Source organism: Mobula hypostoma, chromosome 25 (genome assembly GCF_963921235.1).
Source record: "Mobula hypostoma chromosome 25, sMobHyp1.1, whole genome shotgun sequence".
NCBI classification, from domain to species: Eukaryota; Metazoa; Chordata; class Chondrichthyes; order Myliobatiformes; family Myliobatidae; genus Mobula; species Mobula hypostoma.
The window spans coordinates 24,721,170-24,793,258 of record NC_086121.1 but is presented as its reverse complement, the minus strand read 5'-3'; the positions used below and the strand labels follow the sequence as shown (position 1 = coordinate 24,793,258).

At 40.8% G+C, this 72,089-nt stretch overlaps 1 protein-coding gene across 2 annotated transcripts; it reads right to left on the bottom strand.

The window, feature by feature from the left end:
- Window positions 1-13,779: 13,779 nt before the first annotated feature.
- plekhm2 (pleckstrin homology domain containing, family M (with RUN domain) member 2) lies at window positions 13,780-65,937 on the bottom strand. 2 transcript variants are annotated; one of them, XM_063033402.1, is made up of 20 exons: window positions 65,762-65,937; window positions 56,766-56,872; window positions 54,492-54,601; window positions 54,064-54,163; window positions 51,038-51,125; window positions 49,643-49,829; window positions 43,461-43,520; window positions 39,991-40,234; window positions 38,019-38,861; window positions 35,645-35,714; window positions 34,482-34,572; window positions 33,236-33,300; window positions 32,526-32,614; window positions 31,117-31,249; window positions 29,063-29,253; window positions 26,478-26,543; window positions 24,735-24,894; window positions 22,606-22,785; window positions 21,533-21,643; window positions 13,780-20,236 (listed from the first exon to the last, which is right to left on the bottom strand). In XM_063033402.1, the coding sequence occupies exons 1-20, from the start codon at window positions 65,819-65,821 to the stop codon at window positions 20,099-20,101; spliced, it is 3,093 nt and encodes a 1,030-aa protein (XP_062889472.1). In that variant the 5' UTR covers window positions 65,822-65,937; the 3' UTR covers window positions 13,780-20,098. The 2 variants fall into 2 exon arrangements, with proteins under 2 accessions (XP_062889472.1, XP_062889473.1); XM_063033403.1 differs by lacking the exon at window positions 43,461-43,520.
- Window positions 65,938-72,089: the final 6,152 nt, after the last annotated feature.

The following is a 72,089-nucleotide window of genomic DNA, read 5'->3' as shown; positions in this document are numbered from 1 at the left end:
GGCTGGGAGAAGGAGAAACCTGCGCTTGGCTGGGAGAAGATTCGGAGGAACTGACTTGGGTGCGGACCGTGCTGCTGCCTGCTACTCGAAGACGTCAGAGTCGGTGCGCGATAGCAATGTGACTGTGAGCGACTGATTTGGGACGTTTCTTTTGCGATCGCAAGACCCCGTTGGACATTGATAGTGTGAGATGCCGCAGGCCTGTTTGCCTTGTTTGCTGGAGAGACAGGTGGTGAGGCAGCAGCGTGGCCTCGGTTGTAGGGAGGACAAGGCCTCAAGCAGGCTTGCCTGCTACTGCAGTCCAGGTGAGAAGACGCTGGAGGCAGCTTAGCGTGCAGCCTGTGCTAGGCTGGGAGCTGGCCTTTCCCATCAGTGCTGCCCTCCAGTTTTCGACTGGCAGAAGGACAGGCTGGATTGCCACGAGCCGTACCATCAATTTGCACGTCACTCAGGGACTACACATTTGTTTTCTTGCATGTTTTCCCTCTCTTGCTATTTTAAATGTATGTTAAGCTCCTGGGCCCCAGAGGAACTCTGTCTCATTTGACTGTATCCACGTTTGGTCTGAATGCTAATTAAACTTGATTTGATTTGGTTGTCTTTGTTTATGTCTGTTTTCATTGATCCTATTGTAGTTCTTTGCTCTACTGTGAATGTCTGCAAGAAAATTAATCTCAGATTAGCATATGGTGACATATATGTACTTTGATGATAAATTTAATTTTTAAAAAAATTAATAAATTTTTGAACTTTCACCTTACTCTAAGATCAATTTAACCCTTCCCTCCAACATAGCCCCTCCATTTTTCTATCATTCATGTGCCTAAAAAGAGCATCTTAAATGCCCTGAACGTAACTGCTTCTACCATCACCCCTAGCAGGGTGTTCCACAAATTCACCACCTTACTTCTGAGATCTCCCCTCTACACTTTCCCCTAATCACCTTAACCCTGCAGACAAAGGGAGGCTGCTGTTGTAGTGTGGCAGACTGACCCCTACCTTGCTGAGGCCAGATGGTAATTTTCAGACATCTTCTTTTTCTTCCCCCTTGAAAAGGATCCTGCTCTAGGACCATCAGGTGACAGTCTTCTCCATCATCACTAACCTCATCGAATATGGGTATCTCTCATCCACTGGGACCAAGCTCATAGTTCCCTTACTCTACACTGCTCATCCCTACCTCCTCCCCAAGATCCACAAGCCTGCTCATCTGAGTAGGTCCAATGTCTCTGGCTGCTCCCACTGAACCCGTGCTGCATACCTTAACTTCATTCTGTCCCCCTTGGTTCAGTCCCTTCCCACTAACATCTGTGACGCTGCCCATGCTCCTGATTTCCTCAACAACCTTCAAATCCCTGGTTCTGGCAGCCTCAATATCACCATGGATGTCCTGTCCCTATACACTTCTACCCCTTCAAGAAGGCCTTAAAGCTCTCTGTTTCTTTTTGGACAAAAGACCCAACTAGTTCCCCACCACCACCATCCAACCATAAGGCTCCACATCCAACTCATCATTTTCCACAATTTCCGCCACCTACAACAGGATCCCGCCACCAAACACATCTTTATCTCCCATCTCCCCAACTCTCCACTTCCCACAGGGGTCACTCCCTCGTGATTCCCTTGTCCATTCATCCTTCCCCACTAACCTCCCTCCTGACACATACACCTGCAAGGAAGAGAAATAAGACCATAAGATATAGGAGCAGATTTAGGCCATTTTCCCATTGAGTCTGCTCCGCCGTTTCATCATGACTGATTCATTTTCCTTCTCTGCCCCAATCTCCTGCCTTCTCCCTGTATCCCTTCATGCCCTGACCAATCAAGAATCTATCAACCTCTGCCTTAAATGACTTGGCCTCGACAGGCACCTATGTCAATGAATTCCACAGATTCACCACTCTCTGGCTAAAGAAATTCCTCCTCATCTCCGTTCTGAAGGGACGTTCCTCTATTCTGAGGCTGTGTCCTCTGGTCTTAGACTCCTTCACTACAGGATACATCCTCTTCACATCCACTCTATTGTTGCCTTTCAACAATCGATAGTTTTCAATGATGTCAGCCCTCATTCTTCTGAATTCTAGTGAATAAAGGCCCAGAGCCATCAAATGCTCCTCAAATGACAAGCCTTTCAATCCCAGAATCATTTCTGTGAACCTCCTTTGATCCCTCTCCAATGTCAGCACACCCTTTAAGGGGCCCAAATCTGCACTCAATACTCCATATGAGACCCTACCAGTGCTTTATAAAGCCTCAATATTACATCCTTGCTTTTATATTCTAGTCTTCTCAAAATGCTAATATTGCTTTTTCCTTCCTCACCACTAACTCAACCTGCAGATTAACCTTTTGGGAAACTTGCATGAGGACTCCCAAGTCCCTTTGCACCCTAGATTTTTGAATGTTCTCTCCTTTTAAAAGATAGTCTACCCTTTTACTTCTACTAAAATGCATGACCGTACACTTCCAGACACTGTATTCCATGTGCCAGTTCTTTTCCCATCCTCCTAATCTGTATAAGTCTTATAGTCTCTCTACTTCCTCAAAACTTCCTGCCCCTCCACCTATCTCTGTATTGTCCACAACCTTTGCCACAACGCCATCAATTCCGTCATCCAAGTCATTGACATATAATGTAAAAAGAAGAGGTCCAAACATAGACCCTTGTGAAATACCACTAGTCACTGGCAGCCAACCAGTAAAGTCTTCCTTTATTTCCACTCTTTGCCTCCTGCCAATCAGCCACTGCTTTATCCATGCTAGAATCTTTCCAGTAATACCATGGGCTTTTAACTTGTTAAGCAGCCTTATGTGTGGCACCTTGTCAAAGGCCTTTTTAAAGTCCAAGTACACAACATCCACTGATTGATTCTCCTTTGTCTATCCTGTTTGTTATTTCTTCAAAGAATTCCAAGAGATTTGTCAGGCAAGATTTCCCCTTAAGAAAACCATGCTGACTATGGCCTATTTTATCATGTGCCCCTAAGTACCCGAAACCATGCCCTTAAAAATCGACTCCAAATCTTCCCAACCACTCAGGTCAGACTAACTGGCCTATAATTTCATCTCTTCTTCTCTCTCTCCCTTCTTGAAGAGTGGAGTGACATTTACAATTTTCCATTCCTCTGGAACCATGCCAGAATCAATTGATTCTTTAAAGATCATTACTAATGCCTCCACAAAATCTTCAGGTACCTCTTTCAGGACCCTGACATGGATACCAGGTGACTTATCAATACCTTTAGACCTTTCTGTTTCCCAAGAACCCTGGTAATGACAGCTTCACTCACTTCTGCCCCCAGACACACTTGAACTTCAGGCAAACTGCTAGTGTTTTTCACAGTGAAGATTGATGATAAATACTTATTCAGTTTGTCCCCCATTACTACCTCTCCAGCATCCTTTTCCAGCAGTCCATTATCGAGTCTCACCTCTCTTTTTCACTTTAAGTGTCTGAGGAAACTTTTGGTATTCTTTTTATTCTCATTGGCAAGCTTACCTTTGTATTCTATCTTTTCCTTCATTATGACTTTGTTCGCTGCCTTCTGTTGACTTTTAGAAGCTTCCCAATCCTCCCACTTCCCAGAAATTTTTGCTCTATTATATGCCCTCCCTTTGGCTTTTATGTTGGCTTTGACTTCTCTTGTCAGACAGGGTTGTGTCTTCCTGCCCTTAGAATACCTCTTCCCCTTTGGGACGCATGGTATGTATCCTGCTACACCTGCCTATTCACCACCTCCCTCACCTCCATTCAGAGCTCCAACCAGACCTTCCAAGGGAGGCAACACTTCACCTGCAAATCCATTGGGATCATCTATTATATCTGGTGCTCCTAATATGGCCTCCTCTAAGATTAGTGAGACCCGATGTAAATTTGGGGCTGCTTTGCTGAGCATCTACACTACATCTACCAAAGGTGGAATTTCCCGGTGGCCAACCATTTCAATTCCTATTCCCATTTCTGTTCTGACATGTTGATCCAAGGCCTCCTCTTCTGGCACGATGAGGCTACTCTCAGCGCGGAGGAACAACACCTCATATTCCGTCCAGCTGACTCCAACCTGATGGCATGAACATCAATTTCTCCTTCCAGTAATTTTTTCTCTTTTTTTCTTTTTCCCTCTTCTATTCTCCACTCTGGCCTTTTATCTCTTCTCCTCACTTCCCCCCGTGGCCCCTCCTTCTTCCCTTTCTCCCATGGTCTTCTTTCCTCTCATGTCAGATTCCTTCTTCTCCAGCCCTTCACCTTTCCCACCCAGCCAGCTTCAACTGCCACCTTCTAGCTTGTTCTCCTTCCCCTCCCGTCACCGTTCCATTCTGGCACCTTCCCCCTCCCTTCCCAGTTCTAATGAAATGTCTCAGTTCGAAACAACAACTGGGTATTCATTTCCATGCATGCTGCCTGACCTGCTGAGTTCCTTCAGCATTTTGTATGTGTTACTCTGCGGAATCTCTTGTGTTACCTTAAACTTATGCCCCCTTGTATTAGAAATTTCTGCCCTAGGAAAAAGCTTCTGGCTATCCACTCAATCTATGCCTCTTATCATCTTGTACACCTCCATCAAGTCATCTCTCATCCTTCTTCGCTCCAAAGAATGCTCAACCTACCTTCATAAGTCATTCTCTAATCCAGGCAACATTCTGGTAAATCTCCTCTGCCCCTCTCAAGCGTTTACATCCTTCCTACGATGAGGTGACCAGACTGCAAGAGTGGTCCCACCAGGGTGTTATAGAGCTGCAACATTACCTCATGGCTCTTGAACTCAATCTCCCAACTACTGAAGATCAACACACTGTATGCCCTTTTAACCACCCTATCAACTTGCACAGCAACTTTGAGGGATCTATAGACATGAACCCAAGATCTCTCTGTTCCTCCACACTACTAAGAATCATGCCATTAACCCTATACTCTGCTTTCAAATTTGACTTTCCAAAATTAGTTCTAGATTTCCACTGCTCCCCTTCTTGAATTCTCCTACCACAATGTCTTTGTGGTTGTGAGGCAAAGCAAAAGTCATTGCCAACTGGGATGCATTGGTATTCTGTCCTGAACATGCGATAACGCAGGGACTCTTTGCCGCACAGGCTGTCTTGACTAACAAAGTAGCCATGGTCCATATGGAATTTGCCTGTCTTCTAGAAAAGGGAACTAAGCACCACTGGGGCTGATTAGTAGGGAACTTTTTTTACGTCTGCTTTTCATCTTACGTGCTTCCAGAACTGTTAGAACCCGCGATTTACAGTTTGCAGATCGATTGAGTGATCGAGCGCTCTGCTGTCTCCAAGAAGATTCTGGGAAGCAGGTGTGAGCTCGAACACCCTCGAGGCAAAGAAACCTTGAGACAGGGTGTGAGCCAATGTTCAACCCCATTTCACCGATTAAAGCACTGGGGAAGTTTGAAACATTGAGGCGAACGTGAAAGTTGAATGAGGGTTCAGTGCCGACTGCCTACCTTTTGATTGCTGATGGGATCTCTCTGCTGCTGGAGTTGTCTTCTGTGCCAACCCATCACTGTGTGGCGCCTCACTGTGGCCGGAGGGTAGGATTCTGCATTTGAGTGGAGTCTCTCACGGTTTTTATATTGTATTTTCGACAGTTCTTTCTCGTTGTTTTTTTTTTGTGTGAGGGGAGGGCGTTTGGGGTTGAAGTCCTTGTTTAGTTTTGTTAGTTTTTTTGTGCGGTGGGGTTGATGCTCTTGTTCCATTTTATTCGTTTTTTTGTGGGGGAAGGGCATTTGTGGGTCGTGTTCTTGTGTTTTGTGCAGGGGAGGGGGTTTTGAGGGCTGATGATCATGTTGCCATTCTTTTTTGTGGGGGGGGGGGTTGATGTTTCTCTTTGATTGACTTCCGTGGTTTTCTTTGTTTCATGGCTATCTGGAGAGACGAATCTCAGAGTTATATACTGCATACATACTTTGATAATAAATGACCTTCTGAACTAGGTTCAGGAGTCAGTCTGCAATCTATGGATAAAGCGTGTTGCAGCCCACTTCAACCAAATCTCTTGCACGTGTGGACATAGGCCATGCGTTTTCATGACACTAAATGTGTAGCGGGATATATAAACCCTTACCTTTGTTTGTATGAACTTTGTACTAATATAGATTTGTGTTGAAGTACTTCCTTTGAAATAAAGCATTTTTGTTGAGTTAAGACACCAGACCAAAGAAGATCTTAAGCTGGATGACTTGCTTTCCTATACACGGAAGATGCTATACAGGGGAGGAGAAGAATATATTTGAATATATTGTTTTGGGAGTTTGGAAGGCAGGTAGAATTGGAAATGTTAAACTCTAAGGAGGCTGGTTTACTGGGCCATTGATAGAGAGAGACACATGTTCAAATCCCACTATGGCAGCAACAGGAATTTAAGCTTATGTAATAAAGTAAGAGAATTAGAATTGGCAAGTGTAAAACTATTGACCGATGTAAGGTCCTTCAGCGAAGATGACCACTGTTTTTGCCCAGTCTGGTCTAGAGGGGTCTCTAAACCAACCAGCATAGTCGACTCTGAAAATAATTCTGAAAACCAGTGACCATCAGGGATAATTAGAGAAGGACAACATATACTGGTCTTATTAGAGACATTCACATCTAATGAGGAAGGGGAAGAACAATTTGCAATGGGCTGGATTACATTTACAGCTGTTCAGCATGGATATAATGACAGAGCAACCTCTCGAATATATCATAACAATTTTATCAGTGATGAGTCTGTTGAAGAGGTTGAGGATGATGAAGGTTTCGATGTGAATGATAGAATTTCAATGGCACTGAACTAAATGGCAGAAAATACATCTGTTGATGGTGGTACCAAGAGAATGAAGAAGCAAGGATGAGAGAATTTGCATAGATGGTTAAGGATAAAATGATGCTAAGCCATGAGGGAATGTAGTTAATAATAATTATTTATTTATAGAGCGCTATTCATGCAGACGATATAGTTCAAAGTTCTTTACAATGGGATAAAGTGCAAGCATGAAAATAAAAAAAATGGTAATAAAAGACAAACATGTTTGTTAAAATCAAGGTTAACGCCCCATCTGTGGGGGGCAGAACAGGCCCATATCTAAAGCAGAGCATGACGCCTTGAACTTAAGCATTGAGCTCCATTGGACTGCACAGAGGCAGAAATACCATGGAGCTCACTGAAGAGCGAGTGTATTCTCCAGCCAGAGGCTAAAGTTAATGGTTCATTTATCAGGAAATTCAGGAACCTCAGGTATAAAGGATGGTGATGGAACTGAGCAAAAGCACCTCTCATTTCTTCATGACTGTAACAGCTCCTCATTAAGGTCTCATCATGACATGGAACTTCCTAAAATGCATCACGTATCCTTGGCTGATTGTAAATACTCAACTCCCCCTCCTAAGTATCATGATCATACTTGGGCTTCCAGAGTAAATGGTGCATCCTCAGGGTCTGAGGTTAAAGTGTTTGACCCAGTGATGTCAAGAGACATTTTGCCAGTGGTGGCTCAAGAGACTGAAATTGGCAAGTGTGATTTCCTTGCCGAGTCCAGCCATTCTGAAAGGATCCAATCGAACTGGGAGGAAAGACAAGCCACATGTTCTGAGCAAGTCTATATGATGTCGAACCCGTCTGATATTATTTCCTTGTGGAAAACGCACAAGTTAATTCTGCCCTGTTAAACTGTTTCTCTGAGCTCCCACCATAATTGAAGAAATGGTACATTAAGTCATAACATGCAACAACATTCCAGGGGTTCACAACCTGGGGTCTACGGACCCTTTCCTTAATGGTATTGGCCCATAGCATAAAGGTTGGGAATTCCTGATTGATGTGATTGAAATGTGTGATCATTGCTTCTCTAAAGTTGGAAGCCAGTTAGTAATTCTACTGAAATTAATCTTTAGCACCCAAAAATTCAACATCCAGTTACAGTATTTTGGTAACCACTGGTGAATATACAGAAATAATCCTGACAATACTTAAAGATGTTAAGGGCCTTGTTTTGATGTTCTGAAGGGTTTAGTTAGTCTATTTTGTGATCAAAGGAGCAGAGTTTAATGAAAGAGTTAACTGAGAAATATTGTAGGGTCTCACGATGACTGAAAAGAGTCTGCTTCGAAGGAGGAGTGTGCAAGACTGACGGACGGTGAAGTTGACACACAGCTAAGTGGCAAACTGGAGGTGATCGAACCAGAGAGTGAAAGAGGCAAATCGGAGCATGATCGAACAACGAGCAAGTTTCAGTCTCATTCATTCGGTTTTTCTTTATACAAGGTCTGAACATGTTCTGAGTGATGTCAAAAGTTTTTTTAAAATTTATTCGATTTTCAAGATGCGGATTTTGCTGACAAGACCATCCCTAATTGGCATGAGAGTGGAGGTGAGCTGCCAACTCAAACCACTGCAGTCCTGAAGGTGATGCTTTTCAATTCTATTTGAAGGGAATTTCAGGATTTAGAAGCAGTGACAATTAAGGAACTGCAGTATTTTCCAAGTCAGGGTGTATGGGGGTGGGGAGGAGGTGGGAGAGCTCTCTGACACTGAATATTGGGAAATTTGGGCAAGGAGACTTGAGGTAACAGGTGCACATGTACAAACCCCATTTCCAGAAAAGTTGGGATATTTTCCAAAATGCAATAAAAACAAAAATCTGTGATATGTTAATTCATGTGAATCTTTATTTAACTGACAAAAGTACAAAGAAAAGATTTTCAATAGTTTTACTGACCAACTTAATTGTGTTTTGTAAACATACACAAATTTAGAATTTGATGGCTGCAACACACTCAACAAAAGTTGGGACAGAGTTAAAATAAGATTGAAAAGTGCACAGAATATTTAAGTAACACCGGTTTGGAAGATTCCACATTAAGCAGGCTAATTGGTAGCAGGTGAGGGATCATGACAGGGTATAAAAGTAGTGTCCATCAAAGGCTCAGTCTTTGCAAGCAAGGATGGGTCGTGGCTCACCCCTTTGTGCCAAAATTCGTGAGAGAATTGTTAGTCAGTTCAGAAGGAACATTCCTCAACGCAAGATTGCAGAGAATTTAGGTCTTTCAACATCTACAGTGCATAATATTGTGAAAAGATTCAGAGAATTCAGAGATATCTCAGTGCGTAAAGGGCAAGGTCGGAAACCACTGCTGAATGTGCGTGATCTTCGAGCCCTCAGGCGGCACTGCCTAAGAAACCGTCATGCTACTGTGACAATTATAGCCACCTGGGCTCGGGAGTACTTCGGAAAACCATTGTCACGCAACACAGTCCGTCGCTGCATCCAGAAATGCAACTTGAAACTGTATTATGCAAGGAGGAAGCCCCATACATCAACTCTATGCAGAAACGCCGGCGAGTTCTCTGGGCCCGAGCTCATCTCAGATGGACTGAAAGACTGTGGAACCGTGTGCTGCGGTCAGATGAGTCCACATTTCAGCTAGTTTTCAGAAAAAACAGGCGTCGAGTTCTCCATGCCAAAGATGAAAACGGCCATCCAGATTGTTATCAGCAAAAGGTGCAAAAGCCAGCATCTGTGATGGTATGGGGGTGCATCAGGGCCCAAGGCATGGGTGAGTTGCATGTATGTGAAGGTACCATTGACTCTGAGGCATATATTAGGATTTTAGAGAGACATATGTTGCCATCAAGGTGACGTCTCTTCCTGGGACGTCCATGCTTATTTCAACAGGACAATGCCAGACCACATTCTGCACGGGCTACAACAGCGTGGCTTTGTAGACAGAGTGCGTGTGCTTGACTGGCCTGCTGCCAGTCCAGATCTGTCTCCTATTGAAAATGTATGGCGCATCATGAAGAGGAGAATCAGACAAAGGAGACCACGGACTGTTGAGCAGCTGAAGTCTTATATCAAGCAAGAATGGACAAAATTTCCAATTGCAAATCTACTACAATTAGTATCCTCAGTTCCAAAACGATTAAAAAGTGTTATTAAAAGAAAAAGTGATGTAACACAATGGTAAACATGCCTCTGTCCCAACTTTTGTTGAGTGTGTTGCAGCCATCAAATTCTAAATTTGTGTATGTTTACAAAATACGATTCAGTTGGTCAGTAAAACTATTGAAAACCTTTTCTTTGTACTTTTGTCAGTTAAATAAAGGTTCACGTGAATTAACATATCACAGATTTTTGTTTTTATTGCATTTTGGAAAATATCCCAACTTCTCTGGAAATGGGGTTTATATTTTTAGTAGTGCCAGTAAGATTACTGACCAAACATCTGTGGTTCAAGACCAGGTCACTTAAAATATCATGCAAAATTGATTCCACTATTGTCAGTTCCTGGGGAAATACATCTCATTTGATAAATGGCTTGTTTAGCCCACACACACACAATAATTATTATTATTTACAAGTATCTAAGTTTATGCATCAACATATGTAGAAGTTTGCTTAGGTATAAAATCTGAGTTGTGCCCAAATGCTTTCTCCTCCCCCATACTTGCCATTATTTGTGAATATAAGAACATGTATTCGTGTCAGACTAGCACTAAAAATTCGTCAAAACATTTATCCATTCTGATCAGAGCCAAATAGGCAGATTCCTAACAGTAGCATCCCAGTTTGTATTTGCCAGTGCACCACACCTCTGAAGTGAACGCAGTGGAGGTTATTTTTGTGAACTGACTTTGAGGAGAGACCCAGATGCATCAAAGTTCTGTTTTATTTTATGCTGTTACTTTATTTACAAGGGATTTGCAAACCCTCTTTGTAGAATGAAGATGGCTGTATGCAGAGAAAATCGACTCTTTGAAATGGTGTCCAGATAACAGTGAAGTGAAACAGCAGAAATGCAGCCTACAGCAGCACACAAATGTCATTGACATTGCAATTTTTATTTTAGTCACATGAACATACATAGTTTGTTCTTTAAGTTTTGGCCCATTAAGGGGTAGAAGAATGCTAAAAAAAAAAACCAAGGTTAAATAAAAAGTGGTTTTGAGCTGGCATTTAAAAGTGTCAACTGAGTCTGCATCCCTTATAGTTATAGGCATTGAATTCCACAGTTCAGGAGCGTAGTTAAAAAACTGAACTGCCAATTATCTTTTGAAGGTGATTGCTAAAATTTAAGAAACTGGCGGAAGAAGACCTGAGAGCTGAAACAGGATTATAAGACAAATGTGATTCTGTGATGTACTTGGGTCCCAACTATAGAGAGCTTTAAAAATATGTAATGGAACTTCAAAATCAATTCCAAAAGATACAGGAAGCCAATGCAGTGTAGCTAGGAGGGGAGTGATATGCTCCCCTCAACCTAGTTTTGGTTAAAAGTCTCTCAGTGGTGAACTGAATGAGTTTGTCAATTCACTGCTTTGGATGGTCAGTTAAAAGTGCATTGCAGTAATCTGGTGTTTTCAATATAAAGGTGCGATTAGATTTTCAGCATCATTATGTGATAGAAACTGGCGTACATTTGCTATTTTCCTTGGGTAAAAATGCTGCTCTGGTCTCTTTCTTTATGTGGGATTTAAAATTCAAATCTTATTGAAGGATATTACTTCTGATTTTACAATGGGAGCCAAGTTCCCAAGTTTATCACTTTTGGCTTTAGGACCAAGCAAATGGGATGACATACATCACGACTCAGGAACCAGTCAAATTCCACTAATTGGGGGAGTGATGGTTAAACAGAATTTAGTGCAGGCTAGAATGGGCTAACATTAGTATAGGACAAGCAAGAGGGTGAAAGTGGGACTGCGGGTAGTGTGGCTGTGACACAGTTTCAACAACCCAGGTTCCATCCTGATATTGTGTGCTCTCTGTGTGGAGTTAGTTTGTTCTTCCTGTGGTTACATGGGCTTCTGCAGGTCTTCAAATATCCCAAAGACATGGGGGCCATGAAGTTAATTGGCTACTGTAAACTACAACTAGTGAATTGGTAGTGGTGTGACCAAAGACATCTTCAAGAGTCAGTGCTTCAAAAAGGCAGCACACGTCATTAAAGATCCTTGGCATCCAGGACACACCCTCTTCTTATTACTATCATCATTGAGGAGGTATAGAAGCCTTAAAACCCTCACCAACACTTCAGGAACAGCTCTTTCCCCTCTGCCATCAGATTTCTGAACAGTCCACAAACCCATGCCTACTACCTTCTTGCTTCTCTTTTGCACTTTTTTTTGGGTAACTTGCAGTAATATTTATGTCTTGCACTATACTGGTCACAAATACCAAATTTTACAATATACTGTATGTCAGTGGTAATAAACCTAATACAGATTCTGGTAATGGGAATTTGTGAATGAAAGATGCAGGGAGTGGGCTTGATCTGAAAACCAGCATAGACCTGATGGGACAAGTGTCTCTTTCTCTGCCTTACAGGAATGTGAGGCTCAGGGAATTGTATAAATTGAAGGTTATCAAGGAAGGATAGTCATGAAATTAAGATTGTAGACAGGACAGATTTAGGAAAATTGAATAAGGGCGGGACAGAATACCTTGGCGGAAGTGGGTGGACTTTGTAACAGAGCATATCAGATTGTAAAGTTAGTTTGGGCCATGTATGATATTTAGGTTGTAGTTTATTATGTCCATTCACTCTTCTGCAAATTTAGACCATTATGTCTGAAACTAGAACTGTTTATAATTAAGGAGTCATCCATTTTGTAGCAAGATGAAACGAAACTTATTCTCTCAGTGGATTGATTCTTGATGAGTGAACTGTTACTTGGGATAGGCAGGAGAATGGAGTTGAGGCTATAATCAAATCAGCCACGATTTTACTGAATGTCAGAGCAGTTGCAAGGAGCCTAGCAGCCTACTCAGTTCAGTTCCTAATTTGTGTGTTCATGCCTATAGCCTGTCAACTCCTATTATGAGACACTTGAGGGCAGTATGGAGTAACATGCCTGGTTATCTCAAAGGAGGGCATTAGAACTGGGTACTGTGGATACAAGATTTAATTAAATTAACCCTGTTCCACTGAGGATCCAACCATTCCTCTTCCTCCACTTCTTTGTCTGAATCTCAAGTTCACTTTTGCTATTCTACCAACTGTGCGAAAACATTTCTTCTAAAACCCGTTTTTGACCAAGCCAACTCTGAAATCAGAACTAGAAACAATTACACCATTTGTCGCCAGCACACCAGAATTTTTAGTGGCTTTCGTTTGATGTCCTGGACACACACTCTTTATAGCTCTTCTAATAACTCACCATTAATACCTTGTTTGCTATTATTCTAGTAAAATCCAGCTTTACATTGATCTCCTCTTCAATATTCAAAACTGGATGCAACCTACTGAATTTTCAGTCATCCCCTTTTTTCTGTGTACTGAATAAATTAATATTTTCCCAATCCATTCAAATCCCTCCAAAATCTTTTATAAACACCTGTTAAGGATTAGTTCTGGGGATAGAAATTTTGATGTTCTCTGTCAATACCAGCTGCTGTCCGAATAGACACAGACCAAGGTGCCAAGCATCAGCAATTCACTCAGCATTTCTGCCTGGAGAAGAATGGCCGTATACAACCCAATTTCTTTCCTACTTCCCACACCAGACAGCCTTTGGGCTTCCAGGGACACAGTCAGATGGCGCCGATCTGTTCAGATTTTTATCTCAGATTTGGGAAGAACTTTGCGTTTTCCTCAAACTCAAGAGATTCTTATGGTCAGAAAAGACTGGTACCCCTTATGAATTTAAAATGCCAGTCCTTTTAAGTAAAAGTTCAGTGCCTGCGCCATAGTTACCAAAAGCCCTCGATAAAGCCCCAGCTATCCCAAGACAATTAAATTATCAGAGGGAAAAGTCAAATGCACCAATATAGTAAGAACTCTCATAAAGCAAAAACAGCATTTACGCAAATGAGGAAAAATTGAGACGAACACCATTTTATTAATTCCATTCTATTTACATCAAGTTATTATATACAATAAACACTTCATTTACATGGTTCAAACACCAAACATGCACCATTAAACATCATTATCGGGGTTTACAAAGGCTGCCAGGGAATTAAATTTACACCTAGGTTAGAGGACATTGTGCAAGTAGTGATCTCTCCTTAAAAACCTGTAGTTTACTTAGGCTTTAATTAAGCAGCAAGAGCTGTAACATTCAAAATTAGAGAATCTTTTTAATGTCATTATGCATCAATATTAAAATATCTGCAAAGGCAGGAATACTGAATCAAGCCAGCTTCATTTGCCTAATACTGGAAACTGGCTGGGCCTCCTTGACAACAGATACAGTATTTATAGTGCTTACATAATTTGTGTAATTTTGATATCCATTTTCAGTTGTCCCACAGATGAGCAGAAATAGTTCCAAAAAAATTAAATGAGAAATTACCCAATTCATCATTAATAGGACGACTTCATGATTATTGCTTTCAACTTTGAGATTTAGATCCATTATGTGTTTTATGTATTAAATAGCAAAATATACTTTACAAAACTTACATAATTTTCTATACAAAGGCAAATTAACAGTCTTGATTGTGATTTTAACTAACTTTTCTTGACTTTTCTCAGACCATCAGTTTCCATAATGCAAATGTTTAACACTTCACCGTAACTATATTGAGACTGAGGGTACGGAACCTGAGGAAGCAATAGCTATACATTTTCACACCCTATAGTTAAATCAGGAAAAAAAAACTCTCGATATTGAAAGTTACAGCAAATGCATACTCTTCTGTCCTCTCGTTTCAAATGTAAATAATGGACTATACCCAAGTTATATAGCTTGTCTGACTAAATATGAAGTAACTATTCTATGAAGTAACAAGTGCTTTATTTTGCTGTAAACAGACTGTACTGCACTCAGTAGAAGGCATTTCACTTGTACAGAATGCAGTGAAGAACCTATCATACAGGTGATGTGAAGATTTTAACTTCAGTACACCTCCAGTCTCACAGCAGGACAATTTGTTAGCTATGCAGCAACAAGAAGCCAGGCTGAGATCAACTCAGATTCTGAACAGCTCCTTACCCTAACTTTAGCTTTAAATTATCCACTATCAACTACTTAGCTGCGCACTCAGTTAAGAGTGAGGGCCACCAAGAATATTAGTAAATATCCCACCACTGGACCACCAATTAGCAATCCAGTGGCACCAAAAAACAACCATATAGAACCATGGCAACGCTGTCACTTTGTACAAGAAATTAACAACTCCCTTTTTTAAAAGCACTTGTTGTTGTTCCCACGGTCTAATGCACTGATAATGAAATTTATTTAGCAGAATCATTAGTCCACAATGGACCATAAATCATGCTGTTATTAGTACTTTTAAAATCTGTTATTTATATCCAAGTCAAGAATATCTAAAAATGTATGTAAAATGTCATTGAGACGACTGGATTACACATCTTACTCAAAGGAAGATGAACAGAACAGAGAATGGGCTAAGCTCAAACCAAAATGATTAAGAGGCTGTACGAGGATATCCCAATGCTGCAGTGAGAGACTTCATGGTATAAACCTCAGCTAATGCTACAAATTCTTACATGAAGAATCCAGTAAAGGAGGGGGCAAATTCTCAGATATCACATTGAACATGCGACTGTATGAGTATGTATGGAGTACAAAACTGCTCTCTTCATGACCGTGTGATGTACATTATAGAACTCAGCTTTGTTCATTGGATCAACTGTACCACCATGGGAACACAACTTACTGCAGATGAACAACCAACCTAACTGGGTGAGCTTAACGTGTACCGGACCTAAAGTACTTCAGCAGTCTTTTTCAATACTTATTAATCTTACATGATAACTGTAGACCAAGTTCATTTGTGCAGTGGAATACTACCGTCCTGCCCTATTACACAAGTAACTTTTCAGATTGTAATTGCACTTTAACGACGTTATCCATTTTTGTCCAGCAAATTTTCCCTTTTCCTCTCCTCAAAGAGAGGAGAAATAAATTGCATTTATCACCCATAGCCTCAGGATGTCCCCAAAAAAAAAAAGTCCTGGAAAATTCAGGACCTTGGAAGTCTAGCCAAATAGAGGAACACATTTTTAAGACACTGAAGTATCACAAAATGCAATGAGATTAATGACCAGTAAAGCTTTCTTTTGCTGGTGTTGATTAAGAGTTACTGTTTAGTTCACAAACTCCCTTCCCTTTGAAAAGTGTCATGCACCTGAGAAGATGTGAGGGGTCAGGGTTCCACATCTCATTCAAAAGGCAATATAATACTTAATCACTGTGCTGACATCTGGCTCTCAGCATAACATCTTACAGCTGAGTAAAGCCACAAGTAAAATTTACACATCTGCCAATTTACATCCAAGTGAACGATGTTACTTATGGTCAGTAAAATTCCTGAGAGATTCTGGGTTTTGCCTAAACTTTAGTAAACCATGTATCTGAAAAATCACCCAAATTACTTCAGGAACGTGCAACATAAGCTTATATCCTGCTTTGATACAGCATTCCATTTCAGATAACTAACTTTCCTTGCTTTGACAAGTATAAAATGAAGCGTTAAAGTTGGACAGATGAAAGTAAGCTCTGGCAATCTACTCAAGCTCTCATTGTTTGTAAAAAGCAGTAACAAGAATTTTGTAGAATCAGCATTTAACTATTCTGCTGACAGAAAATACTTGTGGAAGACATCATTTACTGGCGTGGGTCACAGTTTTAGTCTGAACCCATCATTTCAGTTTCTGCAATGCAACACCAAGGATACAGGGAAATGGTGCAATCCACCGAGCAGGGTTTAAGTTATAATTTTTTTTTAATATGTCACATACTTAGATTGAAAATGCAGAAGTGTGCCAGAATATTTCTGTTCTTACAACCTTTGAGACTTGCAGTGTTAATATACAGCTTAAGAGTCTGGAGTCCTTCCATACTTCCAATGTTGGTGCATTCAAAAAGATATTAACTACCTGATTTCTGAGGAATTTATCAACTTGTCTTTCTTGCCTTTATTTTTAGTGGTTTTGTTTTATTTAGTACATATTTGTTTATCTCTGTTACATTTAGTAATTAGCTGACGTGTACTTTGTTACTACTTTACCTTTTAAACTTGGCATACAAGTAAAAACTATCTACACATGCAAAAGCAAGTTCAAAAAAACCTGCTCTGATGGGACAGGGTTTTGCTCGTCACGTCTGAAGGTTGATGAATCTACGTAATTTGATCCAGTTTAGCGATGAGGAAGATGTATATTTTTGCACTGTGATTAGTAAACATCAACCAATAACACACTTCTATATTCTGCCCGAACCAAAGAACTAAATGCAAACATCTTGATCTGTATAACACAGTACTGATGGCTGTTAGTGGAAATAACTTGTACTTTCAATTTAGGTCGACATGCGAGTACAGATATGAAAAACATCATTCAACCCATTCTATAGACCTAGTCAAAGAAACTTGATTTCTCCAGTGCACAATAATTTCCTCTATTATTCTACTTCGACAATCATTCCACATGTTCATATACAAAGGCTGAAATGCTGATTTTTATTTTAAAGTGCTTGCAATCATTAGGATTTGTTATTGTAGCAGCCTATTTCATATGTAAACCCATCCCACTGTTCCTGCCTCACCACAACTTTGCAGTTTTACATGTGGGTCAGCCTTTGCTTTTGACGTTGGCTGATCAGATGACCTTTCCATTATCAGGTTTCAGTGGCTTGGTTACAAGCATTGAGTTAAGATTTCTCTCAAATACTGCCAGATGTCACTAATCCTATTTACATATTTGGAAGGGGGCGGTGGGAAAAGAGACATGGGAGATTAGCAAAATTAAGACACAAATCAAATTTTTTACATATTTTTTGGGTCAAAGGTGCAAGAGTGTACTAGAGTACAGCTTCCCTTTAGACACTAACTCTGGGTCCAGATTCCACGGGCACAGGCTTTTAATAAAGCGACATTTCAAGAAATTCAGATTCCTGACAAGGAGTGGGTTTCATTGGCATCTGGTCTTGCTGGGATACTGATTTACTTAAAGCCTAACTTGGAGTGGATTCTGTTTAGAATCAGCAACTCTCCAACAGTTGACTAACTGGTTAACCTCACACTGTATTCGTAAGGGAAGTGGAATGCAGTCTTGAACTACGGAGCAGGTGTACACCTCTGTCAGGCTGCACAATTAATATACTTGTACATAGAGATGGACGCTCACTACACTCTAAAAAATTCTCATTTACAACCACCTAACCTTATAGACTGAAAATTATCTCTCTAGAATAACAGAAATTAAAAAAAAAACAAAGATTTAGAGGCTGTAACTTCAGGTGACATGAAGAGGAAGCTGATCTACAAAAAATTAATGCAATATTGACCTACTGCCACCAAGTGGGGACATGCAATATATATTATAATGCATTTGCAGCATATTCCGGAGACTGTCAGTCATAAAATGAGAATTCTGTATGGTTATATTACACAGGTAATTACTGGCTGAGTGTTAGTTTTAAGGGTGAATATGGATCCTGTGATTTGTATAGCTTAAAGCAGCCCCACTTGTCACCTCCATCCAAGAAACCATTGATCTGCCTTTCAGACATGCTGCTCCAAACATTAACTCACCCAGAAGAGTGGTTCTTAAATAGAGTAGTGTCGGCAGTTACATAATTGAACATTATTACACTATCAACAGCATAGCCACTTCCAGATTGGCAATGCAACTTTAGTTGACTAAACCATTTTGGAAAAACTGGAGGAAACTCTGGATTCATATATAGGTGATAAATTACAACATCTACCTCAAGTTATGAATTATCAACAGTTAATAAATAGGAAAGACCGGAAATACTCAGTAAATCATGCAGCACCCAGATAGAGAAACAGCATTAACATTTCATTTTGATGAATAGTTACTATCAAAACATTAAGTTTGCTTCTCTCTCCACAGATGTTGTTTTACCTGCTGAGTATTCCCTGCATTTTGTTTTTATTATTTCAGATTTCCAGCATCTATAGGCATTTGTGTTTTCATTCACCCTTAGCCTGCTTACAATTTCTTACACACAGCTCTTTTCAAATGACTGAGCAGTAAAAGGGCTTTCAGTCTAAGGCTGATGTTACCCAGTAACAAATCTGTTCATGTCTACCCAACATCTCATCGAAGATTTGCATTCAAACTGCATCATTCGATATAACACCCCGCAGTTTGAAGGGAAGGGTGCATTGTGGTTACATGATCAGGCATGAAGACATGATTTATAGTCCACAGGATTCCTGTTAATCATAAAATCTCTTGTGCAAGATTCTCCAGCTTAGTAGGAAGGAAGTCACAAAGGAGCCACTATAGACACTGACTTTAGGACTTTGCACAACCCAATATTATTTAGAAGTTAAACATCAGCCATAGAAAAGTGGTTGATGTGCAGTCAATCTAAATAATATACCAAAATGAATAAGTCTTTCTATAAAATTTTTTGAAAGTCCTCCATGCAGTTACGCATGCATCAGATGATGATACCCAAATCTTTTTGGTCAGTTCTTCAGGATCACAATTGCTTCTGAAGAAACTAAAACCTGCAGACAAGACTTTTCACAACTAGAGGTCAAAACTGGTGCAGAGAGCCTCATACACAAGGATACTGACCAAGTCACATTGCACCATTTTAGAAAAACAGATGTTTCCTTCAAAGAAGCAGCACATTTTTTTCCTGTGCTCCCTCAATCTTGGCCCATTCATGTTCCCCCAGCAGGAAAGATCTGCCTTGTTTTGAAGAAATATCTGTTTTGTTCCGAAGTCTCTCCAAAAAAATTCTTTCAAAAGCAGACACTCATGCTGCAAGAATACAACTTCTAAGAGATAGGATATTCATTAGGTGGAGGAGCAAAAATAATCAATATGTACGTTTCCAAATCTGGACTGAGTGTCACGTCTGTTACCCACCTCAGTGGGCAGGTTTCCATCCCCTCAATCTCTTCCAATTATTTATAACGTTGAAGCATTCTGAAAAATTCATGGGTGGGTTTTCTTCGGAGACTGTTTTTCCTTGTATATTTGTATCACTTCCTCTACAACAGGTGGGTTTTCTTCAGAGAGTTTTTCCTTGTATATTTGTATTATTTCCTTTACATTCTCTTGCACTATCTTCAAATCCATTAACATTGGGCAAAGTGCTGCATGCAAACATCCAGAGGCAGCAAGCATTTTCATACCGTGCTTCAGGAGTCAGTTTTCAACACCATGGATCGCGCTCACTGCGTCCTCTAGATAAACTGTCGCTTCGCTGCCAGGTGGTACGAATAAGCGCGACAGCATCATCGCATTTGTTACAAATGGAAGGGTCCTGAAGTGACTTTTGAGGCAGATCAACCTAAATTTTAAAAAAAGTCTGCGTGAAACACAGGGGAACTATCAACAAATATTAAGTGCTCATTTTCCAAATTTACTAGGGCTTTAGGAATGAGTCCCAACAGACAGTTTCAGACTTTATTCTCACTTGAAAGTAGTGCCTTGTACTACAATACATATCACGGTCGTGGGCTTTCCCACAGTATCCCAGCCAAGTATTCATTACTCAGGCTTAAGCCTTAATACTTTAGTTCAAGTTAGTTCCTGGGTGTAAATATTGATAGGATGTCTTGGTCCAATGCTATACACACCAGCCCCTGATTTCCTTAGAAGGCTAAGGAAATTCAACAAGTCCCAGTTAACCCTTAAATTTTATCCAGAGCATCACAGCTTGGCACGGCAACTTCTCTTCCTAAGAACACAAGGCATTTCAGAGAATTGTAGAGACAACTCAGTGCATCATGAAAACTAGCCTCCCTTCCATGGACTGATCACGTTGGCTTCTTTCCTGGGCAGCAGGAAGTGTAGACAAAGACCCCTCCCACCCCAAACATTCTCCTTTCTCCCCTTTCCATGAGGCAGAAAATACAAAAGTTTGAAAACACACACCACCAGAATCAAGGTCAACTTCTATTCAGCTCACTATTATAAAACTCTTAGAGACCTCTTGTATGATAATGATGAACTCTTGACCTCTCAATCTACCTTATCAGGGCACTTGCAGCATATTGTCTACTGGCACTGCACTTCTCTGTTAATACTGCATTCTTTTCTTGCTTTTCTCTTTCTACTACCTCCAAAGTCTTAAGTTTTAAAATGATCTGCATGAATGGCTTGCAATAGGAAGGTTTTCCACTATGTCAGTGTCTATTAGTTTCACCAATAAGCTACAGTAATGACAGTGGGTGTGACAGGATATTCAGAGAGGGCAGCATATTAACTCCACTCCTATCCTCATATAGGTACATTCTATATTTACTGAAAAGCAATCTTGACTGTCTAGATCACTATTATGCGAAAAGTTAGCTAATTGAAGTCCCAGTCATCTTAGCAGAGATCAGCTGATAATTTATTACAAAACTGAATTGGTGTTAATAGCTCAGCACCATCCCACATGACGCATTCATCTGCTGACATCGAGGCACTGAGGCATTAAGCAGCACAGAAACAGGCCCCTTGGCCCAATTCATCCATGCCAATCCAGGCAGAAAATTTAAAGTTCATAACACAAAAACAGAACCAAGACTTTGTGAGAAAGGGCGTTGGCATTTATACTGACATAAGGTACAGTTCGGTATCACGCACAGTTCTAGCTCACCTTGAAGATCTTCCTCCAAGCACCCTTCAATGCAGCTAGAAAACGCTGCAGCTCCTCAGTACAACTAAAGTACAGGAACCAAGGAAGAGTTTTCTGACCTTCAGATAGTTCCTACAACACAGCACAATGCAATAAATGGGATTGAAATATCAGAAGAGGCTGTGCAAAATCAACAATTAAATTACCTCTTCAAATGCAAGTGATATTGGACTGGTAACAGAACAAATGCAGGAAACAAAATTTTATACCTGGTATATTTTAAATCTTTTAACATACATTCCTATTAATCAGTTAATGGAAGTTAGAATACAGATCTGGAAGGGCCATATCAAGCAGCTGATTTCTCTACACCATTCCCGACATTCCACAACAAAGAAGTACTATCTTTGTTGGTGCGATTGCCCATCTAGTCTACTTCATCACATCTATATTAGCAATTAGCCCATTTCTCATTTCTACAGGCAAAAAACTAAAACATTCTTGGCCGTTATTTTTTTTAGTGCCATTACTAGTAAGGCAGCATATTCAGATCTGAGTCTCTCAGCTGACTGAATTGCTATAGCTGGCATTCATCAAATCAAGGAGTTACTATATATTAATAAATACTGATACCATAGTGACATAATGCCTTCAAGCCTCAATACATGTCTACCTGCAATTTCTTTTACAGCAAGCTGCGATAAAAACTCATTTGAAACAAAGGATTGATATTTGAGAATGGGCCTGGAATTCTGGACTGCCCTCCAGTTGCCACCAAGAGCCAAACACAGTTCACAGAGCAAATTCATGTTAGCCTCCATAGCTGATGCAGACCATAAAAGAGGTTGAAATCAGAGAGGGTGACAACCTGAAAACCTCTGGAATTTTGAAACAACGTTCCCCCCCCACCCCCACAGGTGTAAAAAAGGCCCCAAGGATCATTGGAAACCCATCACCCCAGCCACAAACAGTTCCAGCTGCTAACTTCCTAAACGGTACCAAAAACATTTACCAATTTCAGCAACCCTGAAAAATAATCTGCCAAGGGAAATGTTCAAAAAAGATTAGCCAAAGAGCAGTAGAGCCTTACTTACCATCAGACAATACTCCCTGCTCGGGGCAGTGGATACACTACTGACACTCATTAGCTCAGCGCTGCCCAACAACCGGAAGAAGTTGGTCTGAGCATCTTCATGACATGTAAGGACCATTCTATCTGTCACAACAAGGCAGCATGGGATGCATGGAGAGGGTACAACACCCTGGGGTACAATCTGACAACAAAACAATTAATGCGTTAGAACAGACAGAATACCAACAGGAAAATTCTAAAGACTTATGTTTCTATTTTTAGCCCAACAGCAAACAAACAATCATCAATGTAGGATACAATGGTTGATCCCTGTATGGCAGAGGATTGATTACTCAGTCCTCTCTGGTACACGAGGATGAAGTTTGTCATGAATTCTGTGCTTCAACATATTATGGAGTTGGTGACACCACAATTGCTCGTTGGGCACACAGACCCATTCTCACTACAGCATGTGCAGTCAGCTTCCTATACACTGCTGGGGTTGCAGATACTTAAAACAGTAAAAGACTAATTAATTCTGCTGTGCATATAAGACAATCTCAAATTAAGAGTCAAGATTATGTCTACAATTTCACAGGTGGTGAATGCTTTAAGAACTCAATATCAATAGTGTGGAAGTGATATTTTAAAAGTTATTCGATATGACTGTGGCTGACCAGAAACAGGCTTTAATGCCTATCCCTCACCACCTTTACAATGGAATGAACAAAATAAATACAGCTGGAGATGCTTCTGGAAGATGGAAAGAGCTTAAACAGTGCTCCAAGAAATGTTGGCTAAGCTGAGTGGCATAGAGCAACAAGCCATTCTGTAACATCATACTGCATAATGAAAGGGCGGTCTCTAAACAGAGCTCAAGGTGCATCATTCATTTGGCACCTCTACCAGCTGCGTACCCATTACATTCTTCAGCTGGGCTCCGTCATTTTTGAGATGGGAGCATTCAACACTTGCTTCTGTTAGCTGATCAACTGTCCAAACCGTTCACGTGAAGAGCTAAACAGTTTTCGTCTAATATATACATCAAAGTTGCTGGTGAACGCAGCAGGCCAGGCAGCATCTGTAGGAAGAGGTGCAGTCGACGTTTCAGGCCGAGACCCTTCATCAGGACTAACTGAAGGAAGAGTTAGTAAGAGATTTGAATCTCCCCCTCCCCCTCCCACTTTCAAATCTCTTACTAACTCTTCCTTCAGTTAGTCCTGACGAAGGGTCTCGGCCTGAAACATCGACTGTACCTCTTCCTAGAGATGCTGCCTGGCCTGCTGCGTTCACCAGCAACTTTGATGTGTGTTGCTTGAATTTCCAGCATCTGCACAATTCCTGTTGTTTTCATCTAATATACTTAGTTTGGTCTATAATCAATCGGGGACATAGGTTGAAGAGACAATTTTATGGTTGTTACATGACTAGTCTTTGAGTAGTCCTAGTAGCAATTCAAACATGGAGAACATGGGCTGCTGAGGGATTTTATTCTAATTATTTGCTTGCAACTCCTGACTAGGGATCAAGCTAATTTTTGATATTAATTATAACCTACCTTGCTACAGGCTTTATTTGCATTGAGCCACATCTGCAATTCTTGATGCTAACCAATATAAGAAAGTCACAACAAAATATCTGAAACTTACCTGCATAAGTCCCAAGGTAACTGGACAAATTATCTGCAGACTTCACCCCACCACACCAACCTCAGTGTTTATTAACACTATCTCAGCCAACACAAATGCCAAGGTTTAAGGTTCTGTCCCGAATTATTATCCAGCAATTCCACCGCGATAGGAGCATGAACATTGTGGAATGATGACCCAGTATCTAAATACCAACAATCATCATCAGGGATCAAAAATAAATAGGAATATGGGTAAGAAATAGGAGAATGCCTAGTTACAATGGAATGTACCCCAGCCTTCAGTATAAAATCAGGGAGAAATATACAGTGAATCTAGTTAGTAGGGGGCATGGCCATTTGCAGGTAAAATATGTAACCCTATCACATAGAAAGGCATCAAACTGCTACAAGATTAAGCTAAGCAATACGAAAAGTGAAGAATGGAACTTCTTATTCAACTCAATTGTAAGCACACATGCATCTTGTAGCTGTAATTGCACTGCAGCTCCATGTTCACATACCCCTTTGGACACTGCCTGGCAAAGGTGCTGCATCCAGTCGGCCATGTCCTCCTCGTTCTCAGCACTGAGTTCCAAAGCAAGCCGTTCTGTCAGAATCACTTGGAATGTGTGGGGGCGTTCTGTAGTGCTCGACCTTCGGCACCCTCCGCACTGCTCTCCACTACAGCATAAACAATGAAACAGGTGCACATAAGCCTTTTGACGTTGTACAATCAGCTTCAGCATTCCACTTGACCATGTTCGTGTGCACCTTGGCTCCACAACCTCAATAAAATCCAGCAATTTCAGTACTGAAGTATTCAAATTGATCAAGCCTCAGCTCTTCACGTTTTTGTTTGTGTGTAGAATCTTCCACTGTCCTTAGGGTGATCAAGTGCTTTCTGAATCTCAAATTAGCTCAGCTTTAATTACAAATTATACATTCTTGTTCTGGATTCTAACTGGAGGTGATCATTTCTCCCTATCTACTCTAACATACTCTATAATGATTTTAAACACATTAATGAACTCTTCTGTATTCAAAGGTAAGCAAGTTTAGTTCTAACAAGAAATTGCTTTAAGTTCAGGGAATTTGGACTACATTGCCAAGTGTGCATCTATTTGAAACGCACTACTCAAAACGAACACAGCTCGCCAGCTGGTTGATACTGTCCCATTGTTTCTTTGATCCCATTTCAAAATAAAAATCTTCTTCATATTTTTCTACTTGTTAAATATACTTTGCTAGTTTTATTTACAGTCATCTTTTTCTATTTCATCATCTCCTGCCATAAGATCTAATTTACTGCTAGCCAGAAAATATTATTCTATTTTCAGCCTCTAAATTGGTGACTTTATATCTTTCTACACTGCAGTCCATCAGCTAGTTCTTCATATGATACATAACACATATGTAACTTTTTGCTCCCAGCTACATCACTTGTGGTACTACTGTGTTATTAACAAATTTGGATATACCCACGCTTTCAATCAAGTTAACATAAAGATAGTAGAAATATTGTAACCACAATATGGATAACCTAAGGATCACCACTAGGGCAGTCAACCGCTGAAGGAATTTACATTCCTACTCTACCGCCTACCTCACACTCAATTCATTATTCACTGATTTTATTTAATTTCATGCTTTTCTTTGTTAGCAACCAACCGAGTGGGAATCTTTTCTTCTGCAAGTCTGTATAAATTACATCTATCAAGCATTCAAAACCAAATGTTAACTTTTCTTCAACTAGGCTTGTTGATGAAACAGAAAGTTCCTGGGCTTAAAGATTTTATGAATCCCGGGGTTTCAAATTCTTGTTCATCCTTTACCTTCTAACCCGAAGCCAATGGGTTCCACACCAGTGAAAACAGCAAAGCACAACTGAGAGAGATATTGCAATAATATACAAAAACACATTAGCACGGTAATTCAGACATCAAATGCACCGTCCCAGTGGAACTCTGCAAATCTAGGCTTGAAATATGATACACAAAAATGTTAATAATGGTACTATGGAGCTGAGAAATCAGTTGTTGCTAAAGTATACAAATGCAGGATAGCAAGGACAGGATCAGTCTGATCGTTAACATCATGAAATAACATGTTAATAATCAGACTAGGTTCATTTGTGTTGATTAGAAATGTGGGCAAAGGCAGCCTGTGGCACTGGGTCTCTCAGATGCATTAATAGACAAGTTAAGGGAGGGAGAAAGGAAAGAGCAGGCAAATGGAAACAACTATGTTTCCACAGATGTACTTACGCCAAGTTTACTGACAAGAGTGGCATTACATCTATCTTGTCTGGATACTGATAGAGGATGCCATTGCTGCAGATAAAAAGAAAGCCTTAATAAATGTAACAGCACAGACTGCAAACTACTTCATTCAAATACTGGCTGGGGTTGGGCCACTTATAACATCTCTCCCAAGCCAATCTCTTTACATAAAATATTTCAACTGACATCCAATTAAAAGACAAATATTTACTTCCACGGTAAGAATCTGAATTAGTATCAACACCATTTTGTGTCACAGTATCTATAATTTCCCCATTAAGTTAGTGAAATCATAAAGCAATGGTTTAGGTGGAGGTTTGGAACAGCTTACCTCAGCTGAACACTGCCAACATAATATGAAAATGAGGATGAAATCAACAGAGGTGCAGCTTTGGTAAAGAGCAACAGCAGGACAGAATAATAATGTACAGCACATTCGCTGACTCAAGAACAACAATGGCTATTGATTTAAAATGGTCTCTACCTTCAGTGGCTCATTTGAGGAAAATACTGATAAGAACAACAATATGTTGGAATCCCATTGACTAGCAACTCACACTTCATAAGGGACAGAAGAGAAAAAAAAATCAGACATTTGGTCAAAAATTTGAAATTCTCTACTTGACCCTATTGTGGGAGCATTACAATAGACAATAGGTGCAGGAGCAGGCCATTCGGCCCTTTGGGTCAGCACCACCATTCACTGTGATCATGGCTGATCATCCACAATCAGTACCCCATTCCTGCCTTCTCCCCATGGCCCTTGACTCCGCTATCTTTAAGAGCTCTATCTAACTCTTTCTTGAAAGCATCCAGAGAATTGGCCTCCACTGCCCTCTAAGGCAGAGCACTCCACAGATCCACAACTCTCTGGGTGAAAAAGTTTTTCCTCAACTCTGTTCTAAATGGCCTACCCCTTATTCTTAAACTGTGGCCTCTGGTTCTGGACTCCCCCAACATCCGGAACATGTTTCCTGCCTCTAGCGGTGTCCAATCCCTTAATAATCTTATCTGTCTTATACTACAAGGACTACAGGAATTAAGAACATAGTAACACTACAGGCCCTACACTGTCGTGCTGACCTTACAGTCCACTCTAAGATCAACCGAGCCCTTCCCTCTTACATAGCCCTCCATTTTTCTATCATCCATGTGCCTTTCTAAGAGTTCCTTAAATATCCCTAATGTACACGTTGACCTCTACCACTGCCCCTGGCAGTTTTACATGCACCCACCACACTGGGTGTGAAGAAATGACCTCTGCCAACACCCCCCCCCAATATTTTTCTCCAATCACCTTAAAATTATGTCCCCTTGAATTCAAAGTCTACAACAATTTCTATTTCAGCTGCCTTGCCAATATCACCCATAGCCACAATAACAAATTATAAAATAAATGTTAATTCTGATTTATACTAGATTAGCTTAGAGTACTCAGTGCTTCATTGTGTGGAGAGGATAATTCACAGCTAATGGTAAATATACACTTAAATATTTGCACTGCTTGCCTTGGCTTTTGCAGTAAGTACAGTTATTTGGAAGGGTACATGTCAAATTGGGTGGAGATATGTCTCTACCAGAGGTGTAATGTACTCCTTCCCTCTGTGAGCCTGCAGGTCACCCTTGGGCAAGGTGTAGCACCTGCTTAGCCCCCTGATCATGCGAAGCCATGGGAGCAGGAGGTGGATGGTCGTATGAGCAGCCGGTGCATAACATTAGTCTTGGTGATGCCACCACTGACGCCAGGCAGACAGTCTTTGAAGAGTATTGATAATGGCTGGTTTAGCCGTCTGGTCAAGGCACTGCCCAGAGGGTGGCAATGGCAAACCACTTCTGTAGAAAAACTTACCAAGAACAATCGTGGTCAAGACTTGCCAAACACATAACGATGGCGATGATCGGTCAAATATTCACACCTAACAACACTGCTTTCAGAAATAGAGGAGAGAAAAAATAGCAAAACACAAAATGCTGGAGGATCTCAGCAGGCCAGGCAGCATCTCTGGAAAAGAGTACAGTCGATGTTTTGGGCCGAGACTCTTAATCTGGGCATATTTTAAATAGAAACTCGCCAATAGAAGCAGGAACAGTGAGTTCAGTTAAAATCTGTTCCATTCTTCTGAATGATCATACAGATCCTCATTCTTAGTACTACATTCCTACTGACTCCCCCACCAATTGATGCTTTGTGACTAGAAATCAATCTCCTCCTCAAATATATTCAGCTAGCTTGGCCTCCACCACTTCTGTTCACCATTCTGACTCAGAAAATTTATTTTCTTCTTTGCCCCACCGTCTATCCAGAGTCTGTGACCCCTGTTCTGGAATCACCCCCAATCGGGGAAGACATCCTTGCTACAGCCAGCCTATCAACCACTGTCAGCATTTTGCACATTTCATTGAGAACCAGTTTCAGTGAGAATCATTCAAATTCAATGGTTGAGTTTTATACAGCAGTGTAAATATTTATCACTGAAAACATTAAAAAAAACCTTGTTTCATATGTAAGTGCACAGACACCACCCCCTCCACCCCCCCCCCAGCTATAAGAAAAATTGACAATGCCACACCTGAGTACTACATAAGAGGGCTTCCAGATAGGAGCGCCCAGGTAGCTGGTACCAGCCTTGTAATGTAGAATTCCTTCTTTTGTAACTGCATTTGCAACAGTCATGTAGAGGTTTTTCTGAGGCCCTGCTGTTACATCCATGGGATCCTCCCAGTGAATCAAACTGTAGAGGTGGATGGTGACGTCAGATACCTGCAAACAGATTAACCAGAATCAGGTATAGCAGCAGCTGAAACATTGTTGGAACACAGGTTAAAATGATGAATGTAATTTTCATTTAACTTTTTGAAAATTATACTGCTGAGTAATCCTTTTCCTCAACTCCAGTTGCCCCACTTCATCTATCATCTTCTGTTTCTCCCCCCCCCACTAGTAAATACATACTCTGTCCTCTTCACCCCCACTCCATTGTCCCATGGACTTGTCAAAATCAAGATATCAAGATCAAGTACAGAAAATAGTCACACTGCAGATCAGGCAGCACCTGTGGAGAAAGAAGCAAACATTTCAGGTTAAAGAGCCTGCATCAGAACTGGGAAAGAGAGAAAATAAATAAGTTATAACTTGCAAAGAGGATAGAGAGAGATGGATAGGATGAAGAGAATACCTCTGATAGGGTGAGGTCAGGGTTGCACAGGGATAAGATTTAATAAAAGAAATCTGCTTAATGGGTTAATAAGGAAAACTACAGAGAACTATCATGAACAGAAACAGAGAGATGAAGGCAGCTAAATAACTGTAATGGATGGGAAATGCAGAACTGTAGGGATCACTGAGCAGAACTTATTTTCTTTCTTGGTAACAAAATTAGCTGAAGAGCTGTTGAACCCAGAAGACTGCAGTGCATCCTGATGTAAGTTTTATTCACTAAGCTTCTATTGGACCTTGTTACAATAGTACAGGAGGCTAATAACAGACTTCTCAGAGGTGAGAGTGGAAAAGATAATTAAAATGGAAGGTGCCAGGGATATCAGGGCAGTCCCTGCAGACTGAATGCAGGTGTTCCACAAATTATGTGACTAATCTGCATCTGATTTCCCCAATGTAGAAGAGATATTTTGAGCACCAAACACAACACATTAGATTGGAAATGCAATTGAACCATTGCTTCCGCTGAAAGAATGGTTCGAGCCCCTAGATGCTGGGAAGAGGTACTGACTGGGCAAGCGTTGAATTGCCCGAGGTTGTATATGAAAATGTGACGAGAAGTGTTTGGTGGAAAGAGAAGACCAAACTGGGAGTTGAAATGTCCTTTTGGAATGTGGAGAGAAAGAAATGTGTGATGGAATCCTGACGAAGATGGCAGAACTGCTCAATTCTTCTTCAACCATGAGCGAAACCTGGTCTGCTTAGGCAGTACCTACAGTTGCATCTTGCAGAATGTGTGTTGTTTTGTATTTTGCCTTAACATTTCACAACTTTTGTTTATACTTCTCTGAAACTATCCTTATTAACACATTCAACCATGTTATTCCGTCAATAGCTTATCCCCTCAGAAACCCGACTTCGCCCTATCTGAGATATTAACCTTATCCCAGTATCTTCCTCACTCCATGAGCAATTTAAAACTAACCTGTTTTACTCTTTCCCTGTTTTGAAGAGTCTTTGAACAGAAACAGTTCTGTTTCTCTTTCCATAGATGACAGATAATCAGTATTTTCTGGTTTTATTTCAGACTCAGTATCTTAAAATTTTCATTAAAACATTGCTGTCATTTCTTCTTAAAAAAAAGGGCAGGACATTGAATACAATGTTTTAATACCACACGAATACTTTACTGACACATCCCATCCTTCTTGACTATCTCGTTTCCTCAACAGTGTCCCTCATTTCTCTTACCTCGCCTCCTCTCATGTTGCTTGTTGGTCAAATGATTAGCGTTCATCCTTGACTAAACAGAACGACGCCTGTGGACTGCTCCACCCTCACCTCTTTGAAACGCACTGCAGCTCATGTGCCCAGCCGTGCTCATCAATGTACCACGTGGTTTAACAGAGGACATGCATTTCCAACTTAACAATCACATAGAAAAACCTAGCACGATCACCATATTACCTCACATCTTGATTCTTGGGCCACAAATTTGGTCAGTGCCAGTTTCTGCATGGTGGCATCCATAAGGATACTGGGATATGGAGGCTCCCTGCAGCCTTTAATCATAGCAGATCGCAAAGCAGTGAGGAAAAATCTATAGATAAGAAACAAATTACTGGATAACTAGTGACAAAATAAACTTTTGACTTGAAAAGTCCAAGTTCTAGGTACATACCGTACCTTTAATACGACAAGTACATTTTAGTCACTCCACTGATATGTTTCTTTAATTAATTCTTTTATCCTCAGATTCCTTCTCCCATCTTGAAGATTTGGCCTATTAATGTAAATTATTACTGCAGCTGTACTAATTACTAGTACAACTACCTTCTGATTCCCATCAAGTGGACTGTACAAGCCTAGACTTGAGTAGATCAATTATTTATGGTTATGGACAACAACACAACTGAGTCTGATTCCCAACCTTTTCTCCCTCCCCACCCACACAGACAAAAGTTTAGCATTGATTTCAGTAGATTGTGTAAGGTGTTAGAACTGGCTAAAGAGGCAGAAACACACAATTTGTTCTCGTTAAGATCAGCTAACATTAGAAACTAACACTGCAGTGGAGAAAAATGAGTAGGTAGAAAGTATTTATTTTTTTACAAACATAATTTCAACTTAAGCATTATTTAAAAATCTGGTTACATGACTACCTTACCCAGATACATTAAGTATTTTGTTTGAACCTATAAGTCAACAGACTCTGCAGAGGAGAGAAACATACAACGTAAAAAGAATGAGTACTTGTGAAATTAGCTGTTACTCCTTTCTTGCTGCTGCCATCAGGAAGGTGGTACAGGAGCCTCAGGACTCGCACCACCAGGTTCAAGAACAGTTACTACCCCTCAACCATCAGGCTCTTGAACAAAAGGGAATAACTACACTCACTCTACATCTGGTGCTCCCACAACCGATGGTCTCACTTAAAGGACTCTCTGTTATTTCATGCTCATAATTTATTGCTATTTATCTATACCTGCATTTGCAGTTTGTTGTCCATTGATCCTGTTTAGTTACCGTTCTATAGATTTGGTAAATATGCCCGCAGAAAAAGCTGCTCTGGGTGTATGTGGTGACAAGTATGTATTCTGATAATGAATTTTACTTTGAACTGAGATCTGAATGAGACCTCAGGGGCAATGTACTTAAAGCCAATGAACATGACTGAATACAGCTGCACCTTCAAAATTTCATTAAAACTCAAAAAAAGAGAGCTAGTGCAGGAGTCAAAAGGTTCAACATCTGGAGTAACTTTCCATGCAAATGTGGACAACTGTTAAAAGGTCTCCAAGATGGGCATGGGTTGAAGGAGGAACATCCAGGCAATGACCGACTATTCGTCCAATATCGGCGCAATCTGAACTTACTCAGTCAGAGATTCATCTGCTGTGTCTAGCAGGAACTGCCTCCGTCGATTAGCGCAAACAAGCTGAATAGTCTGTTGACCAAGCCCCACCTTTGACAAAGAACATATGAATGAAAGACTGCAAATTATGACCAACGTCAGAGCAAGTATTGTAAATTATCCTACTAAGTGAGAGAATTTTATACTGCAAATAAGATGATGCTATGTTACACTATAACACCCCACAAGTGGCATTTTTGGTTTTAAAATTTTACAATGTCTCCACTTCTTAGTTTGTCCTTTTCACTTAAGTCTATTTAGTTTAATTTCACAGGTGGCAGTAGCCATCCAGTACTACATACTGCACATTACCAATACTCAGGCAACAGGAGTGAATTAGATTGAGGAGGATGGTATACAATCACAGGATGACATCGGTTCAGTTTACTTTTGGTTATCAGACATTAAATAAATATCATGCTTAAAGCTGTTCTCTCATTTCCCAAGAGCTAATGAATCTTAATGTTACAAACCTAACAATGTCATTTTAAAATTACCTATTACTGGCAATGCTATTACCAATATTTTATTTATTTTGCAAAGGGAGAGGCAGTGAAAATACTTGTTATCCTATTTTACAGAAATAGAACTAATAAGAGATGGTACAACATCCCAGCAAAAAGCTAGCCCAACCAGATTTATCGGTTCCAGATGAAGAAAATCACAGCTCACCGAAATATAGTCAAGTTCATTGTAGGATACTGCTTCCTCCACTGCATAGGGCTTGTCTGCAGCTCCTACACAAAGTAAAAGACTGAGTCAGACATTGGCACTACATTCCAACCTATGCTTTGGCTTGCATTGTAAAACTTGTCTATTACACATCTACTGTATGTATAATATTAAACTTCATCTGAACCAGAATCTGAATAGTGTGGAACATTCAGCTCCCATTTCCATGACATTGAGGAAAACACTCATTTTATTTGTTCCACTCTCCTTTCCTGAACTGAAAGCTGTGAATTTTGCTTTGTATATATTAATTACATTAGTTTCTATCAGCATACTGCTTAGTAAGTGGTCTTCCGTCAGAACCTTCAGCCTTGAGTTGGGTACTCAGAGCTGCATTTTCTCAACTTTATGTCAGTTCATATCTTTTCTTCTTCTGGTCTTATTAAAATATTAAAATTCTGAACTGAGAAAATAGTTACAATTTATGCAGAAAATTAAACCAACTGTACATTCCAGTTGCGCAATTGTGAAAAATACTGGAAGTGGAACTGTGACCAAATCTATTAGTTGCATAATTAAGATAACGTGATTATGACCAAACCCCCTAACATTTGGCTTTAAGATGGAAAAGTAATGGAACATGTACACAATGTACTCTGGAAAATACTGGTTACGAACCAACTATAAACCAGAAGCCCAGAATCAGAATTATTTTCACTGACAGACTGCATGTTGTGAACAGTACAGCAAAAGACAAAAATGACCATAAATTAGAGTAAAAATGAACAAATAGTGCAAGAGGAATAGTGCGGTAGTGTTCATGGACTGTTCAGGAATCTGATGGCAGAGGGGAAGAAACTTTCTAAAATGTTAAGTATGGATTTTCAAATTCCTTTAACTTCTAACTAGTGATAGCAATGAGAAAAGGGCATGTTCTGGGTGGTGGGGCATCTTGATGGATGCCACCTACTGGAGATACCACCTTTTCAAGATGTTCTCAATGGTGGGCAGGATTGTGCCCGCCTCTGCAGCCTCTTTCAATCCTGCACATCAGAGCGTCCATACCAGGCAGTGATGCAACCAGTCAGAATGCTCTACTGTACATCAGTATAAATTTGCTAGAGATTTGGTGACACATCAAATCTCCTCAAGCTATGTAACCTGGTCCCTGCAACAATTTAAATGTGTGATGTGGCCTTTAAGAATATTAATTCACTCGATGCACCAGTCCAAGTTAGATATTTACCTTTTCTCAACAGGTAGATATAACAATCTGTCAACAGAACATACAGCAACTGTAGGTTCCCCTCCATATGACCTGTCCACATCTGCATCATCTAAGAGGAGAAATTGGTAGAGACAAGAACAGAGGGGAATGTAAGAGTTCCTAATAAATGCATGTTTTCTATTGTAAGCTATATCATAATCATTCTACGTACACTTGCTATAATTCAGTCAATTTAATTGAATAATCACCTGAATGCTACCCATAATTAAACTGATGGAAAATGAATCCATCCACTCATTAATGATTTGAAGCATTTTATTATTATTATTAGTGAAAGATACTTTAAAAACGAATGGGAGAATTTGTATAGACAGATTGTCAGGTCATTTGTAACCAGAACAACCTGCAATGGGAGTAGCATTGCATAGTTCATCCAAAAAAAAAACAGTACTATAAAAACAACATTTTAATTAACTGCCTGCATCCTTAGCTCTGGATTAGTGGAGTTCCAAAACTGCAGAACTCTGTTCACAGAAGACCATTTACTTGTCCCATTATGCCAATGATAAGGTCTTGAACAAGATTTCCTTCTACCTCCCTCTTTAGTTTGGAGAATTGGTTATGTTCCAGCTATTTAGATTTGCTTTCATATTTCACCATTCCCCATTCTCAAGTTTTGTTGGTGCCAATTTCTTGGTTCAGTTTTAATAGTTGTTCATGTTGTTATACCCAGCTTTCTCCACATATGACCCAGTGACTAATCATTTCCACATTGTGATAGGCTAATCTAGGAAAATAAGGCATGCTAAAAGTGGGTGCATAGCCTTTTTACATGCTAACCAGATGATTCAGTTTCCCTTTTCTATCTGCCATAAGAAACTATTTTATCTAAGAGTGGATGGCAAGGACCTACAAAACAGAGCAAGAGCCTACATCCATACACATTTTGCTATATACCCAGTTTCTCGTAGGAGATAACAAAACTATCAGGTATTGTAACCCTTCTAACTCAGTATATGTGCAGAGATCATTGAAATTATTCTAGTTATTGCAGCACAAACTGTACTGAAGAATGTCCTTCCCTCATCTTTATTGCAGAAAATTTTACCAGAGCAATGTGCTCCAAATCTTTTTGAAATACTTGAAGCATATATTTTATAGACCAGTCACAACCCCATTACCTTATAGAGCTGCTCTTCATTCTCCCTGAAAACATGAATCATCAGCAGAAGCAGCAGATTATTGTCCACCCTGAAGAAAAATGGGAAAAACATGGATTATCTGACCGCTGCCACCAGTTCTGACAAAATCTCAAAAGCTTTAAGTCATATCAAGTTGATCAAGAACATTCAGGAAAATTTCACTGAAGAGTTATGAGGATTACAGATATAGAGTCAAATAATTTGTACTTGTGAATATAATGAAATAGCAGAAAAAGCTGAATGAACAAACTGTACATGATAGAAAAGTTAAAACAAAACTGTAGAGCATGTCTGAGGATTGACTGCTATTTTGCAGGCAGTTTCACACTTACTGAAATGAAAACTACTCAGATCCATTTATAGAGTGATTAAAAACTGGGAGACAAAATCTTTCTAAGTCAATGAATGTTGCAGAATTTCAGGGAAAACTTAATGTCAAGCTAGTCTAGAAACAAGCAAGAAAGGCACATATACTGAGTAGATAATAATACTTAAATAAAAATTCAAATATAAATGCAATCCTAGTGGCAAACACTGAATTATCAGGAATTAGTCTTGTGAAGCTCCTGTTTGAGGTATATGATATGCATTTGTTCAGGAAAAAAAAACAAACACAAGCTTGAATGTTTGTTCTGGTCCATTCCAAATCTATACATCAGAATTAGGTTTAATATCAGAGGCACATGTTATGAAATTTGTTGTCTTTGCGACAGCAGTACAATACAACACTAATAATAGAGGAAAAGAACGAGTTACACTATGTATATATATTAAATAGTATTATAAAATACATGTGGGCACGTGGCCAAGTGGTTAAGGCATTCGACTAGTGACCTGAAAGTCGTGAGTTCGAGCCCTAGCCGAGGCCACGTGTTGTGTCCTTGAGCAAGGCACTTAACCACACAGTGCTCTACGACAACACCGGTGCCAAGCTGTATCGGCCCTTGCCCTTCCCTTGGACAATATCGGTGTCATGGAGAGGGGAGACTTGCAGCAAGGGCAACTGCCGTCTTCCATACAACCTTGCCCAGGCTTGCGCCCTGGAGAGTGAAGACTTTCCAGGCGCAGATCCATGGTCTCGCAAGACTAATGGATGTCTAAAAAAAAAATTATCAAATAAGTAGTGCAAAGTAAAAAAAGTCATGAGGTAGTGTTCATGGGTTCAATGCCCATTTAGGAATCGATGGCAGAGGGGAAGCAGCTGTTCCTGAACCGTTGAGTGTGCGCCTTCAGGCTCCTGTACCTCTTTCCTGATGGTAATAATGAGAACAGAGCATGTCCTGGGGGTTCTAAATGATGGATGCCACCTTTTTGAGGCATTGCTCCCTGAAGAGCAGTTACAACTCTCTGCAGCTTATTTCGATCCTGTGCAGTAGTCCCCCACCCACCTCCCATACCAGAAGGAGATGCAGTCAGTTAGAATGCTCTCCATCTATAGAAATTAATATGCTGATCTTAATGGGGAAAAAAAGTGATGTCATCATGGGCTGATGACATTTGTTGCCTGGTAAGAAAGGGCATGATGTAGCTATGAGTGGTCCGAACAGTGATATCTGTGTTAGAGAAAGGTAGTTCAGAAGAATATTTTTAGAAATCTTTAAATTTAAAGGGTTAGGATAGGAAGAAAAAGCAAATGGGCAAAAATACTATTGAGAATGGTTGCAATCCATTGAGGAAGAGAAAGTTTGTGCTTTCAGGTGAGATGGGAAGGCAATTGGAAGGGGCAAAAAAAGCTTGTCTATTTATTATTGAAGTTGTGTTAAGAAATTCTGACCAGCTGGAGTCCAGTCATAGGAAAAGACACAAGATTCACCCATGGAACATGCTTGAGTACAACGACAGCACACTACTTAAACATCTCAACTCTATGATAGTTTGATTCACTCCCTCAACCAGAGATGAACAAAAGGTTACTCTATACACGCAAACAATACGTATAGTACAAATAATATACACACCTGATTAATATAAGGGACAGACTGGCAGGAATCAATTCATGAGGTGACAATAACTAATTATTAATGGATGTCAGGACTTTGACATTTTGTGACTGATCAGGACTACATTCTGAACATTCAGTACACTGACTTTTAAATGTGTTCACTATTTTAATATTCACAATCTAAACCAAGATCCTGATGAAGATCAAAATCAAGGGCAACACAGTTTCTCATAACCTCCATGTTTGAATTTTGAAGCACAAATTCAGGGAATGTGCAACTATTCCAGAGTTATAGAAGTTAATTAATACTGTCTGATTCCATTAATACATTTAATATTTTTTCACACTTTCATGAAGCAGTTGGATTTACAATTAACCACAGAAGCATTTAAAGAATCCACTGCACTTTACCTGAAGTCAGCTGGATGGGTTAGTTCTGAGGGACTATTTTGAGCTGCCTCATTCTCCACTTCACCTTCAGAAGCCAAGGTCTGAATTTCCAACTGTTCTAGATCAGTCTCACCCACCTTGGCATTTAGATTATCGGACTGGTTATTGGGTACCGAAACAGTCTCAGTATTTTCTGCCTCTTGACTCACTGGGGCATCAGCTTCCTCTGTGATCCCTTGTGTCGCTACTGTGCCAGGGATGACTTCTTTGCACGTTTCTGTGCTAGCAGCTTCATGGCTACTAAAAACATTCTCTTGTTGGCCATCCCCTGCAAGGTCATCGTTGCAGCTACCTGTTGCACTAACGCCTGGACTCTCGAGGGTAAACCTGTAGAACTCCATGGCAGGTGGCATCCGCTCACTATACTCGCTATGTGGAGACTCATCCGGGGCGTTCCCCGGGGCACAAGTCCGAAAGGGCTGCTCAGGGTGACCATCATCTGGCATCCAAGCACTGGCACCAGTTGTTTCATTAAGCTGCTCCATTACTTTGCTCAGAGGATGCCCGACGCTGCTCATGGACGTGTCCTTCATCTGCGGTATCTGTAAACCTGGCTGGGTAGCGTCGGCATCAGACTCCCGTTGAGTCACTCGGAGCACCATATCCTCAGTGTTGGTCTCCTCAGTTCCAGGAATTACAGTTGATTTCTGCAATTCTAATTTTGTGCTTTGTTCATCTTGTGCTTCCAAATCACAGTCTTCCTCAGTCTTGGCATCTTCTTCCTTTGACTGCGGTATTTCTTCATGCATTTGCTCCTCAGATTTCGCTCTCTTCTTTTTCGGTGTTCTCTTCTTCTTTGCCAATCTGTGAAGTTGAAATTACAAACAATTAGTATCAGTTTCTCACCTCATTTGGGCAGGTGCTAATTACTAACCCACGTGGGAAACTTTCCAATTGCACCTTTAGTCAGTTCAGACTGGCTGCAACCAACTAGGACACTAGTTAATGCTTTTGCCCCAAAGGAAGAACAAGAAGCAGTCAGCATCATCTTTTGTATTCCTATCAAGAGGAAAATATGTGCTTAGATACAATGATCACACTAAATTGTGACATCGTGCAGTTAAATGTTTTGGCAAAACTTTCCATTTATGTGCACAAATTGGAACAAAAAAAGCCACATAGGAAGAATACCCAAGGGTAGACAGCTGTAATGGTAATATAGTATATGCTCCCACAGCTCAATTTGGAATTCTATCTACAAAGTATAGTCCCATAATTTAAGGGGTTGAGAGTATAAATTTGAAACTAAAGACCTCAAAGACCAAATTTAATCTTATTCTGAAGACACACTGTTGCAGGAACCCCAGAAAGCAATAGGACAAAAGGTACTGCCCAATCAAGATTGTTAGCATGTCCTGAATTTTGAGTTCTATACTGTGTGATTTTGCAACGGTTCCATACAAACTGATCCAAGCAGTCTACAGAAACTCATAAGGTTACCACTTCCAGATGTAGTGTAGGAATCATAGAAATAAATTATATAGCATCACGGATGTTTCATAATCAACAAAATAATGTGTGTCAAGAATTTGAGTAGATGTTATATGAGAAGAGTGCCACCCAGTTGTACACAAATAGCACTGAGATTCTCTGGATGTTTATTTTCAAATAAACTGTAACACTGATTAATTAATAAAGCAATTTTAGTTATTTTGAAATGATACCCCAGAACACAACATCCACTGGAGAAGGGCTGAGGCTTATTTTAAAATTTGGAATTGGAATGTCTGCATAGATTATAAACTCAAGAAACAAATCCAGAAGCTTTTCACTCAAACGAGGAAAAACTAATAACAAAGAGGCAAACTAAACAAAGCGATGGGGAAGTAAGTTGCCATCTCTATTGGGAATTTGAATCAAACTGAAAGTTAGTATTTTGTGGAATACCCATCCTCTGTAACCTCCTTTATGGTCCTGAACATTAATGACTGACCTGATTACTTCAAGTTCTGTGGTATTCTTGGTGACATCCTGTATATCTGATGTGTTCTCTTCTCCCTTGGATTCAGTGTTTCGCACCACATTACCTTCTGGTGCATGTGGAGACTCTGTTTTCTCACCATTAAAAGGATTGTAGCGGAGGGTTGGGCTCTTTGTGTTCGGTTTGTTGTTTAATGGCAAACTCTCTGAGGTTACAGATCGAGGGCAGCTGCTGACTGTGTCTGTCAATTCACCCTCTACAGAGAAAACAAAAATGAAAATACAGAGGTCAGCGTTTGTTTCTCAGATGAGTTTTACTTGACAAAAATATTTTTTCTTTAATAGCACTGAAAATTGGTTATTTGAAGCAGGATTAAAAATAAATTGACAAATTAGCATACAGAATCAAAAGCTCAAATTCAGGAACCTCCTAGCACAGGTTAGAACTAATCCCACACCTAACAATCACCAGAACACTTATTTAACAGCAGCATTTATTGCATATGATTACAACAGCTACTTGCATTTGTAGAAAATTCATTATACTCTATTTTAATGATTTTGTTCCGAGAAAGAACATCTCTATTTAAACGTGATACCTTGTTGACAGCTTAGTTGCACTGCAGATGGGTAACAGTGTATAAGGTCATTATCTATCTTTGATCTCAATTAAAATGTTTTGCAGTTAGGTAAGGATGAAAAACCAAAGGCATAACCATTTAAAGCTCAGGAGCCTCTGCTTACCTACTCAGACTGTAAGACACAGGTGCAGAAGCTATTCAGCCCATTGAGTATGTTCCACCATACAATCCTGGCCGATTTATTTTCCCTCTCAACCCCAAGCTCCTGCCTTCTCTCTGTAACCCTTGATGCCCTTACTAACCAAGAACTAATCAACCTTCGCTTTAAATATACCCAATGACTTGGGTTCCACAGCCATCTGTGTCAATTAATTCCACTGATTCACCAAAAAAATCCTCTGCAAATCTGCTCTAAATGATCTTTTTAACTAGTCTGGTTTGAACCCTTATTTACTTCAAGTAAAAGGTTACCGAGTATCCTGACCAAGTACTTTCAGTTTTACACCCAAAGCTCTTGTGGTTTAGTGATTCAGTTGGCAGAGCTGATGCCTCACAGACCCTGTGACCTAGGCTTCACCAGCATTGCTTGGGTAGAAAGTGAAATATTCACATGGTCCTTGAAATTCCATATATTTCTTCTAGGTGTTCCAGTTTCCTCCCACGTCTCAAAGATCTGTACGCTGGAAGGCTAATTGACCACTGTAAATTACCTCCGGTATTTAATAAGTGACGTAATCCTAGTTTTGTCAGGGGGTGGAGGAAACAGTGAATAGTACTAATGGTGCTTTGTGGTTGCCAAATGGTATGGGATTTTTTTAAGCTTGCTGCAGCAGTAGAAACAGAGCCATATGTTTCCACTGCTGTAACAAGCTACTCAAAAAAAAAATCCCACGCCATTTATGACCGCATGATCTGAAAGTAAGGAGAACCAACAAGTTCAAGACTACTGAACCTTCTTGAGCTATAATGATACTAAGAAAAACTAACAAAACCCACAGGATAGGAAGAGCACAGAAATGTGCATCATCGAGGAAACTAACTCATTAAAAATTAAATCTGATGCAATCTTTGAACCTATTGTCTCAAGTTGGGAGCTCCACTCAGTAAATTTATTGTTTACAGGTGGTGGAAGCACAAGGTCACTAAAATATATTCTAATAACCTTGGTGTGAGCTTCAATTAATATCTTTGAGGTTTTAGTGGAACATCCCTTTCTTGGCGCCAAAGACAAACTATTGATTTTCCACATCTGGAACTGGTCACGCATGTCCCATGAATGAAGTAGAACAAGAAGGAACAATGATGGCAATTTAGCAGTTAGAAATGGTACAATAGGACAGTAATGCTTGGGGTGACAGAAACCCAGATTATGCAGATAGCTATATACACCTTTTCCAGGTAGCTCATTCTGGGAAGGAGTCATCAACCAATGTATTGCAATAAATCATGGGTTGACAGTGGTCACCAAGGGTATTGAGAAGATGCAGGAAAGCCTCAATGTTTTTGAACATCATAGCATGAAAGATAAACTGGTGAACTTTCCATCACCTAACCCCACCCTAGCAAAAATAAACATTGAATGATTGTAAGCGTAATGCCAGCATTTGGAAGGGAAATGTTTGGCCTGGATGAAATTATTTATGGGATATGGGCATTCAACAAGGACACCTTTAATTGCCTATTCCTAAAAACTAGAGGAGGTGGTGGCAAGTTTCCTTCTAGAACTACTTCAATCCTCTTACTCTCACAGGTGATGGGAGAAGATACAAGACCTGGAAGAGGCTCTACAGACGGGTAGGAAGTTATCCCCATGTGTTTGCTGCTCTTGCTCATCCTGATGGTTTAAGAAGTGCTGTTTAAATAGTCTAAAGTGAATTAACTGCAAAGAATTCAGCCAGGCTACTACTGGTGTACTGATGAACTCAGACGTTGCAGAGGGGAGTAAACATTTAGAGTGATGGATGGGATGTGAATCAAGCTGACTGCTTTGTTCTGGATGAGCTGAGCTCATGTCACTGGAATTGTACTCGAGGAAAATCTCATCCCATTTATGACAGTTTTTATCTGACGGGTGATGGGGATCAAGTGACTCTAGACAAATCAACCCTCTCAGAGTGGCTTTGATAAGCTCAAAAGTACTAAACTTAATAGACAATATTCCATCATTCTTCTGACCTTGACTTGCAGATCGCTTTGAGTTGTCATGAACTACTTGCGACAGTTGCTGTTCATCTAATGCATGGTTGGATTTCTAAAGTTTTAGATCTATAGCAGGTACAAAATCAAGTCCTGGGTCAATCTAAATTAAAAATAATATCCCTAAACATTATCCTAAGCTATTCAAAGGCTAAGTCATTATCAGTGGCAACCAAATCACACTTCTCAATATGCAAATGTTACTTATTTCTTGGGTATCATTAATTTACAAATGAGACAGATAGGAGTGATACATTTTCATAAGCAAGCCTGCACCAATGCACGTGGTGAAACTATTTAAGTGAACTTTTCCCCAATGAGAATCAGATTCTGGTCACTCCGGACAGTTCTCTTATGCTATGACATCGAATTTAAAATTAAAAGAAAAACATTCTAAAACTTGAGAATTACATTAATTGCCTCCTCAAAAAATGAAACTGCAAGAAGATTTCTGCAAGCCAACCAATTATACCAAGTTTGATTATTGTATGAAACCCACCACCATATTATGCAGCATTCACATTATGGCTTTCAGTTCACAATATTCAAATGCAATCTGATTGTCTCTGTCTGACACTCCCAATTGCAAACATACACGATCACTGGAAGCAGCCCTGGCAGGCATGCAGCGAGTCAGACAGACAGGGTTAGGGACAGAGCATGCAGCAGCCAGCAGAATGTGAACACAAATCTGATAAAGTCCCACCTTCCCAGTCAGTGCTGGGTATGGACTGTGCTGCAGAAAATACATCTCCAAAATCATAATCTATAGTTGTAGGAAGAGAAAGAAAACAAAACAAAAATTGGTAACGGTATAAATCATTGTCAAATAGTACACAAAATACCCAGTTTATATAGGTAGTGAAAGCAGTCATGGCAATTTCACAATACCTATAAAGTGCTAGAGCGTTCCTTAACATCCTTCCTGGAATGATGTTTCTTTTGCTTCCAAGAACTTTGTGTTTGAAACCGGACCAGTTGGTTGAACATTCTCTTAGCTGATCCCAACTCAATCCTTATATAAAGCCATTCTTAACCGGCAATGACACTTAGAACAGAAATTGAAAATAAAAAAGCTATTTTCTTTTGGATGGCAGGATTTTTCACTGTGTCTAACCTGATGATCGAGAACTGAAATTAGCAAAAGCACCATTTCAGTCAGTGTGGAGCATTAGAGTCAGAAGATACTGTAACCCTTGATCAACACACACAAAATACTGGAAGAACTCAGCAAGCTAAGCAGCATTCATGGAGGGAAATGAACAGTCAATGTTTTGGGCCAAGACACTGACTGTTTAAAGATGTTGCCTGACCTGCTGAGCATCTCCAACATTTTGTGTGAGTTAATTTTGATCACTATCTTATCTTGATTAGAACAGTGTTATTTGGAAGAAAACAAACAAATGAATAAGTAAAATGCTGCTGTTTACTTGGAGGTCTAAATGTCTAAAAATATGCTGCTAAATACGAGTTTCCTTGTATACATATTGGTGTGGACAAGTTGGCTGAAATGCCATTCAGCATAACAATGTTGATTGTTACCCTGTTAAAAATCTATTTCAAGAGCAAAGAGAATCTGTTTCAAGCAAGGTTGGAGACATCAGGTGCACGTCAACTCTGACAGAGTTTGTGAGACATTACTTCCTACAAAGCAAAACCTGAAAGCATAAACGGCAGTGATGCTTCACGACCAGATGAGCTCAACGCCTTCCATGCCCACTTTGAAAGGGAGAATATAACTACACCAGGTGACCCTGTGACTTCTGTCTCAGAGGCCGATGTTAGGCTGCTTCTAAGAAGGGTGAACCCTCGCAAGGCAGCAGCTCTGATACATTACCTGGTAAGGCTCTGAAAACTTGTGCCAACCAGCTGGCAGGAGTATTCAAGGACATTTTCAACCTCTCATTGCTACAGTTGGAAGTTTCCACCCATTTCAAAAAGACAACAATTACACCAGTGCCCAAGAAGAGCAGTGTGAGCTGCCTTAATGACCATCGTCCAGTAGCACTCACATCTATGGTGATGAAATGCTTTGAGTGGTTGGTCATGGCCAGAATCAACTCCTGCCTCAGCAAGGACCTGGACCCACTGCAATTTGCCTATCACCACAATAGGTCCATGACAGCCACAATCTCAATGGCTCATCACAAAGCCTTAGATCAGCTGGACAATAAAAGCACCTACGTCAGGATGTTTAATACCATCATTCCCACAGGCCTGATCGGTAAGCTATGGAACACATGCCCTCTGTACTTCTCTGTAATTAGATCCTCGACTTCCAAACTGGAAGGTCACTATCTATGCAGATTGGTAATAATATCTCCTCCTCACTGACGATCAACACTGGCGCACCTCAGAGGTTTGTACTTAGCCCACTGCTCTACTCCCTTTATACCCATGACCGTGTGGCTAGGTATAGCTCAAATACCATCTATAAATTTGATGACACAACCATTGTTGGTAGAATCTCAGATAGAGACAAGATGGCGCACAGGAGTGAGATACAATAGCTAGTCGCAGCAACAACCTTGCACTCAATGTCAGCAAGACCAACAGCTGACTGTGGACTTCAGAAATATGAGGGAACATGAACCAATCCTCAGAGGGATTAGAAGTGGAGAAAGTGAGCAATTTCAAGTTCCTGGGTGTCAAAATCTCTAAGGATCTAACCTGGTCCCAACAAATTGATGCAGCTATAAAGAAGGGAAGACAGCAGCTCTATTTCATTACGGTTGGGAGAGATTTGGTTTATCAACTAAAACACTCAAACATCTATAGATGTACCGTGGAGAGCATTCTGATAGGTTGCATCACTATCTGGTATGCAGGAGGGGGCGACTGCACAGGACCAAAAGAAGCTACAGAAAGTTGTAAAATTAGTCAGCTCCATTTTGGGTACTAGCCTCCGTAGTATTCAAGACATCTTCAAAGAGCCGTAACTCAGAAAGGCGATGTCCATTATTAAGGACTCCCATCTCCCAGGGCATGTCCTCTTCTCACTGTTACTGTCAGGAAGGAGGTACAGAAGCCTGAAGGCACACACTCAGTGATTCAGGAACAGCTCCTTCCCCTCTGCCATCCGATTCCTAAATGGACATTGAACCCATGAACACTATCTCACTTATTAAAAAAATATATATTATTTCTGTTTTTGCACTTTTAAAATCTATTCAATATACATATATATAATTACTGTAATTTATTTTCTTTCTATATTATCACGTATTGCATTGTACTGCTCCTAAGTTACCAAATTTCACGACACGTGCCAGTGATAATAAACCTCATCTGAAATCACATCCTTGTCTACTGACAGCAAACAATTTTCTAGCCCATCAGTACCGACAATGATAAACCAGATTAGAGCAATGTTTAAACACACCATACACAGCTATAGACTGACATCTCAAATCTTTTGTACCACTCTTTCTCCTTCCTCATTTCCTTGAAGAGTTGACAATTTGCAAATTAAAGAATGTTTAATTGTTGAAAGAACAAAAAAATAAGTTCTCTGGTATTTGTCATCAACTGATTGATTTGGTATATTGACTTCTGTTATTGATTATGAACAGTCATTCCTCTCACTTTTACGAGATAGGAAACAACAGGGATCAAATACAACAAAAAAAAAGCCACCTTCTAACTAATGCAACATTAATAACATGGCGTTATCTGAGAGCAGTGAAATCAGCTGCAACACCTGGCAAGTGAGATGGTGACTACTCAGAATTCAGCATTGGTTTCGATGTTCCCTTTACACTTTTGCAGAAGCGTTTCAGTTGCTGTTGCTGCCAGAAGACTGCGTAGGTTGTTACAACAATTGCAGACAGACAGCCAGAAGATGGCTCAACACCACACTTTTGTTGGTGTGTAGTGCCTAATGTTAACCTTCCTTAGATCGACAATTATTCTCACTGCAAGTTGACTACAATCACAGCTTTCTTAATATTCACACGTAGAATGGACATACAGATAAGGCCAGCATTTAATTCCTTTCTCTGAAGCTACTGAGAAGATGTTGGTTAATTGTACCAGTGCTTATGAAGGTACACCTGCAGTGGTAACTAATTTTTTAAACCAGCAACAGTAAATTCCCAAGCCAAGATGACGACCTATTCCTCACTGAAAACTTTTGTTTCAGGTGGAATTACAGGACAAATCAAAAGACAAGGCATACACAGTTAACTGCTGAAAGCATCAGAAACATCAAGGGAATGATCTGCTATCAAAATACTTTTCACTATCCTAACACTTGGCCTTCCTCAAATAATGGTAGGGTTTTATAATTCTGCATTGCCCGTTAAAGTTCTATGCAATGAAATTTCTATAGGTTGCAGTGATGTGCCAAAGTATGCCACGCATGTACGTTTCGGGTTGAGGTAGCTACCTGATTGAAGCTTCGTTGTCATGGCAGTGCTGCACTTACTTTATAGAGGAAAATTTCTTGACACAATGTGATGAATGAATCTTGACTTGAAAAGGTTTTCTAGTTTCAGTGATTTTCATGGCTTGGATTGTACAGAATCCACAAAAGAAAAAGACTTTGCTGCAGCTTAACAGATAGTTATATTCAATCACTGCCAATAACAAATAATGGCAAATGGGCAATCTGACACTCCACCTTTTACACTATTGACTTGGACAACACAGCCCATGTAGACACCTGTATGGTATGCCTGGTTATCATGCACAGCCAGTGCTTAGTTAACTATTCTGTAGAGCGCATAGCAATCACATTAAACAATTCCTAAGACGTACTTGCAAAACTCAGTAACAAAACTCCATCTACCATCAACTCATACGCAAAACAATCATTTTTATTTCAAGCAAACAAACCATAATTCTACCCGTGTTTTCCAAGTGTTTTGAATACGTCATGAAAAACTCATGAATGTTATCAGAACGTGGAGCCAAGTTAATGTTGTAAGCAACTATAACATAATAACCCATGTCTGTGGTGAATTCCTTCCACTTGCCTATATGACCTCCCTGGATTACTAAAGGGTTCTGGTTCTGGGGATTGTTTATAACCTTAAAGGTTAGCAATTCAAAAATGCAGCAGCCTGAGAAGACTTAAGTAAAAACGTAGGCCAACCAAGGGCTAAGTATAGTTAAACTAGGGCTTTTAACTCAACCAATCTGATATTGCTGCAGACCGAGTTCCCACATTGCAGAAGTTCCAGCAGTCACACAGCTAGCATATCTAGGTCACCAATCTCCCAAACACTCATATGTACAGACTGCACACGAGTTGGTGTTTGTACCTTGGGGAGGATTAATATAAAATATTTCAATTGAAAAACCACAACTCTTATGAAAGTGGCACAATGTGTAACCACACAGGTCCCACAGGAAATGCACAAGCTGCTATGTGCTATTTTTCAAATTTATAAAATATCATATATCTGAGAGACTCACATTACTGTACTCACAATATATGAAGAGTGCTGAACAAGACAGTTGAAAGCTTTCATTAAAGTATTGTATATATATATTTTGAATAACTCAGTAATTAGTTTAGCTACTTGTTCAGTTATTTTTGTTGTATGTGTATTTCTCCTAGATCAAGTTGAAAATTAAACCTATGAAAATTAAACCAATGACAGTTTCTTTGAAGGTTTTACTAAGTAACAGGTGGAAAAATACTTCACTTTTTTAATGAAAATGCTCATGTGGAAAAGGATTAGAATCAATAATCTTTCACTTATCTTCACTTCTGAAGCTACTGACTGTCAATGTACTTGCCAGTTTGTTCCACTCAGATGCCTAGACTGCAAGAATCAATCGACTTCTGTCTCAAAAGGCATGACTATTCTCATCATGCATAACATTAATTTTGAAGTACTGGTCAAGTACTTGATGAGTTTGAGTACAGAGAGGAAATTAAGAACCTGGTGGCATGGTGCGAAGACAATAACCTATCCCTCAACATCAGCAAAACGAAGGAATTGGTTGTTGACTTCAGAAGGAGTAGCGGACCGCACGACCTCATTCACATCGGTGGTGTGCAAGTGGAACAGGTCAAAAGCTTTAAGTTCCTCAGGGTCAATATCACAAATGACCTGACTTGGTCCAAACACGCAGAGTCCACTGCCAAGAAGGCCCACCAGCGCCTTTACTTCCTGAGGAAGCTAAAGAAATTTGGCCCGTCCCCTAAAACCCTCACTAATTTTTATAGATGCACCGTAGAAAGCATTCTTCTAGGGTGCATCACAACCTGGTATGGAAGTTGTCCTGTCCAAGACCAGAAGAAGCTGAGGAAGATCGTGAACACAGCCCAGCACATCACACAAACCAATCTTCCGTCCTTGGACTCGCTTTACACCACACGCTGTTGGAGCAATGCTGCCAGGATAATCAAGGACACGACCCACCCAGCCAACACACTTTTCATCCCTCTTCCCTCCGGGAGAAGGCTCAGGAGCTTGAAGACTCGTACGACCAGATTTGGGAACAGCTTCTTTCCAACTGTGACTGCTGAACGGATCCTCACCCTGATCTGGGCCGTACCCTCCAAATATCTGGACCTGCCTCTCAGTTTTTTTGCACTACCTTACTTTCCCTTTTCTATTTATGATTTATAATTTAAATTTTTAATATTTACTATCGATTTGTACTCCAGGGAGCACAAAGAGCAGAATCAAATATCGCTGTGATGATTGTACGCTCTAGTATCAATTGTTGGCGACAATAAAGTATGAAGTATTCCCATTCACTACCCCAGAAGAGAGGCTGGACCTTAGTAGAAATTTACAGTGTACCATTAGTTCAATTTAAAGCCACTTCAAGATTATTGCGATGCTCAAGCATCTAAATGCATACAAGGACAAGGTTTCTGAAATTAGACTTAAATGCTCTATTTGATTATAGCAAAACCCCAATACTTACCCTCACTGGAAGGTGCAATGGCACTATCATCCCATTCTAGATTAGTTGAGGTGACAGAGTTGTACGAATTGAGTGAGAGGCTGTCAGAACCATGCACAGAATTGGGTAAACGCTCCTCAAAGTCTAGCAAGTGATGTGGCTTGTAATACTCAGGCATATATGGTGCCAAGTCAAGGTAGGGAACATCCTAGAATCAGAACAAAAGGAAATCGCATGATGTGTGGATAGTGGCAGTAGGCTAAAAGAAAAACCTTTTGTAAAGATCAAATTCATATACAAACACAATTTTCTTTTTAACAAAACCTACTTTTCAATCCATTGTTTCTCCAGAATAAATAACACAAGGTACTTAACTATATTTGCTAATGTTTCACATTTAAAAATGAGCAGCAATATAGACATTCAGAATATAATGACATGAAATGGAAGGCATTTCAGTTCATTATATCTGGGCTTTCCACATACTCTTCTAAGAGGACCACAACCATGTCGTGGTTTGGAGGCTTGTGTGCCTCAATGATCTGGAGAGCTATGATAGTTGGAGTCTGGGCTTTATGCTTTGGCTCTAGGTAGGGCCACCCATGCCAAACAGGTCAAAGAGTAGAGACCACACTAAGAATGGTCCACTGGTCCTCCGGGTTCAGGGGCTAGCAACCATGAATGGTCAAAAAATTGTTATAGAAACAGTAATGAAGAGTCCTTCTACATTTGAGTGCAAGTGTTCCTGAGTCTCCACCCAGGAATTGCATGACTGGCAGTAGTGAAAACTGAGAGGAAGCTACTGACATGATGAAGGAAGCCCTGAACATTTCCAGAAATGGAGGACCTTCACTGCTGCTCTGAATGCCAGCGGCATAATGGGCAGGTGGGCAATAACCTCCCACATACTGCGCATAATCACTGACATCATGTGAAACAATGAACCCAATTTTTTTTTCACTGTGAACAAATGTCATAATTTCTGTTGGTTATTAATTCCTGCTTCCTAGGCAGCTAAAGTAAAATGACACTTGTAATAAATAACTAAATGTAAAAAGTGAAGCTCAAGCCATATTTAGCTTCTAGGTTGAAAACAGCTCTGTAAAAATCTACCTCAGGAGCCACCTGGAGCAAAGAATGTCTTAGTGCAACCAATAACTAGCAGATCTTTTACAAGTGCATGGATCTATCATATATTTCCAGTCATGACACAGGAGGCCATTCAGCCCAATGTGCTCTGTGCTGGCTTCTTACAATTACCCTCAACTCTCCTGCTGCTTCCTCAGAGTCTAGAAAAATTAAACCAGAAAAAACATGTCCTTAAGAGTCATGATTTAATCTACTTGTTCTCAGCATAAACGTCTAAGTTAATAATTTATATCATTCTTTTCAGTGCTTTAAAGACATTTTTCTTACCAACTCCAATTCAAATCGGATGAATTCCAGACCAGAAACAAGTGTGAGGAAGAGGGTCAGGTGATCATGACTACAGACCAGGGCATTCCTTAGGATTTGGAAGGAATAAAACAAAGATATCAAATCAACACCACCATTAACCTTGACGTACGAAGATTATATACATATTCTTTCAAGTAGAGTGGAGTTTATAAGCAGATTGAAAAAGCTACATTTTGGTCAGTACTCATAATGCTTGATTTGCAAAAAAATAGTTGGGGAGGCATATAGTAATGGCATAGTTTTATGATTGGCACTGGATATTTACAGACTTACTTCAAACTATAATTATGGATTAAGTGTTTGGTAAAGTGAGGAATTGCTAAGATGCTTTATTTTACATAAAGATAACTACGGAGAGCAACCACCATAACTAGGATCACTCAATCAGTATAATTTTGTATTACTATTCAAATTAAAATGCTACAAATCTTACATCAATGGAATATTTGTGATTTTAAGATTATTATTTCTAACAATCCTGTTATTTGTAACTTCATAATCTGAATAAAAGAGCGTTTTAACTTGATCTTTAAAAGTCTGCCTGACTTTGTAGTCTTCACAGGACCTAACAATTGAAACAGGGTGCCTATCAAATGCTCGAGACTCTGCACTGGGGAACATGCTTGTAAAGTCTTCATATTTGGATTTGCAGGCCAATAGTTTTGAGCAGTGATCTTACGGAAGGAAGGAAGAAAGGTATGTACATAAAGGCTATGCAGTGGATTTTGATTAATTGAGCCATCTGTTAATCAGGGCAGCCGCTTATTTGGGACAACTCTTGAAGAACAAAAACCAAATGAGAACATATCCAGGATTCCCTTTGCTTATTTGGGACACTATGCCGCTTAACTGTGACAGGAGATCGCTGTTGAACAGTTTCTAACAAGTGTCAGTCGCATGCACATCATGTGGCCATTAGACAGTACAATGAGCTTAGACTGAACAGTATTTAAATAGTGTCATATGCACGTGCTTGTGTTCAAAAAGTAGTGATTTTTGTCATTGATAGTTGGTGATTAATGAGCAGTCAGACAATTCAGAACTGGTTTGTTCATGCAACACACATCAGAGTTGCTGGTGAACGCAGCAGGCCAGGCAGCATCTCTAGGAAGAGGTACAGTCGACGTTTCAGGCCAAGACCCTTCGTCAGGACTAACTGAAGGAAGAGGTAGTAAGAGATTTGAAAGTGGGAGAGGGAGGGGGAGATCCAAAATGATAGGAGAAGACAGGAGGGGGAGGGATGGAGCCAAGAGCTGGACAAGTGATTGGCAAATATTGGCAAAAGGGATATGAGAGGATCATGGGACAGGAGGCCCAGGGAGAAACAAAGGGGGAGGGGGGAACCCAGAGAATGGGCAAGGGGTATAGTCAGAGGGACAGAGGGAGAAAAAGGACAGAGAAAGAATGTGTGCATATAAATAAATAACGGATGGGGTACGAGGGGGAGGTGGGGCATTAGCGGAAGTTAGAGAGCTCAATGTTCATGCCATCAGGTTGGAGGCTACCCAGACCGTTTCAAGCATTCAGGCTTAATAACTGAAAATGAAAATAAAATGATTTCGCTAATTTAACAAGTTAGAAACTACAAAAAATTTGAAGATATCAACAGTCATCTTGAATGTTACAATGAAAATTTCGAGAATGCAATTGTCAAAATCATTCTTTGAAAGGAGACCATTAGCTGCACTAGGTGTCTGCACAATCAAAAGGAACACAGCAATGTACACTAGATTAATTCCTCCATCAATAACGACAAGAAACTGATACAGTTTTATAGTACTGTAGTAGTTTTGGCAGTGTTCTAATTTGTTATATATTTAAGTTAAATATACAATTTGTTCCTAGTTAAATGATGTTGTATTTTTATACCATTTTAACTATCTCCATAAAATTTCAGCCAATTGTGCCAGCTGCTTAGTTGGGCCAAAATGTACTGGTTCCAATGTGTCCCAGTTAACCACTGCATTATGTTTTAAATCCTATGTATTTGTTTTCATGTTTATAATTAATTAAAATTCAATTGATTTATTTTCAATAATTAATTCCATGGTTTAACGTTTCATATTTTAAAGATTCTTCTGAACACCTGGGTAATTCAGAAACTTCCAATAAAACTTGACTGCTGTTACAATTGGTAAAGTTGGAGCTATAGCTTTGCCATCTTTTGTAGCTTTTCTTACACTTCTGGAGTGCAATGTATTCTGTTTTGCTGAGGTGACAGGATAGTGATATACCAGATCTTGCCACCACTGAGCCCTTGCCAAATATGCCTTGGAAGCTTTTATCTAGCAGATTCAGTCTGAAGTTTGAAAATATGCTAAGTGCTGATTACAGCTCTGAGCACAATGAGTTTTTTGCATGTTTTTGACCTTAATATTCCACAAGGTAAAAATCACAGAAACAAAATATATGCAGTTAACAGGGCAACTCTAATTTCAAATCTTTGATATCACTGCCCAGGCAACTAACCTACAGTAGAACAATGTGCACCATCACACATTCTCATCAGAATAGTCCTGGCACCGCTCTACGAAAGCTGTCAAACTGTATGTACTTAAAAGTTCTCATCTAACCAAATCTTTCAAACACTAAGGCATAAGAGACAATACTGATGAGCCCATCTTCACACATACTTATCTCCAACCTTGTGGCATAATTTGATGAGCCCCAATGATGTATAAATTTCAGACAAGTAACAATAGTTTGACTTTCCCCTCTTGCAGTGATGCTGTCCTTCTGTTAATTCCCTAAGCACCATGTCCCTGTAATTCTGGACTCTCCTCAATGAGGAGAGATTTTCATTACTTTTCACAGCAAGCCTGATATGCAAAGTGGCCTACCCTTCCTCTGAATTGTTATCTTGCATTCTCTACTGAGTTTTTAGATCTGTACATTTATAATCTGATGGACCGGCAATAATCCATTCCAGAGTCACTTGCTATAGGTTTTAAAAATTACAATTGTTCATACTGAGATGGACTTACTTGAAGTAATACTTATGAAGCAGGGTCTGATTTTCCCAGAATAACCTTAAGTAGCTCTCTAATGAATTCTCATTTAGTGCGAGATACAGCCAGGCCCGACCTGAGGGGGAAAAATAAGGATGTGAAAAATACCAAAATGGACTAGCTGGGTCTGCATAGGATTACTGCACCGAGGGGTGTTTAAAACAAAAAAAGGGACAGTTTCACTTTCTAATCTGCTATAAAGATGCACATCTTTAAACACGGTATCTTTTAACAACAGCACCATACATGACTGTGATAGCTCCATAATAGTCACAGATGAGACAGAAAGAGGATGAAAAATGTCTGGAAAAACTATAATCAAGGAAACAAATGTTTAATTTTAAAATTAATGCTATTAACTCAAATTTATTATGTATGTTCTATAGTTAGAACATAATACTCACTACGACCAAGATTTGTGGCAACGTGTTGCAACACTTCAATCTGCTTCACTGCTTCGCTGCGTGTAAAGTGCACAACCAATACCCAATATCCAGAGGAAATATCCTGCAAACTGAATGGGATAAAATAAGGTAATAACCAGTATCATCACACAACATCCTAAAGTGTTTTCATCTATTTGGAATGCCTGAATAACTATATCACCACATGGAATGAAAGCAGACTGCTGCTGAATAAATTGTGCATTGTTCAAATCGTAAAAGTTTATATAAAATGTACACTGAGAGCAGACTGGATTTGCATTTTTAGACATTGTTTAAATTGTAGAGGTTATCAGCTGGAATATTCAACTGTTAGAGCTCAGCCCCAAGTGCAAACAATAGGCAGTACTGGCTGGAAATAATCGATCTTTCATTATTGATCGGTGAATTAATGCATCAACAATAACTTAAGGGAAATTTAGCTGAAAGCAGGAATTGTCATTGGGGAAAACAATGAACCCAATTGAAAAGCGCACTAGATACGCAGGTCTCGTTTTCTCTCATTGTGTGCGTTGAGTATTTTGGAGTTAGGTTACAGAAAACAGACATAGAAAACCTACAGCACAATACAGGCCTTTCAGCCCACAATGCTGTGCCAAACATGTACTTACTTTAGAAATTACCTAGGGTTACCCATAGCCCTCTATTTTCTAATATATAGGAAAATATTAACTGACCTGAACATGGACTGTAGATTAGGTTCCTGGAGCTGAGCTGTGAACTATAGTTAATTGAAAAATCAGATAATGTTGATTAACACTTACCTTGGGTGTCTGGAGTGTAGGTGTGAAGGAGGTGGAGTGAAAGTTGTATGTAATTCGAAGGGAGCATTGTAAATATAGAACTGCCTTTTGATCTTTAGCATATAAAATGTCATGTAATATTGGGTCGAACAGGCCCCTTCCACTGAAACAGTCTTAACACAATGCCTGCAGTGTCTTTGTTGAATTAAAAAACTATTTCATGTCTACCAACAGCATCTCTCTGATGACTTTGTCCAAACAGTGTGTTGACATATACCTGGCAATTATTTTTCATGTAGTTATACAATAAATCAGGGACACTAACCTACAAGAACATTCATTGCCAATATGCTTTAATCAGGTATATTGCTAGTGAAAATTTAGTTTGCAGTTATGGCAGTGCAGAATTATGCATTCCTGCAAAATTGTGTTATTTAGTGCAAAGTTTTTCTGAAGATTACAAGTCATTCCATTTTGATGTCCACTAAATAATAATCAAAGGTCAACTGGGGTTAGACTTTTATAGGATACCCACTAGTATTTTAGGGCAAGCTTCACTCTAGCAAATATCCACTGGAAAATTGAATGAAAATTTGTCCTATTAGAGGAGGAAATAATGTGACTCGTTCAGCGATTCAATATGTGTGGGACAGGGAGAGTCCACATATCAATATTAAATTTTCTTTGGCCCAGTGAGAAATAAAAGTTGAAGGTTGCAACTTCCACTGAAAGATTGTAAAATTTCAAATGAAGAATGAGGAGAGGGAGAGGCAAAACCCAGTGGCAGAAATAACAAAGGCATAGCTTTGATAGATGTTTAAATGACATTAACATGCAGCAAATTAAGTGGTTAGGCCACCACAAATGTTTTTAACCACTTCTCATATTTTGCAACATTTATGGGAAGGATTTTTTTTTAAAGATAATGCACAGCTGGAGCCAAGGTGCAAGGGAAATAAGAGTAAGCCAATGATTTCAGCTATATTTACCTCCTTGTTTTGTTCTGTAAAGCTATTTATAGATAAAAACCTAATCTGCTTAAATGATCAATTTCTGACCGAATTTCAAATGGAAAAGGAACTAAATCTTACTGTAGTTCAATTCTTTTAGTGGCATTATTTTGAAGCTTATATGAAAACAATATTGAAACTTCATTCAAAACTTCACACATTTTATATTATGGTTATGAATACTGGCTCCAGATTTAAAAAAAAACATGTCCATGACACTAAATATGTTAGCATGACAGCAGATATCACACATATAGATGGAATATATTACAACTGGAATATGAAGGCATATTCCAGTTTCTAGAAAGCAGGAACCTGCTCATATATGAACGGTCTTAGATAGTACAGAAGAAATATCAGAATAAAGCTAAACTCAAATGTAACCTTTTCCAATGATTACACACAAAAAAATGATCAACTATTTTGGTATCTACTGAGCACCATATTAAAATCCTTCTCAGCTTTACTAAGTTCTCCCTTACCCATAGAGTAGGGCATGGTCCAGGTGTTCACACAACCTTTGTAGAACCTTGTCATGGTTCCTAATTGCTGGAGTTTCATCTTCACAGGCAGCAAAGTAACCCTGGAGCTGGAAATGGAGTTAAGAACAATGAGGAAACAAAATTATTCCACATCACTATAAACACTGAGAACTTTTATAACTTTAAAACTGACTGGTAATGGGAACATTTGCAAAAAGTGTTAAATTTGAAGCCTCTGTAATTTAGTTTACTTTAATTATTTCTATTCCAAAAGGACTCAATAAATGTACAACAGGCAACTATTTCACTTCATTCAAAGCACCAGAACAACGAGAATACAACCTCTGAAAATACAGACTAATCTTTGAAAACATTATTACAGAGAGTGAGTGGTGTGAAGATGCAACTCCAAGTTCAAGTTTATTGTCATTTCAATTGTATATACATTTACTGCCAAACGAAACAATGTTCCTCTGGACCAAGATGCACACAGTTTGTGTAACCCACAATTTGCACAACAGTTTGTGTAACCCACAGATAAATTAACAAATAATGTGAATTTACATTACAAGTTTAAAAAGTAACAGCACAACACTACCGGTGTTTCATCCATGGTGAGATGTGGGTGGCAGCAGGGAGTTCAGCAGTCTTACAGCCTGGGGTAAGAAGTCGTTTCCCATCCTAACAGTCTTTGTCCTAATGCTACATTACCCCCTACCTGTTGGTGGTGGGGGATGGAAATCAAAAAGACTGTTGGATAGATGGGAAGTACCAATGACAACATTAAGGACCCTGCGTACGCAGCACTCCTGGTAAGTATCTCAGATGAGTGAAGGAGAGATCCCGATGATGCTCAGCAGTCCTCACAGTTCTTTGTAGGGTCTTGGAGTCAGATGCCTTGCAATTCCCGTACCAGATGATATTACAGGTTTATAATGATGATAGAAGCAGAATATAAAGCATGCAAATGATTCAATTTAGAAAATTTTAAAATATGTTATACATAAATAATTTGAATAGGACATGTGGTAAATGCGGATAAGCATGCCATTCTTGGAGGGAGAAGTGGTACATTTCACCACCAAGTTTTCTTTCATGTCTCATTCTACTGTAGATAAATAGAAATTAAAAGTAATGAGTATTTCACAAGTCTGTCTTCATTTAGCTACAGATCAAATATACATTGATTTCTTTAATCTAGAAGCTTCTGTCGAACTCAGAAGAACACCTTTAGATTCAGATTTATTACCAAGTAAACTACCGTTTCTAGTTAAGCATATATACTATATTCCCAAGATGCAGTAGTGAATAGTGCAAAATTCTGCAAAAATTTAGACAACTAGTAGTGACTCACTGTCTCGTCCAAAATGATGACAATCATGTGACATCTACAATAATGAGAAATCCCCAATCAATAATTCAATGGCACCCTTCCTGATCAACACACGGGTCTTCCCATCAATTTTATAACACAGGTAAATCAAAAATTAATAAAGTAGAACTTTGCATGGTTCACTTTTCTACAAATCCCCATTTGAAACTGCAATGAATTAGGAAGTATCAAAGGCTGGAGCAGTGACGATCAGAATGCATGACTCAGCCAAGGAATTGCAGATACCTCTTCCAGAGAATTCCAGACGAAGACTGAATGTCATGTGCACTGTTTCACTGACTAAACATCATGCAGCGACAAGCTTGACTTACCACATATTTAATTGCAAAATTGAGTTTAATTTATTAGAGCAATTGTTCGAAGGGGCAGTTTTACCCTTGAGTAGATACTGAGGTTTTAAATACTATTGGATGTTTCAAGCCTATAGAGGTTATATCAGAGCTGAAGATAATTACTAACCAGTGAGGACGATTTCACAGAAGAGTTCTCAGCACAATACCGCAAGGGTCCTCCATGTTTTCAAGGAGCAAAACAATGCAGTAAATCAACATGATATGTCATGTTCAGACAGTTGAGACTTGCCCAAGAACCCTCAATGGTGAAAGTGCAGTTTCAATGAGAGGTGGAATCGGATTTTGGTTGTCAACTCTATACAGAGCTTACACTGCAACTCTGAGCCTGGTGCTTTTGGTACATCTGTAAGTTTTAACCTTACATCCAACAAACCAATTAGTCAGGTTGTTGAAGTCTTAAATGAATAAGAATCATCCTAAAAACTTTTACAATGCTTCATGGTTTAGGGTATAATGACTGCATCAATAGAGGCCATGCAATACTGCTCTTAGATATAAATTAGCTCTATGGAAATACAGCATGTTACAATATCAAAAACGATCAATTACAATTACGCGCAAACATCAATGACAAAGTGATAACAGAATGGGAGCTCCGGGACTCAGTGATCATGCATATCTGCCCAAAGGGCTTGGGAAGGGGCAATTCTTTAATAATTGCAATGTACAGTATATTCAGATGTTACTCTCACACTCTGGTCAGGCAGGAAGTTCCAGGGTTTTGATCCAGCAACAGAATCAAAATCAGGTTTTTCATCACCACTGTATGTTGTTATGTGGAAGCAATACAAGACGTAAAAACAACATCAACTTACAATAAAAATAAATAACAGTGCAACAGAGGAAGAGCACGGTGGTGCTCACAGACTGTTCAGAAATCTGATGGCATTGGGGAAGAAGCTGTCCCTAAAATGTTGTGTGTGGGGCTTCTGTATCTCCTCTCTGATGGTAGTAATGAGCAGAGGGCATGTCCTGGGTGGTGAGGATCCTTAATGAAGGATGCTGCTTTTGAGGCACTGCCTTTTGAAGTTGTTCTTGATGGTGGGAGAATTTTTGACTATAATGGAACTGGTCGCATTTACAATCTCTGCAGACTCTTTTAATCTTGTACACTGGAGCCTCTCATAGCAGGTGCCGATGGGACTAGTCAGAATGCTCTCCATTATACATAGGTGGAAATTTGCTAGCATGGTGACAAACAAAACCTCCTCAAACTCCAAATGAAGTACAGCTACTGCCGTGCCTTCTTCATGAATACATCAATGTGTTGGGCTAGAATAGAGCCTCTATGATGTTGATAACCAGGAATTTAAAATTGCTCACTTTTTCCACTGCTGACCCCTCCTGTATGTTCTCCCTACTTCCCCTTCCTGAAGTAGAGGAATCGAAGTCAAGATTGTGTGCGCCATTGGAGACAGTGGTTTTCTGCGTGCATTTGCTGTCCAGGTCCTTCTAGGAACCAGAACCATTGACTCTTCCAGGTGTTGCAGCAGCTTTGGTATGTACTTTACAGATGGAATGCATCACAACCGTGGGGCATGTCTGTGGTAGAAGGAAGGAAATTCTCAGGTAAGGAGGGGTAGGGAAGAAAGGGATGTCAGGGTGTTCAGTGCACCAATCATGACAGCCATTCTGTCCTGGGTCACGTCAAGCTTCTAGAATGTTATTTTAGAAAATCAAATGGTCAGTATTCAAACACAGTCCTGACCTGTGCCTTATTGAAATCACGTGGTGAATTACTTGTGGCAAAATATCCAGTCTCTAACATGTTCACATAGACACAGCAATTAGATTGCACAATCATACAATTTCTGGCCAACAGTAATTCCTGAGACGCTAATCACGGGGGAATTCAACAATGGCATCGCCAAAAGGGTGCTCCTGCAAGGTATTCATGTAGAACAAGCATTACCCATGTCTAAATGTTTATCAGATTCCGGTATTTCGTAAACACTTAACACAGTCTTCTCATTTGCTGGCAGCACAAAACAACAGGTCTCTCATGAATTCCAAGGCCAGAAATATCTGTCATTTGCAGATTGCACAGGGTAAAGCAAACCACCAAGAATTAGGGGCTAATGCCTGGAGTGCAGTTCCAAAGCAGTTCAGCAGTTGAAATTATATTAAGTAAAAACATCTCCAACTCAAACAGTCACTAAATTTGCAGGTAATTGAAGCTTTAAATAATAGGGTGTGAGAGTACTTTCTGCTGTTAATTGCCAAATTTTCAGTGATTCATTCTACATGAATAATTATGGCAGGAAAGCAGCATCCATCAGAAGGGACCCATCCCACCCAGGTGATGCTCTCTTCTCACTGCTGCCATTGGGAAAAAGGTACAGGAGCCTCAGGGCTGGCACTACCAGGTTCAGGAACAGTTACCACCCCTCAACCATCAGAGTCTTGAACTAAAGGGGATAACTTCACTCACATCATTGAAATGTTCTCACCATCTATGGACTCACTTTCAAGGACTCTTCATCTCACGTTCTTGATACTTATTGCTTATTTATTGCTATTATTATTTCTTTCTTTGTGTATTTGCAGAGTTTGTTGTCTTTAGTTGAACGGCCAAGTTGGTGAAGTCTTTCTGATTCTATTATGGTTATTATAATATTGTGGATTTATTGATTTGCTCACAAGAAAATGAATCTCAGGTGCTGCAGGAGCTTTGGTATGTACTTTATGGATGAAATATATTTCAACCATAGTGCATGTCTGTGGTAGGAGGAAGAAAATTCTCAGGTAAGGAGGGGTAGGAAGAAAGGCATGTCAGGGCGTCAAGATAAATACATGGTGGCACGTATATACTTCGGTAATAAATTTACTTTAAACTGCCAGTCAGATTAGCACCATGTGAAGTTCCATGGGATCAACTGTCTACACTGCATACTTTAAACATGCACTAATTTGCCACGATGCCGGAATGCATTAAAATGGCGTACTAGCAATACGCAAGTTGAATTGAAAGCAAAACCACAACCTTAATCAAAAAAACCCAATGTTTTGCATGCCTGATACCTTCCTTATCCTACACAAAGCAGATGAGAATGTAGATTTAGAGCAACTAGTTGTAAAAACATAACTTCTTGTGTGAAATAAGACAAGAGATTCTGCAGATGCTGGAAATCCATAGCAACACACAATATGCTGGAGGAACTCAGAAGGTCAGGCAGCATCTATGGAAATGAATAAACAGTTGATGCTTTGGGTCGAGATACTTCTTCAGGACTGAGAAGAAAGGGAAAGGTGCCAGAATAAAAAAGGTGGGGGAGGGGAAGGAGGATTTGCTAGAAGATGATAGGTGAGTGGGAAAGGTAAAGGGCTGGAGAAGTACATAAAAAGTACATAATTAATGACTCCACATTACCAAGAATGGAATTCCTCCATGCAGAAAAGATACCATTTGTTAAATTGAGGTTAAGAAAAAAATTACTGCATTGTTTGTCTATCAAGATAGTGTGGAATAGGCCCTTTGAGTTGTGCTGCCCAGCAACCCCTTGATTTATTCCGAGCCTAATCACAGGACAATTCACAGAGACTAATTAGTCTACTAAGACAGACTGTGTTCCAGATTCTCTGCTCCATCTACATTTGACACAGCAGGGTCTGAACAGTCCAACAACTTGTCCAATTGAGGTACTAGCTGATTGCGCATTTGCTCAAGAGCTGTTCTCCATTGTTATTATTGGAAATAAAAGTCAACTGAGCATCAAAACGTGGACCATGCTAAGTACCAACAAGCTTACTTAGTACTTTGTAGACTGCATTGTGAGTAAAGTTTCATTTGCATTCTCTTACTAAGTAACAAACCTAGAACCCTATTAGCTTCGGAAGATCAGAACTCAAATGATAAGTACCCCTTGGTAAAGGCTGCAGCCTGCACAACAATGTTGTTTTGATTTAGATTACAGATCAAATATAAAATCACTGGAAATGGGTGTTGTGGACCTTAAGGGCATCTTTCATTTTTAGACAAGATCCAGGGTCATTCTTTGTGACAGCTGATATTTTTACAGTTTTCCATTCTGAATGGCAGTCTTGGATATCAATTGCATTCAAATGATAACCAATGATACTTTCTCTCAAAAAAGTTAAATGCAAGCATTTTAATTAGAAAAGTGGTCAGACATAACAGTAATACAAAGTTCACTGCATGTAAACTAAGAATTTTTGACATCAGTGGTCATTAATCTCCGGGACTCAGTCAAATCCATATGTGCAATACTTATCTAGAGAGCTTGGCATGACAAAGTCCAGGTCTTTTACCTTGCATTTAACCTTGCAATAACCCATTTGGGAGTATTGTAGGTGACAATGTAAATAGAGCTTTAATTTCAATATAGACTTTGGATTCCAGCGAACAATGCACAGGATCTTTACTTTCCATCAAACCTGTAACGTCCTTAACTGTGCTTGAAACTCTAATAATATTTCCTAAATAGAAAGTCTTCATTCTCCAGTATTAAGAGTCACAAACCATTACACAAAAATGTACCTTAAGATAACTGTGATTGAAAAGCACTCCTTGTTCTCGCGCTCTTAGCTTTCATTTCAAAGATGATAAAGAGCTCCACAAGCAGTTCAGAATGGTTTAAAAATAATCCTTACAGCTTTTTAACACAATATGGCCACAATAAAGTAGAACTATAAAGCAGCACCAATGAGTGGTACTCTAGTAGTTTGTGCTAATTCATGCTAAAACATTTTGGTTGCATAATAGTGAAACAATATTGTTAAAGTTGTTCATATTTAAACAGTATTGTTTGAAGTCTACATGTCTGTATAAGTGAATAGTATTGTTCAATTTCTAAACAAGATGAAACTCATGCTACAGGTAATTTCTGACCATAGAAGCTAATAGCATAACACTGACAGACCACATTAAATATACTGACTAAACAGACGAGCAGTGCCAACAACAGGAATTCTGCAGATGCTGGAAATTCAAGCAACACACATAAAAGTTGCTGGTGAACGCAGCAGGCCAGGCAGCATCTCTAGGAAGAGGTGCAGTCGACGTTTCAGGCCGAGACCCTTTGTCAGGATACGTCCTGACGAAGGGTCTCGGCCTGAAACGTCGACTGCACCTCTTCCTAGAGACAAGCAGTGCCTTTCTATTTGGAATAACATATAATCATATAGGCTAGTACAAAATATCTTTATGTATTGTGACATGAAAATTCCAGTGGCAATGCCATCCATCACCAGGCCATCTTTTCCTTCCCTCTCCTTTCAGCATACCAGAGGGACCGTTCTCTCATCAACACCGATTTACTCTTCCATCTCCACCAACAGCTACTCCCCGTATGGCATCTTCTCCAGCAGTCATACAAGGTGCTACACCAGCTACAAGGTCCAATAATCCAAACACACCTTTCAAGCAGAACTGCAATCTATTTGTACCTCATTCAGCATCTGATTTACGATATGGTCTGCTCTACCTACACTGGGAAATCCAGTGTAGAACAGATGAACATTTTCATGTCATCTCCGCTCATTTTGCAAGCGTGACTCTGTACTGACAGTTGTCTATTCTCTATCCTACTCCAACTCGCCTTTCATTTACTACGTTGATCTGACAACTTGAGGAATCTTCCAAAACTCAGCCCTAAGTATCAGCCATTTGAGTCTTGCGATCACATTTCCACCAGTTTTTGTCTGCACTCGTTTCCAGTTGAATTTATATCCTTTTCCTGCATCTCCTCCATTCATCAGCCTCTTTTGGCCAGACCCACAATCACTCACGTTCTTCAATCACACCCCTCCTTCCTTAGGAGTTTGCGGAGATTGGGTATGGCATCTAAAACTCTGACAAACTTCTACAGATGTGTAGTTGAAAGCATATTGACCGGTTGCATCACAGCCTGGTATGGAATCATCGATGTCCTCAAACAGAAAATCCTACAAAAATTGAGCAACCATTGAGCACATCTATATAAAAAGCTGTCATAGGAAAGGAGCATCCATCATTAGGGACCCCCCACCACCCAGGACATGCTCCTTCTCGCTGCTGCCATCAGGGAGAAGGTGCAAGAGCTTCAGGAGTTGCACCACCAAGTTCAGGAACAGTTGTTACCCCTCAACCATCAGGGTCATGAACAGGGGGAGGGATAACTTCACTTACCCCATCTTTGAAATGCTCCCACACCCAATGGATTCACTTTCAAGGGGTACTTCATCTCATGATCTCAACATTATTACTACTTCTCCTTTTTGTATTTGCACTGTTGTCTTCTGCCCTCTGGTTGAACACTGTAGTAGGGTAGACTTTCATTGATTCTGTTATAGTTATTATTCCATAGATTTGTTAAATATGCCCACTAGAAAACGAATCTCACTGTTGTATATGGTGACGTACCTTTACTCTGGTAATAAATTTACTTTGAATTTTCATTCAATTCTTCCTAATCTACACTGAAGTCACTCACTCCACCACTCTTTCATCCCTGAGTTTTCTCTTTAAGTTGTCTAATTTGCAATGCAAGTAAGCCTCAGAAAACCTGTTCACCAGTTAACAACATCTGGCCGTCCTAATCTTGGTCTCACTGCCCTTTCCCACTTTCATCCCATTCCCCTCGACTCTCTTAATTTCTGCTTTCAATATCTCTGGGGCAGAGAATGGCAAAGTTCACGGGGCTCCGAGAGAAGGAATTCCTCCAAATGAAATTAGTTACCTATTATTGTGAAACTATGGGCTCAAGATTTAGGGAACTATCCTCTCCACACCCATGTCACTTTACTGAAAATAATTATTGTTTCTCTCGCCTCAGATGCCGACTGTCTTGCTGAATATATCCAGTATGTCTTTTTTTAAATTTTGGAGCTATCTAACTTCTTGTCTAATTTAGGAGGACTATCTACTTAAAAAATTTTCCGGCGTTTAAGGGAGAAAATTCTAACAATTGCTGAACATTTCCCAGTCAGAAAAGATAGCATTTTAAAATGAACAGCTGGTGTAATTCAACTGTTTAAAAACAAAGGAAGACCATTCAGTCCATCACCACCAATGACAGATTTTTCCCAGTTATTATTCTATGGGGAAATGACTAAGACCTTGGAACCTGATGGAAAAACAAAGGACCCCTCCCTAGTGAAGATTAATGTCGACTCCTACCGGGCCCTGAACTTTGCACAACTCCCTGCCAGGCAGTGGGAGCTCGGCCTTGCTAACGGACTGGGCACCGCCGCACTCTCTGCGGGCTAGCTCACCCGGCTTGACTGCCAAAGATCCCGCCCTGGCCCCTCACCTGCTTCACCGACAGCGAAATGTTCTCCAGGATCCGGTCCTTCACTTTCAGGGTCTCCATCCTCGAGGCCGACGCATCCTCGCCGTCGCGGACGAGGTCCAAGCGCTCCCGTCGCCCCGCCGTCTCCCACCTTCGCTATCACCGGCGCCTCACACTCTCCCGCAGGACAACACCGCCCACCCACAGGAAGTGACGCCCCCAAAGACCGACCGAAAACACTGACAGTCACCCCCTACAAGGATCACATGGGCGGGGAAGACTTGTTTCGTCATCTCCGTGCGACTGCCAACGACCTCACCGGGCGGGGCGTATTCTGCCATTCATTGATTTCATTGCCCGTAGTTCTGCATTAGCGGGAATTGTAGTGCATTCAAACCGGTGACAGTAATCCATTGATGAGCGCCTCGTTTAGTTTTACGAACACCAGATGGTGCAATTGAGCTGTCCAAAAATTCACATTAAAGTAACGAAATTCACCGAATCAACAATTGCTGGTTTTACGGAGATAGAACAAGCTGGAGAAAAGCATTCACACCCTTATGAATGGGCCGAATGGCTTCCGCACCGCGTGAGGCTCCTGGTTACTAGGCCTGCGGCTCCTCGGTGCATTTGCAAATGTCAGTAGGATATTGATTGACCCATGACAAATACTCCAGACAAGATCAATTTTAAATGCCAATCGAACAGGATTCCTGCAGAATTCGGGTAATTCAGCTGTGTTAATGTTGAACTCCCATACCTAACCCTGTGGCCAAATGTGTCAGGTAGCAAAACGGACCCTCAAATATCAACGCAATGAGAACACAAAATTACAGAAACACATACAGTACCAAGTCGGACAGTATGTTTGGGATGAGAAACTGAGTTAACATTTTAGGAAGAAGGACCATTTGTCAGAACTGGAAAAGAATAAAAGTTTGTTCTCAGTTGCTTTTCTGCAAAACCACTGAAAGGGTTTCAATGTGAAACATTGTACATTTTCTCTTTCCATGGATGCAGCCTGACTTGTTGAGCATTTTCTTTTTATTTTAGATTTTCGGCATCTGCAGTTAAAAAAATGTATTGCCAGTGCAAACCGAGGATCAAGTACTTGCTTGGATTGAATAGGTCAGCAACTTACTGGGTGGTGGGGTGGAGCTACAAGCCTACCAAAGGAGGTGTAAGGTGCTCCTTCCCTCTGCTAGCTGCAGGTCACCTTTGGGCAAGGTGTAGCATCTGCTTAGTCCCCCCAACCCCAGATCAGGGTCTCTTGAAGCCATGGGAGCAGGGGGTGGATGGTCGTACGAGCAGCCGGTGCACATCACAAGTCCTGGTTATGCGACCACTGACGCCAGGCAGACAATCTCTGAAGAGTATTGATAATGGCTGGGGTTACCCATCTTGTAAAGACATGGCCCAGGAGAAGGCAATGGCAAAACCACTTCTGTAGAAAAATTTGCCAAGAATAATCACGGGCATGGAAAGACCACGAGTGCCCACGTCATACGACATGGCAGATAACCGACAAACTGATTGAGCAGCTACATAGATCCACCGGGAGAATGCCAAAACTTTAACTAATTCATCAGCCTCACTATGGGTTCTCGCCTCCACCAAAGGGCAAGTGACCCGCAATGAATTCTTAAAAGAGGAAGAACGCAAGAGTATGAGTCAGAGAAGCTGGCCATTTGGCCCCTTTGCACAGATGGGCTTTTCCCTCCGATCGCATTGTCCTGTATAATCCCCATGTGTCCAGGTCTCTGTTTCGAATGCAATCCTCTGCGTGAAGGAAAAAAAAATCCTCTCAGCTCTAATTGTCCTGCTCCTGATTATGAGACTGTGATTCTTGAACATAAAATGGTACAGCACAGAACAAGCCACTCGGCCCATCTGAGTGTGTGCTCGCCCAGATGCCAAATTCAGCTAATTGTTCCTGCACGTTCCTGTTCCTATCTAAACACCTCATAGACGTTACTATCATATTCACCTCCACTACTTCACCTGGAAGCCCAAGGTAAACTACAAGCCTCACATCTCTTTTTTTAACATTTCCCTCTCTCACCTGAAAGCTACGGAATATCCTCTAGCACTTGCTCTAACTGGGCTATAGCACTAAGACTCATATCATGAACACTCAAGCTCAATCGTGCTCAGAGTGTCCCTTACCAATAAGATAATTTTGATTACAAGGTTGAAGTTGGTTTATTAAATAGGACCTGGTGAGAGCATACCTGAAGAATTGTGTTTATTTTTAAATATTTTTGAGATACAGCGCAAAATAGGCCCTTTGAGGCACACTGCCTAACAATCCCCCAATTTAAACCTAGCCTAATCATGGGACAAGTTCCAATGACCAATTAACCCACCAAACGGCACGTCTTTCGACTGTGGGAGGAAACCCACGCTGTCATGGGGAGAACGTACAAACTCCGTACAGGCCGCAGTGGGAATCGAACCCGGGTCGCTGGTATTGTAAAGTATTGTGCTAACCACTACGCTACCGTGCTGCCTTACGGTGTTTAATTATCAAGGGCCTACACAGACATCTGTAGTGCAGTTCAGGTCAACGGGTGGGAAACAGACAGCTTCGCCATCAGGTCTGGAGTCAGGCAGGGCTGTCCCCTCTCCCCTGTCTTGTTCGTGTGCTGCATTGAGCCCTTTGCCGAAGACATCAGGAGGAATGAGGGCATAAGAGGGGTGACGCTGCCAGGCAGTGGAGGGACCCAAGTGAAAACCTCCCTGTACATGGATGACGTCACCGTCTTCTGCTCTGATCCAAGGTCGGTTCGCAGACTTGTTGGCATCTGCGAACAGTTCAAGCTAGTGTCGGGGCCAGGGTCAACCGCACGAAGAGCGAAGGCATGCTCTTCGGCAACTGGCCCGACCGATCCAGCGTCCCCTTCACCATCAGGTCTGACCACGTGAAGGTGTTGGGGATCTGGGTCGGAGGGGCCGAGGCGTGCAACAAGAACTGGCAGGAGCGGACTGCCAAGGTGAAACAGAAACTGGGACTGTGGGGAGGGCGCTCCCTGTCGATAACAGGCAAGAACCTGGTCCTCAGGTGTGAGGTGCTCTCAGGGCTGCCGTACTTGGCGCAGGTGTGGCCCGTCTCCCGCTCCTACAGCTCGGAAATCACCCAGGCTGTCTTCAGATTCGGCTGGGGATCGAGGATGGAGCGGGTCAGAGGGACCGTCATGCACAAGTCCCTGGACAATGGGGGCAAGAATGTCCCCAATGTCGCCCTCACCCTGATGGCAGCTTCGTGTGTGGCTACATCAGGTTGTGTGTAGAACCCAGGTATGTGGGCACCAAGTACCACTATGTGCCCAGGTTCTACCTGTCGCCCTGGCTATGAAGGATGGGTCTGGCCCCACTCCCGCGCAGCGCCCCAGTCAGCTGGTCGTTGCCGCCATACCTGCCCTTCATAGAAGAGTTCTTCCAGGAGAACTCCTTTGACCACAGGGCCATCAGGCAGTGGTCGGCACGTAATGTCCTGCAGGCACTGCAGGAGAAGGACGTGATGGACACAGTGGGGTGGTTCCCCGAGCAGACCGTTCAGTTCATCTGGCAAAATGCCTCATCGCCAGACCTCACCAACGGGCACCAAGACCTCGCCTGGCTGGCGGTGAGAGGGGCCCTCCCAGTCAGATCCCTCCTGTACGCCTGGAACGTCGTCTCCACACCCCACTGCCCACGGGAGGACCGCAGTGAGGAGGAGGATGGATGGGCTAGTGTCACGTTTCATCCCCAGCAGCTGCGTAACAGAGGACTCTCTGATCTACGGGCTGTTCCCGGGGACGCACACGGAGACCAACATCCGGTGCTGCTGGCAGATCATCAACTCGGTGAAAGACGCTCTTTGGTCGGCCCGAAACTTGATGATCTACCAGCACACGGAGATGTCCGTGGGAGAATACTGCCGGCTGGCACATTCTCGGCTGCAGGAGTACGTGCTGAGGGACGCACTCAAACTTGGTGCAGCCACCACAAGGGCCCGGTGGGGAAGGACCACAGTTTAGGGTTCTTCTCCCGTGGGAATGGGAGGGGTCAGGTGTTGGGGAGTATACCCCTCAATAATGGTGTGGAAAGATGAACCAACATAGTGCCACATGAGAGGCTGAAAGTGTGGAAAGGTATAGACCGTAATGGAAACGTTGGCAAAGGAATGAGAGTCAACGACTGGTTTATTGTACATTATTTTATTCTTGACTAAGGACTGAGAGTCAACGAATGATTTATTGTAAATAACTTTATTTTTGAATAAGGACTGAGAGTCAATGAATGGTTTTTGTAAATAATTTATTTTGGAATATTTCTGAGTAAAGTATATTTTTGCAAAACAGAAGTGAAACATCTGCTCCACATCAATCTGTGAAACCCACTAGGAATTTTAGACGTTTCATCAACGTCACCTATTAAAGTCTGGAGGAGAGAGGTTCTCCTCATATGTCAGGGACATTACAACCGGAAGCCAGTCTTCTAAATGTTAATTTCAGTTGCTCAATATCAAGTAAGCCCTTCTTTAGGTAAGCAGACCAAAACTGTAGAGTTCAAATTTCACCTCACTCCCCCCATTACCTTGTCCCCTCCTGCACCCACTCTGTATACCCCACCGCTCATATGTGCTCCCCACTTTAGAGGTCTATACTGGCTCTCTCCCCTCTATCTTTCGGTCCAGATGAAGGGTCTCCACTGAAATATTGACTGTTCGTTTCCCTCCTCAGCTTATGCGAGAGAGTGGGAATGGAGGTTAATTTCCTGGATATTCGATGACTCGATAGTAATGCATGTTTAATTGTGTGTATACGCAGGAACAACTGCGGGCCCCAGGACTGCAGATTGACAGGATGGTGAAGAAGGTGCTTGGCACACGGGCCTTTGTCAGTCCGGGCACCAATTATTAATTTCATTCATTAACTGAGATGCAGCGTGGAATAGACCCTTCCGGTTCTACGAGCCGCACCGCCCAGCAATTCTCCCAATTTAATCCCAGCCTTAGCACGGGACAATTTACAATGACCAATTAATCTATCACCAGTAGGTCTTTGGACTGTGGGAGGAAACCAGAGCACCCGGAGGCAACCCCACGGTCACGGGGAGAACGTACAAACTCCTTGCAAACAGTGGCGGGAATTGAACCCGGGTCGCCTGTACCGTTAAGCGTTGTGCTAACCACTACGCTACCGTCGGGAAGTGATGTGGGCCAGGTCGCACCTGGAGTGCTGTCTACAGGTTTGTCATAGGAGAGATTAAACTTGAAAGAGGGCAGAAAGGCTTTACCGGGATGTTGCCTGGAATGGACGTGTAGACCAGGACCTCATTCCCGAAAATGTAGGGGGTTGAGACAGAGGTAGCGGATAAGATCAGGAGGGGCATAGAGAGAGAGTGAAAGCACATAGTTTGTTTCCCAGGGAGGCACTGCTGAAGACAACAAGTAATGTTTAAGATCAGATTTAAAAGGGACTTCAGGGGCAGCTTCTTCACGCATATGAGCTGCCAGAAATAATTAGATTAGATTATGAGGACATGCAGTCCTCTTTTATTGTCATTTAGTAATGCATGCATTAAGAACTGATACAATGTTCCTCCAGAATGATATCACAGAAACACAAGACAAACCAAGACTAAAAAAACTGACAAAAAGCACATAATTATAACATATAGTTACAACAGTGCAAAGCAATACCATAATTTGATGAAGAACAGACCATGGGCACGGTAAAAAAAAAGTCCCAAAGTCTCTTGAAATTCCCATCATCTCACGCAGACGGTAGAAGGAAGAGAAACTCTCTCCCTGCCATGAACCTCCAGCGCCGCAAACTTGCCGATGCAGCACCCTGGAAGCACCCGACCACAGCCGACTCTTGAGTCCATCCAAAAACTTCGAGCCTCCAACCAGCCTTCCGACACCGAGCACTGAGCACCATCTCTGCTGAGCGCTTCGATCCCGGCCCCGGCAACAGGCAACAGGCAAAGCCGAGGATTTGGGACCTTCCCCTCCGGAGATTCTCGATCGCACAGTAGCAACGGCAGCGAAGCAGGCATTTCAGAAGTTTCTCCAGATGTTCCTCCGTGCTTCTCACGTTCATCTCCATCAAATCAGGATTGTGCACAGCCCCTACTTAAGAAATACGATATCATTTCGGAGCGGCTGTGCGCGCTGCGTCACGCCGCCATCTTCTCCTCCCCTGCCCAATCAAATAATGGTTGAGGCAGGCCCATTAGCAACATTTAAAAGCCCTCTGGGTAAATGTAGATGGAAGAAGTGTGGGCCAAACATGGGCGGGTGGGACTAACTCACTGAGTGACACAGTCAGCATGGATAAGTTGGGCCGAGTGGCCTGTCCCC

Bases quoted from the DNA above. Each gene is read 5' to 3' on its own strand.
- plekhm2 (XM_063033402.1), bottom strand. From the start codon at position 65,821: ATGGAGACCCTGAAAGTGAAGGACCGGATCCTGGAGAACATTTCGCTG. The intron at 33,301-34,481 runs GTAAATATCTAA...TACTTTGTGTAG, and splicing joins TATCTACCTGTTGAGAAAAG to GAGCTGCAGACAAGCCCTAT. The intron at 31,250-32,525 runs GTAAGTTCAGAT...TCTTATCTATAG, and splicing joins GCAGATGAATCTCTGACTGA to ATTTTTCCTCACTGCTTTGC.